Source organism: Strix aluco, chromosome Z (assembly GCF_031877795.1).
Source record: "Strix aluco isolate bStrAlu1 chromosome Z, bStrAlu1.hap1, whole genome shotgun sequence".
In the NCBI taxonomy this organism is placed as follows: Eukaryota; Metazoa; Chordata; class Aves; order Strigiformes; family Strigidae; genus Strix; species Strix aluco.
The window spans coordinates 62,745,146-62,816,966 of NC_133971.1; the positions used below are offsets into that span (position 1 = coordinate 62,745,146).

General features: G+C 42.0%; 1 protein-coding gene across 4 annotated transcripts; it reads left to right on the plus strand.

The window, feature by feature from the left end:
• Nucleotides 1-7,813: 7,813 nt before the first annotated feature.
• Nucleotides 7,814-53,615, plus strand: RAD23B (RAD23 homolog B, nucleotide excision repair protein). Of its 4 annotated transcripts, none has more exons than XM_074811566.1 (11): nt 7,816-8,154; nt 25,556-25,656; nt 31,076-31,157; nt 33,874-33,953; nt 36,086-36,330; nt 39,823-39,878; nt 43,390-43,517; nt 48,125-48,248; nt 49,352-49,479; nt 49,861-50,037; nt 51,904-53,615. In XM_074811566.1, the coding sequence occupies exons 4-11, from the start codon at nt 33,942-33,944 to the stop codon at nt 52,015-52,017; spliced, it is 984 nt and encodes a 327-aa protein (XP_074667667.1). In that variant the 5' UTR covers nt 7,816-8,154; nt 25,556-25,656; nt 31,076-31,157; nt 33,874-33,941; the 3' UTR covers nt 52,018-53,615. The 4 variants fall into 4 exon arrangements, with proteins under 4 accessions (XP_074667666.1, XP_074667667.1, XP_074667669.1 ...); XM_074811567.1 differs by lacking the exon at nt 7,816-8,154 and adding an exon at nt 9,000-9,015; XM_074811565.1 differs by lacking the exon at nt 25,556-25,656 and having other exon boundaries at nt 7,814-8,154.
• The last annotated feature ends 18,206 nt before the right edge of the window (nt 53,616-71,821 follow it).

The window sequence follows — 71,821 nt, forward strand, 5'->3', positions numbered from 1 at the left end:
TCAGAAAGTGCAAAGCTTGAAGGTGTTCCTTTCCCAGGTTGTTGGGCATAACATCCTGTTGCTCAACATTTTTCTTGCCCAGATTCTTCCTCTCTTTTCTCTTTATGATGCAGTTTTTCTCGGGTCTCAAGGCTGTACTTCCATGACCACTAACTGAGTACTCATTAATTTTTTATAGCCTTGAGGATGCTCTTTTAAGCCACACCCATGTTTTCAAGGCCTTTGCTATTACCTTATACTTGAACAGCATATCATAACATAAGACACCATTACAAAGCTTCCTTTCACAAAGTAAGTTCTCACAAGTCGTCAACAAGTATAACAGACCCTAGTCCTCTGGACTCACAAAGTTAGCATAAGGACTGTGGTCTGTTACCAACATCAGCAAAACTGATTTCACTGCACCACCAGCAGCTGAGAGAATCAGATCCTTGAGCATTTGCTGTAAATAAGCAGGCTTGCATCAGACCTGTTTACTTTCTTGGCTGTCAGATTCTCCTTCTCTCAAACGTAACATTACCTTGAGAGACCTAGGAGGTCACAGACTCCAGCTGCTAGCTCCTGTGGGCTCCACAGCGTGTATACACACTCTGATGAACTACTAAGACCCTAAGCTTTGGATAACTCTTTCACTCAGAAAGGGGACAGCAGTGACTCGTGCCCCTATCTCTTCGTGGTTTCAATGTGGGCATCTTTCCAACTTCCAGAAGCACTGGGGTTAGGTAAGGAAACCTAGCTGCAGGGATAGGTGAACCAGAGGCACAAATACCTTCCAGTTAGCTTCCCTACTGCATTTTGATTGCACTGTTTTCCTCCCTGTCTGCAAGAGCCAGCTGTAATTAATGGCTTCGCCTAGTAACTTAAGACATGAAAACATACACCTCCATTTGGGAGACAACACTTACTGGGTGTCCTGGTTTGAGTGAGTGGCGGGTGTTTTTGGTAGCAGGGAAAGGGGATACAGCGGTGGCCCCCTCTGAGAAGCTTCTCGAAGCTCCCCTGGCTCCAAGTCAGACTTACCTCTGCACCAAGGCTGGGCCAATTAGCTGCGCCTCTGCAATTATGTATTTATAAAGGGGAACCTGGGAGGAGTGGTGGGAGTTGTGAGGAGAATGTCTGTGTGAACACCAAGGTCAATGGAAGGAAGGAGGAGAAGGGGGAAGTGCGCTGGAGCAGAGACTCCCCTGTATCCCATGGTGAGACGCCAGGGCCACCCCCTGCCACCCATGGAGGTCTGTGGTGAAACAGATACCGATTTGTGGCCTGTTGGGGAGGCCCATGCTGACCCAGGTGACTGCACCTGAAAAAGGCTGGGACCCTATGGGAAGAAGGCCCCGCTGTTGCTGTTTGGTGCTAGGAGGATTTCAACATGTGGGGGTGACCCAGACACCCATGGGAGTGACTCATGTCGGAGAGAGTTTGCAGAGGACTGTCCCCTGTGAGAGGGGGAGCACACTAGAAAGGGAAGGAATGCCAGAAGTTCCCCCTGCTCTGAGGCGGAAGAAGCGGCAGGACGGACTGCACCCCTCATTCCCTGACCCCTGAGCTGCTGGGCAGAAGGAGGTAGAGGTACTGAGAGCAAAGCTGATCTCGGGAAGAAGGAAGAGGTGGGGGAAGGTGTTTCCAACATGTGGTAATATTAGCTTCTCATGGCCCTGGTCTGTTAAGTGTTGTTGTTGTTAGTGTCTGTATTAAATTTATGTTTTTTTCCTTCCCCTAACAAGCCTGTCTTTTGCCTGTGGATGGGGTCATCCATCCCTGTCCTTATCTCAATTTCCTGGGTCTTTTGCTTTCCTCGTTCACAGTACTGGGGGTGGTAGGGGGGAGTGAGCAGCGTCTTTGCTTATTTTCCCCTTCTCAATGCTGCGGGGGAAGGAGGGAGTTGAGCGGTTGTATGGTGCTCAGTTTTCCTCTGAGCTCAAACCCTGACACTGGGGAATCATGGGCAACTGAAAAGAGCTGAGCAGGACAAAGCCATGGTGGTCTGAAGTTTGGATAACTGTGCCAGAGGGATCAAGTTATTTGGTAATGAAAATCCAGGAGTTCTGAAGAACAAGCAATAATCGCTGTAATGCATTTGCCATCAAAATCTCTTTCAACTTTCAGGCTTCATCTCACATGTCTTTCAAGTCAATTTAAGTTTTTCTGTTTGCATAGGAGAGGTTTGTGCACTCACTGAGTCACCACACAAACTGTTTAAATGAAGTTGTTAAGTGTGATACTCCAGTCTGAACACAGGGCAATTATCCAGAGTACTTCAGACACAAAATGGAAAAAAACCCAAGCACTGGTTGTCAGTGAGAAGCACTATGAAACTAAAAGACCAGAGTACTCTGGGAAAAAAACCTCCAACCCTCAGTCCTGCAACTGATGGGCAGCAGCCTGGAGAAAGACCTGGAGAGTCAAACTCTGCCACAACCTATTTTATGGAGCTGAAGGGGCTGAACTAGAGGAAGCACCAAGAACTTGTTTATTTAATTTGGGCCCCATACAGTGAGTTGTCCTATGTTATGGTACCACTCAGCAGGAGGGGAAATAAAAAAAAAAATCACAGCTTTTTTTATTTCATTCCATTTGCTCAAAGTTCACATGAATGGTCAGGAAAAACTTCATCCTTAGCAGTTCACAGCTTTTGGAGTTGATTCCCAGTTATGCTGAGGCTTTTACAAGCCCTCACAGCAGAGCTAAACAGCCACCACATAAATGAACCCTCACTCCATCACAAACTGGGCAACACTGTTTCATGCTATAACCAACAACCACAAAAATCAGAACGAGTAGTTTACATTTAACGTATTCTGAGCAGAAAAAAGCAGTGAAATGGACACAACCCCTCAGCACGAGGTACTTTCATTTGCATGTGAAGCTCAGCACTTACATATGCTGGACTGATGAATGAAAAGTTTGAAAAATCCCTTTTATTTCATCTACAAAGTACAGAATTAGATCTGGTATCAAGCAATAGTGAAGTGAACAAGCAGTGTATTTTAAGTTGTAACTGCTCATGCAAAAAATAGCAAGCAATATTTTATCTCGTGCCTTTTTTTTTTTAATGTCTCTCTATGCAATGCAAGCAAGTTATTCCATGCTGCCAAGAACGCTGGATTCCTACTAGCAACAGTCAGCAGTTTCTTTTTGGTTGCAAAAGCCCTAAGAGGCTTTGGATGTCTAGCAGCTGTGTGTTAGAGCCTGAGGTGGATGATGACAGAAGCAGTACCACCAGCTGCATGTGTGCAACACAATCATACACCCCTGAAGGGAGAGGAGTCTCCCACTTTCCCTTTGTATTGCAATGCAGCCTGCTGGCCCCTGCTCCGCTGCACTGCTGGTAAGAAATTGTTATGAAGTCAAGCTTACTGTAATAATGAGTTAAAAGATGTGGTTTTTTTCAAACACTACATTCACAATGTGGCAGAGTAGAACTTAACAAGGCATTACACAATGGTGAGAAATTTGGGGTTCAATAACATTACAGTATTAAGTTACCCTAGCATCAGCATCCTCTTTTGCAGAAAGACAGCCAGGGTTACAAAGAAAATGCACTGGGAGATCCCACACCTGCTGATGGAGTGCCATGAGACCTGGCTTGCCAGCCGATCATACACTGAAATGCACTCCGGGTTACCATAACTATGTCAAGTATGGATGACAGTGAAAATCTGTGGTGAGGTCTACTAAGAAAACTCACCCCCGGCTCAACTTCCCCCAGTGCCAGTCCCAATTACAGATACATATACACAAACAGACAAAGATTAAGGTATAACATGAGTATTTATTAAGAGTGGATACATGGAAAATTAGAAAGAACAGTGAAGTAGAACAGCATCAATGCAAGAGTACAGGATTCAGAATGCAAGAGTACAGGATACAGAATGCAAGCAAGAGGGGAACCCCCAGGACGGATGGTTAAGGTGGAAGCTTCTGTGCAGAAAGCGTCCTTGAAGCATCTGACAATTTTGAGGTCTTTGGAACACTGAGTTATCTCCCCAGCTCAGTATAACCTTTGGGTTATACTTTCTCCTCTAGAAGGTACCACCAACCTAGCTCCCCAGCTCTGTATAACCTTTGACCTGTGCTGAGAGTGAAGAGACACAGACAAGTCTTAGCAACAGTAATCTCAAGGTCCAAGGCCTTGCGCAGGCCAAAGCCTAACATTGCCCTGTATCATATCCATTCTGTGATCATCAGATCACTCCATTTAAATTATTCCATTTCCACCAATCCTAACTGTTCAGGGGAGTTCCTTTCCCATTTGCCTGTAAGCAACAAAACATGAGTATTTTTAACAGGCATGATTTTCCTTAAACAATGTTTCAATATAAGTAAAAGCAATGATATACTAACAATAACGATCAACAAAGTTTTAAAACATTCCCATAGCCACGAGGTCCATGACCCCCACGACAGTACGACCTCTCCATTGCATCTCACTGAAGCTTGGATAAAGTCTGCTTGCTTTGTCTGATTTGATGTTTGCCCCTTTGCTCAAACTGAATGAGTTTATGTGCAGCTTGGCAGTTTTGAAGTCCTTCTCACCTCAAATAAATTATCCTTTTCAAGCCTTTTGCACTCCTAATAATCTTATTTGTATGTGACAATTGTAGCAGAGAGTAAGCCTTACTGTAACCACCACTATTTGTAACCAGACATGCAACTAAACACTGCATAAATCCTGAAATGGAGTTGCTGCCTGTTCAGTCCCCTACATGATCTCAGAAAACACCAAAGACTAGAGAACGCCAAAAGTTGCAGCCCATCTTTAAAAACAGCAAGAAGATGACCCGAGGAACTCCAGGACGGTCATCCTTGCTTCTGCCCCTGGGGAAAGTATGGAGCAAGTCCTCTTGGTAGCCATTTCTGGCCACATGAGAAACCAACATGGGTGGGGATAGCAACGCCAACTACATTGTTAGAAATACCAAGACTATTTCTGTAGTTTTCATACATTTACTGTATTATTTGATCATTAGAGCTAGACTAATAACGACAATCTCCCGGTCCCCTTAGGGGCTGGTGGGTGCCCCAGCTGCTCGCCCAGCTCCTGAGGCACCCTCCTACTGTTGCCGGCGGGGTGGCCTCTTGTTCAGAAGCTTGCCAGGGCCCCCCAGAGGAGTGCTGGCTGCCCCGGCCGGGAGTGGAGGGCCCAGGCACAGCCTCCTCTGGATGCTCCTGTGGCTCTTCCTGCTCTCCACGGGCAGGAACGGGGGCAGAGGGACCACCACGAAGGGCTGACCTGGGGGCAGGAGAGCCACTGCGGGAGGCAGCGAGGCCGGGGGCAGCTGCGTGGCTGCCCTCCTGCTCCTCGGCAGCACGGGTCTCCTGAGAGCCCATGAGATGTCGGGCCTCCTTGCTGCACCGGTGCACGATGGTGTCAGTCAGCTGCCAGAGAAAGATCCTCGTGTGCCAGCCCAAGGTAGTTTGCAGCAGCCAGAACAGTATTTCCTTGTCCAGGCCAAAAAAGCTGCAGGTTGGACAGGACACAACTGTGTGCTGCCTCAGCTTCCCAGCAGCCACCCTCAAAGATTGGCTCCAGTTCCTGTTGCAGTCAGGGCAGCAGGCGCTGAAGCAGAGCTGGGTGCTCCCAGAAGATGAACGCCCAGTTGTGGGGGTGGAGTCCAGCCACAGGAGCCCTGGGCACTGGCCTCGCAGCTGGTGGTTGCAACGCTGCAGGGCAGTGGAGACTGTTGGCGGCTGGATGGCCAGGAGCCTGCTGTCAGGTTGGCAACAACGGGTGGTGCTACAGATGGCGTGACAACAAGCTCCTCAAAATTGTCATCTGCCTGTATGAAATGCAAGACGGAGGTGATCCTCCTCTTGCGGAGGGGGCACTCAGGCTTGGTCTCAGCCCACTGCAGGATGCAGTTGTAACAGAACTGGTGGAGACATGGCATCCCGTAGCTGGCCTCCTCCCAGCTGTCCAGGCAGATGGGACAGCGGCTGTCCAGCTCCGTGGCCACACTCTTCATGTGCTGCGGTGGGCTGGGGGGAGCTGGGGATGTTGAGTTGTTCCCTCCCACCAGTGCTGCAGCAGCTGGTGTCATGCTAGAAAATGAAGAGAGGCCACAGTCAGTGGCTGGTCCAGGGAGGTATGGAAGAAATGCCCAGGTCCCTCAAGAAGGACATCCTCCCAGGCCCCCAGGGTGAGGTGTCCCTGCATAGCTTTGCTCCTGCAAGTGTGCCTCCTGGGTGCTCCAGCTGTCTGCAGCTAGCAGGGCCAGCAAAAATCCTTTGATGGCTCTGGGGTCGGACATGGAGAGCTGCAATGAACAACTGCCCGAGAACGACACCAGCACCAAAGGCCTCGCTCAACAGTCCAGCCTTGCAGCCTCGCTCAGCTGAAGTTTGGGCACAAGCCAGCTGGGTGAGACTCGGTGCCTGAATTTAAGCAGTGAGGGACGTGTGGTCACTATGTATTGTTCTGGGACATCAGAGTCCAGCACTAGGTGACATTTACTAGCCCATGCCGCTTGCCCCAGCTAAATAGCTTGAAGCATTAACTGTAGGATTCAAAAGAAACAGGAAATCTTGCCTTAACAATAAAACAGTATTTTTATCAGGTAAAGAGGTTGGGATCAAACCAGGTAATGGTGCTATTGTTCCGTTCATGTTAGATAAAACCATTAACATATTCCAAAGCAGAATCTGTGAACATAACATCTTGTATTGACACTCCCTCCTCCACACCTGTGGAAGGTGTTAGCTGCTCTAATGTTTCTGATTCTTCTGATGAATCTAAAGCAGAAAAAAATGAGAAGTTGTTTCATTTGGTGGTACAGGGGCTGACATTTCAGCCACATCCTCATTCTTCATTGGACAACCACTCTCAGCAGGAGATGCTGTTGGACAAAGTACTTCAACAGCAGTTAAAACATACTGAAAAGCTTTATAGCGCCGCATATGCCCAGCCTTCGCAGCATGATTCCAGTAGGTGCATTGTAAGGCTTGTCAACAATTTTGAAGACATTTGGTCTTCCAAGAAGCTTGTAACCTTTCAGAAGACTCTTCCTTTTCAGGAAAGTCTTTCATCATGCTGAAACAGAGATTTGCTGCGGTGACAGATAAGCATCTTTCCCAACATGTCATTTGAGGCTTCTGCATGCCAATCAACGGTGGTAACAAACTGCGCCCAGGTTGAACAGCGCTGTCTTATAGCATTGCTGTGGGGAGCCTGAGAAGGAAGTATTACTCGGCACTGCACATACACAGGCCAACAAAGCAATCCGCACCTTTCGGTGTGCTGACGTAAGGAGCTGGCTCGCTCAGCAGCAGTCACCTCACACTACACATGCTAACAACGAGCCACTGAACAACCCCAGCTCCCAGCCACCGCAGGCCTGCTGGATGGACAGATGGGCACATGGCCTCAAGGACCCGACACCAACTGCAGCCACCCTGCTGAAGGCTGCAGCCTTCAGGCCCCCTAAAAACACGTATGTATATATCAATAAACCTGTAACAATAACTTATAAGCGGTGTATAGATGTACACATACAAAACCGTATTTCCGCCCCCCAGCCGCCACGCTGTCTCAGGCCCCCAGGCTCGCCCCCCGCGCCTGCGCAGTGAGGCCGGAGCCCGCCGCGCAGGTTCCCGCACCCGCGCACTAGGGGCGCTGCGGGTCGCGCCGCGGGCGCGAGACGGCGGCGCGGTGACGAGGCGGCCGGCGGGCACCACCCAGCGGGGGGTCTGCGCATGCGCGGCCGCGCCGCGGCCCTCCCCCGGCCCGGCTCCCGGTGGGAGGGAGAGACGCGGCGAGCGCGCTGAGGCGCACGCTGCCTGCCCGCCCCCTCCCGCCCATCGGCGGCTGCGCCCCCGCCGCTCCCCACGTCCCGTCCCCGCTGCGGTCGCTCTTCCCTCCCCCTGCCGCCGCCCGAGCCGTGGGGGCCGAGCACCGCCCCCACCCCGCCTGCCACCGCGCGGTGAGTGTGACTGGCGCCCTGGGGCCGCGCGGCACAGGGCGAGCCGTTGCTGCTCCTCCTCCTCCTCCTCTTCTTCTTCTTCCCTCTTCTCTTCCCTGCCTGTCCCGCGGCGCTGCGGGGGACGCGGGGGCAGGAGCGCGACCGCGACGGGCGGCCGGCAGCCGCCACCATGCAGATCACTCTGAAAACGCTGCAGCAGCAGACCTTCCGGATCGACATCGACCCCGAGGAGACGGTGCGGGCCCGCGCGGGGGCGGGAGGCCGTGGGAGGGCCGCGCTCCGTCCCCTCCCGGGCTCAGGCTTCGCTCCCCCTTCCCGGAGGAGAGAGCGCTGCCTGGGCCTGGGCCGCGGCCTGGTTCCGGGGGCGAGATGGGGAGGAGGGGAGGACGGACCCCTCCGCGGGGGGGCGGGCGGGCAGCGCCTGCGAGGGGAGGGGTCGCCGGAGCCTCTGTGAGGGCCTGGGGCCGGGGCTGTATGGGGGTGGTGTGGTGGCCTCCCGGGAGGAGTTTGGCGGGGCGGGGGGGAATGGGACCGGCCGGGGGGGTGGGGGTTATGAGCTCCACCGTGGGGGAGAGGAGCGGGGCGCTTTTTGGGGGGCGCGAGGGGTCGTGGGGTGACGCCGTTTCCTCGGGATGCACAGGAGGCTCCTGCTGGGTGAGAGTGACTTTCCGTAGCGGGAGGAAAGGGACTGTTGTGTCCAGTCCGCCAGCGGATGGACTTTCCTCGTTATTTTGGAGAAGAATGCCCAGAAGGTAGAAGGAGGAATTGTTTACGTTGTACTCTGGAGGAGAGGAGCAAGAAGACTGAAGGAAGCTAAACTTTTTTCTTTGAGGAATGTAGGTGCCCGCACCCGTGGGTTGGTGGTTAATGAGGCAAAGTAGTAATCTCTGCTGTTTTGTATCGGGACTACTGGGAGTGGTTTGTGACCTCTTGCGGGGGGGCGTAGTGCAGCAGAAGGGAGGTGTGGTGCTTGTTCTCTACAGATTCCTGCCTAGAAAGGCAATGTCGGGAGAGGTGTTGGGCTCTTCTCTGCAGGAGTGTATACTGAAGAGGAGCTCGTGAGCTTTTGCTCTTAGGTGCATCCCTATACACTTAGGCAAGTTTATATTGTGTTTGAAGGAGGGTGGTTGTGGGGAGGCGTTATTGTTTTGCCTACAGTGTGAGCTCCAGTGATTAACCTGTGCTTATGAGGTGAGGGAGTACATGTGAGGTTCTGCTAACTGCTGTAGGGTGAGTGTTGGTGTCTCCTGCAGAGCCAACATTTGGGTGTGTGGTGAGGTTTATAATAGAGTTAGTCTCCCTTATTGGCAGGTTGCAGTGACTGAATATCTTTGTACTTACAAGACTGGGAGGGGGGAGAGGACGTGTTTTAGTTGCAGGTGAATGTTTTCTATTGGCAGATGGGAGTCTGCCGAAAAATCCTTAGGGAAATACAGTGTTCTGAGATGAGAGGAAGGGCCTTAAGTGAGTTCACAGGGTTAGAAGTTGCCTTGTCACTTGCCTGAGCAAGGATGGTTGCCTCTGATAGCCAGGTCCAGACATCCTTGTGGCCTTCTGAAAGATTTGGGGAGTTTAGCATCTGAAGGTGTGTCTGCAGCAGCCTTTCATGTGACATCTGGGCAACAAAACTCTAGAAACTGTGGAACATTGCACCTGCTTTTATAAAGTCTGCTGGTTTACCCTCTTCCACTACCATCTTAAGGAAGATAAAGGATGACCATTCAAGTTGGACCAAGAGTTCATGTAGTTGAACAGTGTGGCAGAGAGAGATGGCAAATGTCTGGCTGAAGCTAGGAACCTTACAAGGATTTAAAACATGAGTCTTGTTACTGAGAAAAGCACTCTTTTAATCTTTCTCCTGTTGTCTGTATTCAGTAAGGTCGGAATCAAGGAGAGGACTGAAGGAATGTTGCCAGTCAAAACCGTCACCAGGTTATGAGACAGCAAAATGCATTAGGTAGAAGTTGGATTGTGGGAAATCAGACTGTACTCTCTGTAGTTGCTACAGTAGCTCAGTAATGGAAACAAGAATGCTTCTCATGGGCATGATGCTTCAGGTTTTGGCTAGAATAGAGGAAATGCAAGTAGGATTTGAGGAGAACCTTGTTTTAAAGTCAGCAGGGTGAAGCCTTGATCTTACTAGCTCTAGAGGTGTGGAGGTGAAAAATGTATTGGTCTACTTTTTAGGAAAATGTGGAGAAGTTCTGTTGAAAGTGTAAATTGTGGGACTTAATAAAGAGAACACTTTTGAGCCTTCAGCTGGAAACCAAATCTTTTAAAACTGTAAAATGCTTTGAAATGTAATCTGTTAGGCAAGTGTTTCACAAGTGTATATTTGAAAGTTCTCAGTCTGATTTTAAAAAATACTAATTTTAGCTAAGTGCACTGCTTTCTTAGATTAATTTTCTAACATCTTGAAACAAATGTGTCTGTTTCGCTGAGTTCAGGAAACATTACTTTCAGTCTTTGAACTATAGAAGTGTGTCTCTCTGCTAGAGGTAGGCTTGTTTACTTGGAGCTGTGCCCTATACTGTGACAAGGCCAAAAATCATCTGGTTGTGATAGGCTCAGGAGACTTGTTAATCTAAAATTGGATTCTGATTCTAGCAATTTGTCCCCTTACTCTCAATACAAAACTAATTCGAAGAGACTTGATGTAACAGTGCGAGGTAGTGTTCTAACAAGAGTTTATGCTTGTAACTGAAAGCTGTCATTAATAGTAAGGAATATTTAAACAAACCTGCCAGTAAGAATTTGAAGCAACACACTCCTAATAACTAATTGGGCTTGTTACACCTTTTACACAAGCAACTGATTTTTTTTCCCCTGCTAAATCAGAGAGTTGCATTTTAAAGTTCAAAACATGCTTTTAATCATGTGACTTTAATTTTGCTTTAGTTGTGTTTTAAAGTATTGGCCCACTGACAGTTTTGACTGAATAAAAATTAGACTTGAAGCATAGAGTATTCTTGTTGTGTGAAAGTGCTGGATGAAGACTGTCAAATACTTTGGCTAAAAAAGTTAGAAAGATTTAGCCTTGGGCCCTGTTATTTGAGAAGGGTTATCAAATGAAGAAAATTTTGCAGGCATGTCTGTTTTTGTTAAGTTTTGGGGGAAAAACATTTGGAGTGCATGGGAACCAATGTAGTCATCGTGCTCTGTAGAGGACTGGATTTACGCGTAACTGTTGTAAGTGTTCTGAACGGGGCTGTTCAGTACTTGAGCATTTCGACTTAACCAAAGCATGCATTTATCTGTACAAGCTGCTTCTTGAGTTTGTTGACTGTGAGAGAGTAAATATGTTAAGGGTTGTGTTAGGAGCAAGTAATAAGCCCTGTCTGAAATTCATGTGGACCTGTGTAGCCACATCTCTTGTCTGAGGTGACAGAGATGACATTGCAGGCTTCTAAATCTAGTGCTTCTGTTGTAGTTGTCACTATGTAGACATGAAATAGGCTTTTAAAAAGTCTTAACAAACATTCTTTTTCTTTGGAAGTGAGATACCAGTTGAAAGTAAGTCTGTGCTTTTTCAGCTTCCCTGTGCTGTTAACCTAAAAACCCGACTGTCAAAATGCAAAGAAGTGCAAGGAATATTCAGGATGTCAGTAGGCTTTTGGCTGTAGTCTCTGTGTCACATAATATGGGCTTTCACATTTCACTGTCCTGCCACAATGTTTGAACACGCAGGAAGTGCCTGCTTTTTTAACACTGTGTCAACAAGACACCTAGTTGTGGAAGTTTGAACTTCTGTGTGTTTATGTTTTATGTTAAACATGTGTATGGGGATTTTTGGATGCTAACATTATGGCCCTTTGGTGCTGGAACCTCCTGGTTTTTAAGGTGAGAAATTTAGGCTAGATACTAACCAAAGCTGTATTAAATGTGTGGGGAGTGTGCTTCAGCAAAAATGAAGCAGGATCCAAAGGGTATGTAATAAGAAAAAAGTGAGGTTTTTCATTTAATTTTTCCAGATAAAACAGGTATACTACAGGGAAGAAGAGATCCACTCTCATTTTTCAAAAGACGATGTCATAACAAAGAATTTGTATGTTCTGATTTGTAGGGGATATAAAAAACATTTTGGCTATGTAGCAACAGTGACGTGGTACATATTAGGGAGATGGTACTTAATATGTACGTGGGGGGTGTCTGTGATAAGATGGCAAGCTGCTTTAATTCTCTTCAGAGAGTGCAGTGATAAATTTCTGAATTGGTGCAGACTATTGTCTGGATGGATAGAGTATGATTTGTGAACCCATAGGAAAGTGAATACTATTTGTGAACCCACAAAATTGTATTGGTTACATCTGTACCTATTCAGCATATTGAGAGCTATACTAAAGCATCTAATGAAAAAAGGAGATGACTATTGGAAGCCTATGTAATTTTACAGCAGACTTAGTACCAATTCTTGTTCTGTCTGGGGCTAGGAGAGATGCATGGAAACAAATAATGGGTTGTTGTAAAAGGTATTGATCATATTTCTTAGAGATCTCCTGGTAAACTGGGTTTCTTTTGGAAAAACACCCCCTGATCTAGCGGCATTAGTGAAGAATAAGGGTTAACACAATTGAACGTATAAGGGAATAAATTGTAAATAGTAGTACATTTACCTCATAAAGTGATTTTCTTTTTTTCCTGATATAAAAAGATATAAAAGCAATAGGTTTAGTTTTGGTCACTTTAGTTTTGCTGTAGTTATTGTATTTGTCAGAAGAGTTAACTTTAGAAACAGTTCTGCAAGAGCCAGAGAATATTTGTGGGTGAAATGGTAAAATCTGACTTGGAGGCTTGTTAGCTATGAGGAAGTATGAACTTAACTGACTTTCCTCCTATGTGTGTTTCAGTGCAGGTTAATCCTGCACTGTTGCTGATAAGAGGATAATTTTTATATTTCTCTGAAAGTTTATAGTCTTGGGGTGGTTAGAGGATAAGTGCTCTCAGGATCCTGTCCAAAATCCAGAAATATCCTTCTAGGTTAAAGATGTCTTTCTGTTTCAAGTCCGGATATTTTTCTCTAATTCTTCTTTGATTTTACAGCAGGTATCTTTCTCCTCTTCTAGAGGATTGTTACATTGCTGTTGCATCCCCTAGGATTTTATTGGTGAGTGTATGTACTTGCATATGGAGTCAGAGGAGGTGTGAATTTGAAGGGATCGTAGTGAGGTTTGATAAATGACTCTGCAAAAATGGTAGCTTCAGAGATTACCAGAATAAGAGTGTCAGGGACCGTTTGCATTTTTTTTTCATTACTTTTATACTTCCTTTGGAGACTGTAGCATTTTCAAGTTACGTTCTCTGATAATTCATGTTTATTTTATTAAATGTGTAAGGTTTTTTGCTAGTGTTTGTCTTTGGTATTTAGTCTTTTTCCCTGTTTCCTGGCTAGAGTTAGGATTTTCAAGCAAGGGAAGTTGTTCTAGTTCTTGGCTGAAGAAGGCTAGGCTTTGACATATTCAGGAATATTTTCCTTAAATTCCAGTGAGTGTTCTAACATAATTTCCAAAGAACTTTGAAGGGATGACACACACTCTTTAAAATTTAATAAAATAAAAGTTAAGATAGCATAAATTATGAATACAACTAATTTTATTTGTATTAGAGTATGTTTTCACACATTAGCCATTTTTCAAATGCATTGGCTCTACGACCATCATTTTACAACTGTTTTATTTGGAATGTTCATACCCAGTTCAGCTGTCAGCAAGAAAAATTTAAACTTGTACTTCTAGCAGAACTGGGGTGGAAATCCTTATCCCCATCCCTGCCAACTTGAACGTCTGAGCTTCACACCTTGTATTTCTAACTTGTTTTTTATTTGGTTATCTAAATGAAGGCCATTAATGCATATCTAAATAAAACTTGTTTTACTCCTCCAACTGGTTTGTCAGTATCAGTATTGGGAAAGTTGGGTTTTTTAAAGTGTCTTTTTGTAATTACTTAAAATGTCTGCCAATTTTGTTCATCTTCAAGCCACTATATTGCTTTTACACTTGTAAATCAGTTTGTGGAGAACATCCTTGTAAAAATTGTCAGTTTAATGGTACTGGAGGGTTGTTTATGCTGATCAACATGGCCATGCAGTAGTCACCACTCAGAAGGTAAGCTTTCTCCTTAAAACAAGCTGTTGTGACTTCATAGGGGTACTCAGAGCTGTCAGTAGTCACATCTTTCTGCTTTTTTTGAAAAGTGCAGGTTGCTGAGCTTTTTTCCCCCTGTTGCTTAAAACTCTGCTTTATGTTGAAATCTGTGTGTTCATGTGTTAGTACAAAGCTCCACGTATGCAGCTCTTTTTGTCACTGTTTAGCATCAGAAAACTGGCCCTAGTGCCCCCTTTTCAACAGGGCTTAGATCAATTTTGAAATGCAGGGTAGCAGTGCATAGAGGCCAACTTTGAGATCAGATATTAATTTTGTTGATCTCTGGGCAATGTATAACAGCAACTACTAGACTGATAAACTTCACCTAGGTGTAGATGAGCTCGGTTATGGAGACGAAATTAGAATTGTAGAGGTAATTGCTCAGGAAGGCAAATGCTAGAGCTAAACTTGGATTTGTGCCTTGCTGATTCCAGACTATTTATCTTCCAGACAATGCTGGTTCTTTCTTTGTGTACCAACTTTTTCACAGTAAATCCATACAGTAAATACAGAAGTTTATGAATGCTTTGCACTGTCTGTGAGGCTGTTTTTAAATATTGGAATAATTTTAAATGCCTTGTTTTTAGTTGAGTACAAATGGGTTTTTTTCCCAGTCACTCAGTAGACTCGTAAACCTGACTGAATTCACAAGATTATTCCTCTGCTGTCGTTCTTATTTCTTATACCTTTGGGATCCAAAGTAGGGCAGTAGTCTGTTCATGCAACCGTTGAGGTGGTCTCCTGACTAAATAGGAGGAGCATCCTGTTTAGGAAGACAATACAAGAAATTACTGTAAATGTACGTTTGTGCTAGCAAAATCTGGTTTTATTATTTGTAGAAGAAAGTAGCTAGAACAAAATGTGTTCTTATAAGTAAATGCTTTATAGTAGCTTTACTGATGAGCTTCTTATCCTCTGGACATTTCAGTAGTAGGCAGAATATATGCAATTAATCTGTTGCTGATCACGGAGTTTGATAAAGGGTAGTAAAACCTGTTGCACTGGGCAGTTTGTTGCTTCATTAGCCGGTTTATTGTCTGATACAACTGCATTGTCCTCACCTGACTTTGAGCAGTGTCTGTATGGCAGTATAATGTGTGGTAAATATGTTTTCAAGGGCAGTGGGAGGGAAAACTCAGGAATATTAAGCCTAAATTCTAAACAGACATGTTTAGACTAGCATGTCCTCCCTCAGGGAGGAGGAGGAGAGCAAAGCCCTTTGGACTGTGAAAGCCTTTGCCTTGTCTAAACGATGACTTTTCTCAAAGTCTGGGAGAAACCTGTTAGTCGATCACAGAAGAGATGGAGATTGGTAGAGGATTACAAGGTAGATTAAAAAAAAACCTCTGCTTGAAGTTTCTTCTTGAAAAGAGAAAAACAATTCAGATGTAGGTTGGTTCATAGTGAAGGTCTTTTGGAGTTAATCTTGGGATCCGTCTCTTCCTATTTGTTTTATTAATTTGATAAGAATTTGATGATTTTGAGTACAAATTGATGGAAACATGATGGAATTGAAGAATGCAAAGTTTAATGTTTGTACTTGGCTGCTTGATTGAGGGTGAGTCTTTTGGAAATGGCTGTCCAGTAAACAGCATAGATTAATGAGTTGGATTCACTACAAGATGAAACCCTGAAGCTCACAGATCCTGGAATGTGCAGTGAGAGAAGTGATGCCACTCTACTACATGTGTGCTGGTCACCTGTTCCCAGGCGTAATGAATTTCCACCAGAGCAGGTGGAAGAAAGAAAGGGTGACTAGGAAGGTATGGAAGACTGAGACTTCCATGTGAAAGGAGACTAAAGAGCCCTGGCTAGCTTAGCTCGCAAGCTGGGAGAAAGATTTAATAATACTGTATAGATACAGTGGTAAGCACCATGACAGGTGGGAAGGCTGTTCATGCTTGAATTATAACATCAGCATAAGAACAAGTGAGTATTAATAGTCTATGAATTAATTTAGGCTGGAAATTAGGAAAAGGCTTCCAACATCAGAATAAACATTGTAGCAGCCTTGTGGTAGAAGAAATAGCAAATGACCTAACTTGTCTATAGGTGCAGGTGGATCAGATACCTGATGGAGATTGTGGTGTGGAAGGCGGGTTAGTGGCTTGATGTCAGAAGGGGTCCTTTTCGGTTTTATATTCAATTTCTCACAGATCTCAAGAAATTCAGAAGTTTATCTTGCCCGTGTTGTACAGCCTGTGCAATTATAAATTCAAATTGATGGAAGTATACTGTTTGCTGTTTTGTTAGGAATTATGAACGGTGTCTTTGAATCAGCTGGGTTTTTTTTTTCCTCTTTTAACGTAGTGTATAAGGAAAGAGAAATGGAAATTGATGTGTGAGAGGGAATGTAGGGAGTTTACTCAATGTACTGAACTGTGGGAACTACTTGTCTAAGTGTAACCCAGCTTGCCCTGCTTGCTTAGCTGACTAAAATAACTGTAGGGACCAACTGGGCAGCTTAGTACTAGCAGTTTCATGTAGCCTGTTTTTAGGGTGCCCAGATAGGCTGTAGTTAGGGGCTGGTATTTCTTTGGAAGACTTCAGTTTTTCAGTTAGGAGTCAATCAACTCTGACTCTTAGTTAAACAGATTTCATGGCATCTGTTCTTCAGGACATTGTGTTCAGTACAGTCTCTGAATAGTAGGGAGAATTTCACATCTAAATTCACAGAATCATTCAGGTCGGAAAAGACCCTTGGGATCATCGAGTCCAACCATCAGCCCTACTCTACAAGTTCTCCCCTACACCGTATCCACCAACATCTCATCTAAACCACCCTTAAACACATCCAGGGATGGTGACTCCACCACCTCCCTGGGCAGCCTATTCCACTGTCTGACCACTCTTTCTGTGAAAAAATTTTTCCTAATGTCCAGTCTAAACCTCCCCTGTTGCAGTTTAAAGCCATTCCCCCTTGTTCTGTCACTAATTACCTGTGAGAAGAGACCAGCACCAACCTCTCTACAGTGTCCTTTCAGGTAGCTGTAGAGAGTGATCAGGTCTCCCCTCAGCCTTCTCTTTCTCAAGCTAAACAGTCCCAGCTCCTTCAATCACTCCTCATAGGATTTGTTTTCCAGGCCCTTCACCAGCTTCGATGCCCTCCTCTGCACTTGCTCCAGCACCTCGATATCTCTCTCGTATTGAGGTGCCCAAAACTGGACACAATAGTCCAGGTGTGGCCTCACCAGTGCAGAGTACAGGGGGACTATCACCTCTCTACTTCTGCTGGTCACACTATTTCTAATAGAAGCCAGGATACCGTTGGCTTTCTTGGCCACCTGGGCACACTGCTGGCTCATGTTCAGTTGCTTGTCAATTAGAACCCCCAGATCCTTCTCTTCCACACAGCTCTCCAGCCACACCTCCCCAAGCCTGTAGCAATGCATGGGGTTGTTGTGGCCCAAGTGCAGGACCTGGCACTTGGCCTTGTTGAAGCTCATCCCGTTGACAGTGGCCCACCGATCCAATCTATCCAAGTCTCTCTGTAGAGCCTCTCTATCCTCATGCAGATCGACACTCCCGCTTAACTTGGTGTCATCTGCGAACTTACTGATGATACACTCTATGTCTTTATCAAGATCATCAATAAAGATGCTAAACAGAAATGGTCCCAACACCGAGCCCTGAGGAACACCACTTGTGACTGGCCACCAGCTGGATTTAACTCCATTGACCACCACTCTGTGGGACCGTCCATCCAGCCAGTGCTTGACCCAGCAGAACATTTGCTCATCCAGGCCATGAGCAGCCAGTTTTTCCATGAGAATTCTATGGGGAATTATGTCGAGTGCTTTTCGAAAATCCAAGTAGACAATATCCACAGCTTTTCCCTCGTCCAGTAGTCGGGTCATCTTGTCATAGAAGGAGATCAGGTTTGTCAGGCAGGACCTGCCTTTCATAAACCCATGCTGACTAGGCCTGAGCCCCCGGTCGTCCATTATATGACTTGTAATGGCACTCGAGATGATCTGCTCCATGACCTTCCCTGGTACCAAGGTCAGACTGACAGGTCTATAGTTTCCTGGATACTCCTTTCTGCTTCTCGTGTAGATGGGATGGGTGCTTCATCTTGGGTAGCACAAGTAGATGGGTGGTACAAAGAAATACATTACGTACCCCTGTACTCGGCACTGGTGAGGCCGCACCTCGATGACTGTGTTCAGTTTTGGGCCCCTCACTACAAAAAGGACATTGAATTACTCAAGCGTGTCCAAAGAAGGTCAATGAAGCTGGTGAAGGGTCTGGAGCACAGGTCGTATGAGGAGCAGCTGAGGGAACTGGGGATGTTTAGTCTGGAGAAGAGGAGGCTGAGGGGAGACCTCATCACCCTCTACAACTACTTGACAGGAGGTTGCAGAGAGCTGGGGATGAGTCTCTTTAACCAAGTAACAAGCGATAGGACAAGAGGGAATGGCCTCAAGCTGTGCCAGGGAAGGTTTAGACTAGATGTCAGGAAGTATTTCTTTACAGAACGGGTTATTAGGCAGTGGAATGGATTGCCCAGGGAGGTGGTGGAGTCCCCATCCCTGGAGGTGTTTAAGAGTCGGGTTGACATAGCGCTGAGGGATCTGGTGTATTTGGGAACTGTCAGTGTTAGGTTAATGGTTGGACTAGATGATCTTCAAGGTCTTTTCCAACCTAGATGATTCTGTGGTTTGCTACCCTCTGTCCAATGAGACCTCCCAGTTAATCATGACTTCAGGTAAATCATGGAAAGTGGCTTGGCGAGCACATCTGCCAACTCTTTCAGCACCCTTGGGTGTAACCCATCCAGTTCCGTAGACTTGTGTGCATCCAAGTGATGTAGCAGGTCTCTGACCACTTCCTCTTTAATTGTAATGACAATTCATAGGGGGCAGAAGAAAATCGTCTTGTAGGTTAGGCACTGTAGTGTTTAAGTGTGCAATTCTAAATCTTTAGGGTAAGTCTTTGCAGATGATTTGATGCTGCTCTTAAGGGTATTGTCATAAAGTGTAAGTTCCCTTTATTCTGCTGCAAAATTTATTAGAGCAGAAGAAAAATGGGAATCTCTAAGGACTGAAATGTATTTTGAATTCTGATCAGGTGGAATAAAGCTAGGTGGCCTGAAGGTTTGGTTTATGGGTCTGTATTTCTGAGGAAAAATATGTCATAATGTTATGGATGCAGAGGTTGACTGTATATGTTAAACCTGCTTTCTGAGTTTGACAGATCAGTGTGCTGGGTGTGTTTTACTGAAATGAATTTTCACTTAATAACCCTAAATTGATGGTGATGCTGAGTCCAGATTTTTTTGCAACCTAATTTGCTAGAGGCAAAGTCTGGGTTGTTGCTCTTTTCAGCAGTTTACTGTACCACTAGCTGGAAAATGCAGCTGCCTTTCTGAAGAGCAGTGAGAGGGCTTTTTTTTTTTTTGGTCTCCCTGAAAAAGTAGCATTTACAGTTTAAATCTAAATGAAGGTGGTTCAGACTACTGTGTCCCACACACAGGTTGTTTAGAAAGAGCTCATGTATTCTTCTTCTCTGTTGGCAGAATTAAGGGAATGAATATCTTCTCATTAGTGGGTGCTAAGTCTTCCATCACTCCAGTTAGAATTGCAAGAGGAAATTCATGCCACTAGCATGTTACTGTTAAATTGGATGTATCTGATGTTATTTATTCCTTTTTTATTCTGAGAATTAGTATTGTATCCTCTGCAAATGAAGTGTTTCTAGGTGGTGATGAAAGCCAAAAGAACAGGCAGGCACTGTTTATAAAAACTTTTTTTAGCCTGTGTGTTTCTTGAACTTCTGCCTCTAACAGGAGAATGCTGACATCTGCAGCTGACTGCATTCTCTTGCAGATTCAAGCTATAGTACTTAAATTTGCTCCTTAGAGTAGGTATGGTCACTTAAGTGAATTCATTTGAGATATGACAGATTCCCTTATGTAAATTACTGTTCTGTATAAAACATTTAAACAGTGTTCTGAAATGTATTTTATGGAAGTTACTTGACCATTTAATGTATTTTCAGATTTATAGGAACAACTTGAACTACATTATGGAGTTTTTAATTAATAATTTGGAGCTCATGATGTTTAACATCTTTGTTGGCGACTTGGCAGTGGGGTTAAGTGCACCCTCAGAAAGTTCATGGATGACACCAAGCTGTGTGGTGTGGTCGACACGCTGGAGGGAAGGGATGTGCCATCCAGCTGGACCTGGACAGGCAGGAGAGGTGGGGCTGTTCAAAGCTCATGAAGTTCAACAAGGTCCTGCACATGGGTCAAGGTGATCCTGAGTACAAATACAGGCTGGGCAATGAGTAAATTGAGAGCAGCCCTGCAGAGGACTTGGGGATATTAGTGGATGGAAAACTGACTATGAGCCAGCAATGTGTGCTCACAGCCCAGAAAGCCAACCGTATCCTGGGCTGCATCAACAGAAGTGTAGCTTGCAGGTTAAGGGAAGTGATTCTGTCCCTTTATTTCCCTCTCATGAGACCCCACCTGGAGTACTGTGTTCAGCTCCAACATAAGAAGGACATTGACCTGCTCAAGTGAGTCCAGAGGAGGCCATGAAGATGATCAGAGGGCTGGAGCATCTCCCCTATGAGGACAGGCTGAGACAGTTGGGTTTGATGAGCCTGGAGAAGAGAAGGCTCTGGGAGACCTTCTGGCAGCCTTCCAGTGCTTAAAGGGGACCTAAAGGAAAGATGGGGAGGAACTCTTTATCAGAGGGTGTAGTGATAGGACAAGGAGTAATGGTTTTAAACTGAAAGAGGGTAGATTTAGGTTAGATGTAAGGCAGAAATTCTTCACTATGGGGGTGGTGAGACACTGAAGCAGGTTACCCAGAGAAGTCGTGGCTGCCCCCTCCCTCCCTGGAAGTGTTCAGGGCTGGATTGGATGGGGCTTTGGGCAACCTGATCTAGTGGAAGGTGTCCCTGCCCATGGCAAGAGGGGGTTGGAACTAGATGATCTTTAAGGTCCTTTCTAATCCAAACTGTTCTATGATTCTAGTGTTAAGTTACTGTCAGTCACCATAACATATAGATATCTTTGGCAAAAGTTCATAGTAGAGAGAATAGTAGAGTTCATTTAAATAAGGCCTCAGTTCATGATCTTTGCGTTTACAAGTGGCAGTGTGTCTATGGATACAGTTAGCAAAATACGGTAAATTACCCGAGCTATGTTAAGCTTAAATTTGTTTTAGATTTTTGTAAACTGTTAGCTGGAGAAATGTATCTGAGAACTAAAGTAACTTGTGTTTGACTTCAGTATGTGATCTGTTCTTAAATGGTTTGACATATATGGCAAGTACAGAGAATAAAGACCAGTACTGAAAACTGTAATGGCCTTCTCTGTTCAGCGTTTTTGTTTTTTTTCAAATTCCTTTAAGCAGCTAGTCATGGCCACTGTATTGGCAGGGTTTGGCCAAAGATTGCCTCTGTTCTTTGAGGAGCAAATGTGTAGTTCATTCCTATGTTCAGTACCACTGTAACTGTATGAGCTTCAATAAGGCCAAATGCTGGGTGCTGCACTTGGGCCACAACAACCCCCAGCAGCGCTACAGGCTTGGGGAGGAGTGGCTGGAGAGCTGCCAGTCAGAGAGGGACCTGGGGGTGTTGATTGACAGCCGGCTGAACATGAGCCAGCAGTGTGCCCAGGTGGCCAAGAAGGCCAATGGCATCCTGGCTTGTATCAGCAATAGCGTGGCCAGCAGGGACAGGGAAGTGATCTTACCCCTGTACTCGGCACTGGTGAGGCCACACCTCGATGACTGTGTTCAGTTTTGGGCCCCTCACTACAAAAAGGACATTGAATTACTCGAGCGTGTCCAAAGAAGGTCACCAAAGCTGGTGCAGGGTCTGGGGCACATGTTGTACGAGGAATAGCTGAGGGAACTGGGGTTGTTTAGTGTGGAGAAGAGGAGGCTGAGGGGAGACCTCATCGCCCTCTACAACTACTTGACAGGAGGTTGCAGAGAGCTGGGGACGAGTCTCTTTAACCAAGTAACAAGCGATAGGACAAGAGGGAATGGCCTCAAGTTGCACCATGGAAGGTTTAGACTGGATATGAGGAAGCATTTCTTTACAGAACGGGTTATTAGGTGTTGGAATGGGCTGCTGAGGGAGGTGGTGGAGTCCCCATCCCTGGAGGTGTTTAAGAGTCGGGTTGACATAGCGCTGAGGGATATGGTGTATTTGGGAACTGTCAGTGTTGGGTTGATGGTTGGACTAGATGATCTTCAAGGTCCTTTCCAACCTAGATGATTCTGTGATTCTGTAGTTTGTGACACCTGGCTGTGGAGGCCCTCTAGGGGTGCCTGCAACCAAGCTTGCACAGCTGGAGTCACCATGCTCCAAGAAAAGGCAGCTGGCACCACCAACCCAGCACACTGTTCCTCCTGACTGCTCGCAGCCCTGCTCCTGTCAGAAAGCAAAGGGGAGGCAGAGATGACTGCTTTCATGTAACTTTGTGGTGTTATTTGCATTAATAAGAACTACTTCAGCAAGGCAATAAATACCAAGCTGCTTCACATGAATCCAGTTATTGCACAGTAATTAATGTATGTGTTTAGCTTGTCTGGACCCAAACCACAACATTAATAAAAGTGATGTCAGGAATGGGATCCAAAGTGAGCTTTTGGGCTGTGGAAGGGGGTTCTACAGCTGAAGTGTGGTCTCTTGAATGTCCATGACTGCCTATGGCTGCCAAGTTAGTTTTCCTGGGTGTAATCTTGTGGAGCCTGAGGGTTCATACTCGGAATATGGGTCTAGCAGGCAGTGCTCCTACTGGAGCTTGTGTGTTAATAATGTATGTAGGGTAACAGTAACTTACAGGTAAGTTAACATTATCTCTATATAGGCCAGCGGAAGCTTCATGTAGTAGAAGCTGAATTCAGTCTCGCTAGAGGAAACTGTAAACCTCATGATGTTGTAATGGGACTTACCTTTGCATCTTGGGCACTGACTTTTTTGAGGAATGGATATCTTAAGGATCCATAAAGACATTAAGTATTTGGCATTGTTACTGTGGAAATGAGTAATGATACCCCTTTGATACCTCAACTGCCTGACCTCTTAGAAGGAGCATTCATAGTAGAACTGCAGGTATCACTTTGATTAGCACTGACTGCAACTCAGGTGGATCACTGATTACAATCCTCGACCAACAGAGATAAACTTTGTCCCATACATGGTCATACCAAAGAATTGGAAAGTCAAGGAGTGGTTGCATGAATTCATTCACCCTTCAACAACCATGTTACCTTGTGTGAAAACCCAGTGGGGATTGGAAGTTAACTGTTTACTATTGAGGTTTGAATATGAGGTAATCACCCTACAGTGCACGTGTACCAGGTGTGCTAGAACTGCAGTATAAACTTGACGCTGAGGGGAGCTGCTCTGGACCTGACCTGGTCTGATCTGCAGTGGAGTGGCAGCTCTTGATGTGCAGCAGGATTTCCTGAGTCGGGGAAATGCCAGGGCAGCAGAGAGACCTTTCAGGAGCTGGCAGCTCTCACAGGAGACTGGCTGCATTGCCAGAGCAATGGCAGCCCCACTGCCCGCCCCCCCCCCCCCCCGCCCCCCCCGCCCCTATAAAAAGCAGCTGAGGGAGTGGGCATGACAAGGAGCACTGTGACCAGAGTGGGCAAACAGAGCATGGTGTGTCGGTTTGCATGGCAGTTCATGCAGAAGGGCACCCAGAAAGGGTGTCGTCACCCTACGAGCTCAAGATGTGAGTTGAGTTCATGGTCATCATCATCTCAGAAGGAGCTTAGCAATGGTATCCACCAGCAGAAAGCGAAGTCCTCTCCACTCACCGGAATGGATGTGGCAACCCAGACAGAGCTCCCACAAAAACATGCAGCCATCCATGTCTCAGGCTGTGGGTTGTGCCAGCGGCTTTCACTAGTAATGGATGACAGTAGTAAGAACAGCTGTGTGATATGTGACCAAGTGGATGATCTGCTCAGCCCGGTGGCAGAGCTACAAGAGGAAGTACAAAGATTTAAGGAGCATCTGTGAGTCTGAGATGGAGGTAGACTAGTGGAAGCATGCTTTGCCCTCCCCGAGACAGAAACAGGAACAGCCACCAGAAAAAAAAAAAAAAAACCAAACAAAGGGGATCCTGTATCTTCCCCTCACCAGGCAGAAGGCAGTAGCTTAAAGGAAAGGAGAGAATGTAAGCAAGTCCACGCTTGGGATGGCAAGCAAACCCCCTCCTTGCCTATGTCGCCTTCCCAGGTGCCTGTATACAACAGATATGAGGCTCTGATGTAGAAGGTCAGTCAGTGGATGATATTGGATGGTGGTCCATCTACACGAGAGGTGTTGCCAAAGTCAGAAGTGCATACCCTTGTATCACGACCACCCCTGTGAGGAAGAAAAGACGAGTTATAGTTGTAGGTGACTCCCTGCTGAGTGGAAGAGAGAGTCCAATATGCCAGACAGATCCTCCTCTTGGGGAAGTCTGCTGCCTCACTGGGGCCTGGGTTAAGGACTTCCCTAGGAAGCTTCCTAGCCTCGTACAGCCCTCAGACTATTACACGTTATTGCTCTTTGATGCGGGTGGTGATGAAGCCACAACATGTAGTCCAAGGGCAATCAAAAGAGGCTTCAGGGCCTTAGGACGGTTGGTAAGGGAATCTGGAGCACAGATAACTTTTTCCTCTGTCCTTCCAGTTGCAGACAGTGACACTGGAAGAAATAGACAGACCCAGTCTATTAATACATGGCTCCATGGCTGATGTCACTGCTACAACTTCATTTTTTTTGGTAATGGGATGGTCTATACAGTACCAGGCCTGCTGGTGTTGGATGGGATTCATGTTTCTCAAAGAGGGAAGAGAGTCTTTGCTCACAAGCTAGTGGAGCTCATTGATGGAGCTTTAAACTAGACTTGAAGGGGGAGGGGGATAATACCAGGCTTGCTTGTGACGACATGCCAAGGTTAGAGGGACATGGTGCCAGTGAGGACCCTCAGTGTGTTGCTCTGAGACATGCTGGGTACACTGCAGCACACTTGAAGTCTTACAAAGGTGAGCCAGGGGCTCCTGAGGTAATTGGAAACAACAGGGAAACACTGGTGAAATATGTCAAAGGAATTAAGGTGTGTTCCTCTAAGAAGATGACATGGCCAACAGCCCAGCTGAAGTGCCTCTACACCAATGTGCACAGCATGGGCAACAAACAGGAGGAATTGGAAGCTACCATGCTGCTAGAAAGCTATGACCTAGATGCCATTACTGAAACTTGATGGGACAAATCCCATGACTGTAGTGAAGCTGTTGATGGCTACAGGCTTTTCAGAAGGGACAGATGAGGAAGGAGGTGCAGAGGGGTTGCCCTCTATGTCAAGAAGTGCATAGATTGTGAAGAGCTGTCTCTGAAGAATAGCCACAAGCAAGTTGAAACCTTTGGGTGGGAATTAAAGACTGAAGTAACAAAGGCAACCTTGTGGTTGGTGTTTACTACAGACTGCCCAATCAAGGGGAGCCTACTGACAAAGCCTTCTTACTCCAGCTACAGGAGGCATCACGCTCACGGACTCTTGTCTTGCTGGGGGACTTCAACCACCCTGACATCTGCTGGAAAAGTAGCATGGCGTGCCATAAGCAATTCAGGTAATAGACAGCCCTACCAGAGGGTATGTGATACTGGACCTGATGGTCACCAAGGCAAGTGAGCTAATTGGTGACATCAAGATTGAAGGCAGTCTGGGCTGCAGTGATCCTGCACTGGTGGAGTTTGCAATCCTGAGGGATAAAAGTCAGGAATTCTAGGAAAGCAATATTGCAGCTCTTCAAGGAGTTAGTCAATAGGACCTGCTGGGAAACTGCCCTCAGGGACAAGGGAGCAGAAGAGGGCTGGCAGATCTTTAAGGATGCTTTCCATAGAGCACAAGAGCTCTCAATCCCCAGGTGTAAGAAATGAGGAAAGGAAGGCAAGAGGAGGGCATGGATGAGTGAGGACCTGCTGGACAAACTAAAGGGCAAGAAGGAAATGCACAGGCAGTGGAAGCAGGGACAAGTATCCTGGGAAGAGTATGGGGATGCTGCCCAGTTGTGTGGGGATGGGGTCAGGAAGGCGCAGTTGTGGCTGGAGCTGAACTTAGCAAGAGATGCAAAGAATTAGAAGGGCTTCTATATCAGCTGGAAAAGGAAGGTCAAAGAAAGTGTACCCCCCACTGATGAACACAACTGGCAAACTGGTAACAACAGATGAGGAAAAGGCTGAGAGGTACTCAACTTTTTTGCCTCAGTCTTCACTGGCAATCTCTCTTCCCACACCTCTCGAGTGGATGGACTGCAAGATGGGGGATGGGGGAGCAAAGTCCCTCCCCCTGTAAGAGCAGATCAGGTTTGTGACAACCTCAGGAACCTGAACATACGTAAGTCTAAGGAACCTGACGAGATGTATCCCAGAGTCCTGAGGAAATTGGCTGACATAGTTGTCAAGCCACTCTCCATGATATGTAAAAAGTCATGGCAGTTAGGTGGAGTCCCTGGTGACTGGCAAAAGGGAAACATACCACCCATTTTAAAAAAGGGTAGAAAGGAGAGGACCCTGGGAACTACTGACCTGTCAGCCTCACCCTTGTGCCTGGGAAGATCACGGAAAAGATCCTCCTAGAAGCTATGCTAAGGCACGTGGAGGACAGGGAGGTGATTCGAGATAACCATCACGGCTTCACCAAGGGCAAGTCTTGCCTGATCAACCTAGTGGCCTTCTGTAATGAAGTGACTACATCAGTGAACAAGGGAAGAGCTACAGACATCATCTGTCTGGACTTCTGTAAGGCCTTTGACACATTAGTCTCTTAATTGGAGATACAGATTTGATGGGTGCGCTTTTTAGTAGATAAGGAATTGGCTGGATGGTCACACCCAGAGTGTAGTGGTCAATGCTTCAATGTCCAGATGGAGATCAGTGACAGGTCAGTGATGAGTGGTGTCCCTTGGGGGTCCATATTGTGACCGGTACTGTTTAATATCTTCATAAACAACATAGGCGATGGGATTGAGTGCACCCTCAGCAAGTTTGCAGACAACACCAAGCCGAGTGGTGCAGTTGACACACCTGAGGGATGGGATGCCATCCAGAGGGACCTGGACAAGCTCGAGAAGCAGACCCCTGTGAACATCATGAAGTTCAACAAGGCCAAGTGCAAGGTCCTGCACCTGGATCAGTATCAGTACAGGCTGAGGGATGAAGGGATTGAGTGCAGCCCTGTGGAGAAGGACTTGGGCATACTGGTGGATGAAAGGCTGGACATGAGCCAGTAATGTGCGCTTGCAGCCCAGAAGGCCAACTGTATCGTGGGCTGCATAACAAGAAGCATAGCCAGCAGGTTGAGGGAGGTGATTCTGCCCTTCTTACTCTGCTCTGGTGAGAGCCCACCTGGAGTGCTGTGTCCAGCTCTGGAGTCCTCAGCACAGGAAAGACATGGACCTGTTGGCGTGGGTCCAGAGGAGGGACAGAGTAATGATTGGAGGGATGGAACACTTCTCCTGGAAGGAAAGGCAGAGGGTTGGAGTTGTTCAGCCTCGAGAAAAGAAGGCTCCAGGGATACCTCATTGTAGCCTTTCAATAGTTAAAGGGGGCTTATAAGAAGGATGGGGACAAACTTTTTAGGATAGGACAAGGGGTAATGGTTTTAAGCTAAAAAAGGGTAGATTCAGGCTAGATGTAAGGAAGAAGTTTTTTACAATGAGGGTGGTGAAATACTGGAACAGGTTGCCCACAGAGGTAGTAGATGTCCCATCTCTGGAAACATTCAAGATCAGGTTGGACGGGGCTTTGAGCAACCTGATGTAGTTGAAGATGTCCCTGCTCATTGCAGGGGGGATTGGACTAGATGACCATGAAAGGTCCCTTCCAGTCCAAACTCTTCTATGAATACTGCTTGTATTTAACCATCATCATAACATTTTTTTCTCAATTCCCTTGGCCCCAAAGTGTAAACTGCAGTTTGCCAATGTCTGGAGAGGAGTGCCACCTGCCAAAGGGATGAAAGCATAGCCCTGTCATTTGTTTCAGACTTATACATCAGGTTTTGGAAGAGGGCAGTACATCACTCCCATTGTAGTATGGGGAAGCACTGCCCATGAGCTGGACAGCAAAGGCAAATGGATCATTGGAATTTTACCATCAATATTTTACTACAGTAAATATCTTAACTTTTTCGCATGGATCCAATTATTGTGTAGTAATTAACACATACATTTAGTGTGTCCTGACCTAAACTATCACATTTAGCTGTTCATACATTTTTATTTGAGAGAACAGGTTTTGGGTTTGTTACTTGTGGGAAAAAGACTGTAGTCTGGAAAAGAACTCAAACAGTAAAACATGAGGAAGACAAAGCAGACATTTGAAACCAGTAGCTTGATTTGAGTGCAGTGGGCATGAAACAAGCCTTAATTTTCTCCCCCAAAATAGATTATACCAGCTGATCACATTAGAGATATTTGTTAGAAATTCATGACAAATGCAGTCACTGTGAATGAAAGAGGAAGCTTTGAGACATCCATCTTTTGAGTGATGAGTACAAGCGCATAAATATATTAACAGGTAAGCAATGTGTTTAAAAAGTAGGCATTTGAAAACATAGCAGGCTTTTAACACGATTCAGGGGTTTAATTTGCCCTGGTGGGTGCAGGACACTTAACTGGAGTTGCCTGAAGTATCTAGTATTTTGAAATTCAGAAGAAACTGCTTGATGGCTTATCTGTGCCCAGAAGGGCCTGTTTGGTTGTGAGTGGCTTGCAGCCTTAAATAATAACTGGGGAGGAATTCACAAATTAGATTCTTAGTTTTCAAGGAAATACTCTTTTAAAATAAATGTAAATCCAGGGATAGAACAGACTTTCATAAAGTAAGTGCATGTGAATTGTGATCCTATCAGCAAATTGTTACTAAAATGAGTGATGGTTTGACCCTGCCTGAAGACTTATGGATGGCAGTGAGCTGCTGTTTTGCCATGGAAAAGCAGCTGGTTGGCTGGAGACTGATTCTGAAGCTTTTAGCAGGGGCTGGCATGGCATGTTTATTTTAATACCAAAAGCATCCTTTTTCCATCTGCTAAGGAAAAAGAAGAGTTGGCTTCCTATTTAGGAGTAGCCCTGTAGACGGAAGTCATTGTGTTCTGTATCCTTTTGTGGTTAGTGATTTAACCACCTACATCCGATATAAACTTAGAGGAGAGGTTTGGTTCTGCAGGCCTCCTCTGCTGGGTCATGAAGCCTGGTGAAACAAACACTCCTTTTTATGTATACTGCTGAAAAGATGCAATGCCATTGTGAGTGTGTCATGGTTTGAACTCAGCCGGTAGCCAACACGCAGCCAGTCACTTACCTCCCCCCCCCCCCCCCCCAGTAAAATAGGGGAGCGACAAAAAGGCAGCAGGTTGAATTAAAAAAAAAAAAAAAACAAAAAAACCCCAACAGTTTAGTGTTGGTAACAAAACAACAGTAACAGTGGAAGTCCAGATGGGTAGTACACAATGTGGCTGCTCACCACCCACTGACCAGTATGCCGGCTGCCCCCAGGATCGATCCCAACTAATGCCACATGATATGGAATACTCCAGTGGCCAATCTAGGCCCGGCCCTCCAGCTGTGCTCCCTCCCAGCTCAAGGAAAGTTAATTCTGTCCTGGCCAAAATCAGGACAGAGTGTCAGTTTGGTTTATCCAAACTGAAAGGATGAGCCTATTAAAAAGATTGATAAAGAAACACGGAAATAAAATCTGAGAGGAAGAGGGAGAAGCGAGGGGACAATGAGGGAAAAGTGGAAAGTTAACACAAAGGTCTAAGACATGATTAACAGAAGAATAAAGTGAAGCCAGGAAGCATGGGAAGTGGGTGACAGGAATCACAAAGCTCAGTAAATATATACCATTTAGCACCTGAAGATACCGTTTCAGTATATTTACTACTCACGCAACCCTAACAGTGAACTACAGCTTTGAAAATTAACAAAAAATGGTAATACTACAGCTACCTATGGCACACATTATTGCTAGTCCTATTAAGCTGTCAAGATAAATGCATTGTCATGTGCTTAGCTGTTTAATAGCTAGGTATATGCATCTTGATTTCAGCGTTTCATGAATTCTCAGGGAAAAAAAACTTTAGAAGATGGAGTTAGTTTGTAGTAGTAAGTTCATAACAGATTGGTGTCTTTGCCTTACATATATTGGGAGTGTGTCAGGAAGCAAGAAGAATGGATGTTTGTATACAGGCAGTTTGTCTTAAAATAGGATTTCAGATGTATCAGTACAGAAGAGCTTCTACAGGGACATCCTGTATCTCCTCAGGATAGTGTTACGCAGTCTTTCCAGAGAATACGGACATTCTGATACATGACAACTAACACAGTGTCATTTGATCTATTGTATGTGGTGCTCTGAAAGTGTGGACTGTATGTCAGTGGTCTGCGTAAGCAAGTAAATAAGGTAAAATGCTTTCATGTGTAGGCTTAAAATTGCTATGCAAAGCTCCAGAAATTACAGGGGAGGGAAAGGAGTTGAAAACTACTTGTTTAAAATGAACTGGACAGTTTGCACAAGTATTGCATATCGAGGCTTTGAGTCATTCCAGTGAGTTAAATCGAATGTCATGGTGACCTTACCAAAAAACCTGGCATTCCCTGAAGAGTCATTAGGAAGGAAACCGTCAGCTGTGTGTAGCTATGTACCCCCTGCATTCAGAGAAAGAGAAGGGAGGGGAAGAAGGGAAATGGGTCAGTAGATAAAAGCATTTTTTGCCCAAATGTCTCATTTTTTCAGTGTGTTGTAATCTCGTACTTAAAGACTTCTCATGGAGAAATCACCTAATTTGATTAAGCACGAGAGGTTATTTGGGAAGGGAACATGTTGCTCTGCAAGTGGTTACAATGACGTCATTGGAAGACTGGTGTACTTGACATAATCAAGATAGGACTGAAAACTTATAGTATTTAAAACTTAGAACAAAGTGTACTTAATTAGGTTTGTATGGTGAAACTTTTTTTTTTCATTAAGACTGTTTCTGTGCTTTAGGTGAAGGCACTGAAAGAGAAGATTGAATCAGAAAGGGGAAAAGATGTTTTTCCAGTAGCTGGCCAAAAACTAATTTATGCAGGTAATGGATATTCTGAAGATACTGTATCTGAATCTAGCTTATTTTTTATGTTTGATGTGAATGTTAAATCTTCTAAGGATTGTAAGTACTGAAATGCAAACAGGTTATAAACCAAAAACCAAACAGAAAAACAAATCAACAAGGGAGACTCTTGGAAACAAAGGGAACTTTTAACTTTGAATCTGAATTTTTCAGGTTATAATACGTGTGTGTCTTGTTATCTTTCTCTTACAGCATCATATGCTAACAGCATTAGTCCTGGACAGGGTATACTAGGTGAAGTATAAAAAGCTTTTGTTACAAGAGATAGGGATTTAAGCAGATCACATCTGATGTTCTGGGTTAACTCTTGTCTTTTGTTCAGTATATGCTGTGTATAGCTGAAGCATTCCTACATATATGTCAGAGAATTAAAAATCAGATTATTTCTTTTGTGTTGACAAAAGAAAACCCACCACCAAATCTTTGCTACACAAAGGTACTTTCAATACTTTTAAGCTCTGTCATTAGAAACATGTATTACTGCTAGCAAAAAGCAGGCTAATGTCAGATAAAGACATGAAGTTACTTTATTTGAGCTAATACAGTTTGAATTTTTTTGGCAATATTTTTTTTACTGTTTTCTACCTGACTCGTCCATACTTGCACTAATACACAGATACAGTTTTTTGTTTTCACTTCATGTCAGAACTTTAGAAGTTCTAATACTGACTCTGGTGCTTTTTCCTCTCAAACTGTGCTTGAAGGAAACTTTGGTGGTCTTTTTATTTCTTCAGTGTACTGCTTTGTAAACAGTAGTAGTTTTCCACTTCTAATAAGCTAAAGCCACTGATCACAACAAAAAGATGATAATGGCAGAGAAGTTGAGAGTCTCTCCGTGTTTATACGGACTCCTCAGGGCTATGTTTCTTAGCAAGTTTTATGTCCCTTGTACTTCAGTGAAGGGAAGGCACATCAAGAACATGAAGGTCAAAGTCATATGTATAATAAAGAAATATGAACGAGGCAGATGGCCTTGTGCAATATGTGTAATTGCATGACACTCTTAATATTATGTTCCTGTGATTAAAAAAATCAAGGGTTGGGTAAGATCCTATGATGTTGGCTTGAGTATTTTTGGAAGCCAGAACTTATCTGCAGCATTGTATAACTCTCACAAGCAGTAGAAATGTAGGAAATAAGATTTAGATCCAGAGATTGACTGTATTTTTTTCTTGAACGGGAGATACAACAAGGGTGTGTTGATGACATTTTTACTTTGATTAAAATGAGCTTTAGAATTTTCATGGTTTGGTTAAGCAGAGTGATATCCCAACTGAACCTGATAAAAAGTATAGCATTTGTAATTAAAAATGCTTGCAAATTTTTTTTAAAAAAGGTTATGCTACTCAACGGTGAGGTAGTTGGGTTGTGTTGTCATCTGTATTAGGGTAAAGTCTAGAAACCCTGACAGTGGTGTGTCCTGAGAAGATAGGATGTCTGCCTATATACATTGTGCAGGCTCTTAGCCCGAAGTGCCTATAAAGCAGAAAATTGTAAGTAAACCTGTGCAGGTTCTGAGTCGGATGCTGCACCATCTGCTACAGGTATTACTACTACTACAGTACATACAATACTTTTTTGAGTATTTGACCTGCAAGACTGGTCGAACCAGTTGAAAGTAGGGCAGTGCCACCTCATTTGTGTTCCAGGTGCTGTAATGCATATGCATTGCTTGATTTCTCTGCAATCATCAGAATAAGGATGTGTCCTGCTAGTTGCAATTAAGTGATGTATTCCACTAGCACTGAGAATGGTTATGAAAATGTGTATTTTGCTCTTGAAATAGGGACGTGGTCCTTGGCACATCTTCAGAAAATGAATCAATTAAAATTGTAAAATATTTCCTGAAAATTCTGTAGTAGAAGTAGGTGCTATGAAACTGGCTGAAATACATATTTAATTTTCTGATTTGTGGTACCACCTCTAAATGATCTTATCCTAAAAAAAAAAAATCAATGTTGTTTAATGTGTATCTGAGTTCTTGTAGACATGAGGCAAATCTACTTTGCCACAGTACAATCTCTGCTTATGAAACATTGAAAGTGGTAGTATAACAAACATGTTTCTGGTTTTGTCTGATCAGTTGGGTTTTTTTTCCCTCCTTCTGTCAAGGTAGCAGGATACAGAATAGTTCTAGCTTTTTCTAATGCTTTAGCCTTCTTTTAAGAACAAATTGTTAAAGTTATAAAGTCACAAACTTACCTAATGCAGATAACTTTAGCCTGCGGCAGGAACTGTAGCTCACTACATCTCAAGGGCAAACAAGATAAGCAGGAAAGAGTTTTCCTACTGTGTCTAGAGTGTGTAAGCAGGCATAAGTTATTCAGTTAGTCTTATTGTATGCTAAAGCCTTTCCTCTACATTACTTCTATCTGTGATAAAGGTCCAATAACTCTTCTAGATTTAATACTTGTTTCAAATGATTTGAAGCATTTTCAACACTTAGGCAACAGCCTTCAAGCTAATTAGACATCATAGGAGGAGAACTGCTTGTAGTTCTACTGCCAAAACTTAATAGCTAAACACTTTTTGTAGGATTACTAATGTTTATAAATGGGCATAAAACGTGTTTTTATGGTTTTGTTTGGAACTGCGTTTATATGATGCAATCCCAAGATTATCTAATGATCTGTTAAATAACATCTTCTTAATTTGTATCCGTTTAATTTGCCAGGTAAAATCCTTAATGATGATACTGCTCTTAAAGAATACAAAATAGATGAGAAGAACTTTGTGGTGGTTATGGTGACAAAAGTGAGTAGTCATTATTTTTAAAAAGGAAATTGCATTCATTTCATTCTTTTTTTCATTGCGATGAGTGATTGGATATACCTATCCTTAAAACCAGTGGAATTTGATCATGTGAAGGTTTTGGTCAACAGTAAAAATAAATGCTGTTGCGAGTGGATACAAAATACTGCTTCACAGTCCTAGTTTGCCTATGCTGATTGTTTTTGTTGTTCTGTGCTGAATTTTATATCAAAGAAAAAATTTGTCAGTGGCTGATTTTACTGTTCTTCCTTGTTGTCTCTCTGTGTTATTTCTCCACTGAGATATTATTAAAAGGAAGAAGGGAACCTAGATAGTTTGTTACTAAATCCTCTGTACAGAACTCTTCAGTCTTGTCATGTTGCTCTTCAGAATTCATGGCTGTTTCTTTTGTTGAGCTCAGCAGCTTAAACCAGTAGAGAAAGGATACATATGCCAATCAACAAACCCATGAGTTTTGAATGACTGCAATGGCAAATTAAAAGGAATGACTGTGACATGTATTTGAAGTGTCTTTCCTCTGAATCAGTCACCAGATTGCTTCTGGGAATCAAGCCACTGATTTTTCTAGGCATTCCAGACCCTTGGGATCTGAATAAAACTGGCTGCGTCTCTGTCTTGAGATGTGAAGTTAATTTTGGAGTTGGAGGTCCTCCTTCTGACAAATAAAACCTATCTTCACTTTTCCTTCACTTCTGTCTGGTATTGGCTCATTAGATTCTCTGTTTGAACATAACTGTTACTGCTGTCTTCGTTAACAAACAACATTCTGGTCTGTGGCTTGCCTGTAGAGGAGGCATTTATCAGTACAAGAGGACAGGTGCAGATGGGATTTCGGAATAGAGCTTTTTTTGTTTATAGCAGAAGAAACACAGACCTCCATGAAGAACTGCTAAATGCAGTATCTCCTTATATTAAAGGACCTGTGTTTTGGAGCGGGGCATTTCTTCAGTGTTACGGTCCTTTTGCTAAGTCTTCAAGTTCAGTTTCCCTTTTCTTGATTCTTTTCTGGATAATACATGCCCTGTCATGTAAGCACAACCGCTAACTTTCATTCTCAGACATGTTCCAGTGTTTTTCACTGAATGCTTCTTAAAATGATCTTTATTTTGCCTGTTGTGTTGGAAGCTGTACATTCCCAGCCTTTCCTTTCCTTTCAGACAAGAGGAGGAAATCCATTTTTCCTAGTTTAAGCAAGCATTGTCTGAAAAGAGATTCACCTTGAACAAGTAGTTGTGTTTTATTAAAGTTCAGCTGTTTCTCTCAGTAAAGCAGAGGGGGGGGGGGGTCAGCCTTTTCAGTCCTTAAGAATATTCATAGGTAAGGGACTACAGTGATACTGCTTTCAAAAATGTAACTCCATACCTTAGCTGGAAGTTACGTGCATTCTGAAAAATGTAATTTCTATATAATGGGATTAATACTACATCCAAGCAAAATTCATGTTTCCGATAGAAGTGTGAAGATTATATGTAAGTATTACCCACTCTAAATTTGTTGCTGTATATTTGGTAGTCCTTGATTCTGCTGGATGTTTGGTGCTCACTGCAGAACTGAAGTACATGACATTTATGTGGAGCTTTGAATGTAGAGAGTGCATAGGTAAAACTTGTTGCAGGTTAAGTTTAAATTTTTTAGCATGTCACTTCCCAGCAAATAGCATTCATAATGAAATGTGATTTCTGTCTTTATCACTTTTTTCCAAATTTGAGTGGTGAGAAAACCTAATGCTTATTGCGCTTGTCAGGTGTCTTTTGACAACTGCTTTAGTTTCTTCTGAAAAATGTGCTTTTGTAAAAAACACAAGATGGTATTCACCTTTAGAGTATTGTGGTCCATAAATATTTACATCTTACCTTTGCATTTCACTTCATACTCAAATAGTGTGACTGCTGAGGTGTCTAAATAAGTATTCTAGTGACGCTATCGGTTGCCTGTTTAAACACAGTAAAAGGCATTATAGATTTAATGTCTTGCAATGTTTTAATGTTATCCTTGATGTGGAGACAGCAATGTCAAACCACATGTTCTTAACAGAGTTTCATCAATGTGTTGACTGTAGAAAGCATGGATTTAGGAGCTTTGTGCTGTGTCTGAATTCTGTTGTACTCCTGTAGCCCAAAGCAGCAGCTGCAGCGACTCAGCAGTCAAGTGCTACTACTGCTATTAGCTTGACAACTGCAGCTCCCACACCAGTCACTGCATCAATCCCTGTTGCTGCCTCTGTGCCAGCTCCTGTCCTTCCACCACCAGCACCAGATGCAGTTGCTTGTGAATCTGGACCTGTGAGTGCTCCTAAAGAAAAACCAGAAGAAAAACCATCTGAGGCACCAGCTGCTGTCAGCCCATCATCAACTGACAGGTATGAATAAGCCTCCAAAAATGGCCTCTGTGTCCATTTCTGTTGCTTCTAGTTTTGATTTTAAGTTGAATTTTCTGTTACAGTGTTAGTCCAGTCATTTTCTCAGCTATATGTAATTTTTTCCTTTCTTTACTGTAACTTCAGTCACTGGCTCAGGTATAACATTACTGATGGTAAGAAGTGCCTCTCCCCACTTACACCTTTTCCTGTGGGAAGTGTGGTCTTGAACTAAACCTATGGAGTGGAGAGTTAAATGACACAGGACTTGTGCTCCCATTAGGCACTTCAGAGTTAGTGTGGCGCAAGTTTTTTTTCAGGCCGAGGATATTCATCTGCGTGGGGATCCCATACTGTTCACAAAACTCTTAAATGCTTCAGAGGGTTGTGTCCTGTCCTGACCTGTTCATAGGCCTCCAATTGTTTTGAACCATGTTGGTTAGATTTGAACTGTAAGTTCTTTATTGCTGTGAGAGTGTCTTAATTTCTGGAAAGAGCTTTTTCTTCCAAAATGTAGGATATATTATTGCTCTTAATCATGTAATGTCTTAAAGCTACAGGCTTGTTTGTTCTGAATGCTCCTTGGCCCATTTGCAGATAGCTGTGGAAGCTGAGATAGCTTTTGACCTGCATTATCTACATGTAAAAAAATAAAATGGAAGTTAGAGGTTTGTTGTATACTGTAGCCTTTTTTTGCTCACTTTAAGTTGCATAAGTATTTCATGAGATAAAAATGTTAACTGTAATTTAATGGCCCTTGAAGTGCTGCATAGCATCAAGTCTTCATTCTTCATACACTGGCTTTCAATTATTTGTGTGTTATTTATGTGAATACGGGGGCACAAGCCATTAATTTTTGAAGTGGTTGTATTTAAACACCATCAAATACTGGTTTAATGATAAGGGTACAAAACTTGCAATTGCCTAATATCTTGAAAATGTCATCACAGATTTCTTGCACTGAATATCTAATTGATGATTTAATTTTGCAATTATAAGAAATGGACATCTTTTTAAAATGGAATACAAATGGAAGTTTCATTTATCAGTTGAATAACTTAGATTTTTTTTTTTTAGTGTTAATGGGTGGGGTTTTTTTGCTGCTCAGTTTGTCCAATAGGCTGAAGGATTAGATTAAATCTTTGATACTGAAAAAGTGCTTTCCAGGTTTTCCCTGTACAGATTGCGGTGTTGTAAAACTGCAGTAAGGGAGCCTCAGTGTATATACTTAACAGGAAGCAAGAGAATAATTTAACAAATACATTGTAGTTACCACCCGCCTTGATTTCAGTGAGTACTGCTTGTTTCTGATTTGCTTTAGAAGTTAAATTACTAAGGCTGATGAAGATTTATTGGATCATGGCCAAGCAAGCTGGTGTCCTGTTTCACCTTTGATCTTTTTCAGTTGTAAATCTTACTAGGGATAGATAGTAGTGAAGCATTCTTGTTGGAACAAATTTTTTCTTACATAAAAAAATGCATCTCTGTAAATGCCTTGTTAGAATTTTAGTGCATCTTCTGAAAACTGATTCAGATTAATGTGGTGATCTTTTACTTCCTGGTAAGAGTTGCCAACTCTGGTAGCCTGATAGATGTGAGGCTGCTGCAACACCATGTCCCCAGGTCGATATCAGGTATCAAGATGGAACATGTATTCCCAGTACGTGCACGCAGTATGTATATACCTACATATACGGCTGGCTGCATAGGTCAACACAGGCAGGAAAAAAGAGCACTCAAGCAACCATATGACACCAGCAGTCACATCCTGTTCCCCTCTGGCTACTCAAGGCAAAGCCCACTAGTGCAAAATACGTATGTACAAACATACAAATGAACAATCAGATTTCTCTGGTAGCTGTCCTTAGACAGTCTATTCCAATAGCTGGCTCCTATATCTCTGTCTTTTAAGTTTTTGGTACCTAGGTATGTGACTGCCTGAGCCCTGCAACCCTGCTCCAGTTGCTGATACTCAGATTCCCTTTGCACACATACTCATATGTGCACATGCAGAGGATCCATCCAGGAACTGGCTGTGGACATGCACTGAACCTAGTATCTTGTCTCATACATGGACACATGAACTTATGATCTTATGATGATGAACCTATGATCTTACTAGTAGCTGACCCCAAGATGTGACAGTGTTTCCAGCAGCTTTTCTCTCAGACCCTCTGGTATCTCCAGCAGCTGAGTCTGTCTTGAAGCCATTCAATACCCAGCTTTAAGTGTCTTTACCCTGCTCACGGTAGTAAAGCTTTGATGCTTGCTGGTGATTACACACATGCCAGCATATGCATCCACACAGAATATGCATGCACTTCTAGTCTCTTCAGTTGGCGACACCCCAGGTACATGCACCCCTCTGGCCCCTTCTCCAGTTGCTGGCACTGCAGCTTCCACAGTGTCTGGTCTCTGCCACTGCTGGCTCCACAGACGTGTGGATCCTTGTGACTCATGTTTCCCTGTCCAGTTTTGGGCCCTTAGACTTCTGTACACACACATGAATGTAGAATAGAGGCCCTCCCGCCCTAGCATGAAAAATAGTTGGAAATGGAATTTAATTAGAAGACAGGGTAGACTGGTGATCAGGTGCAGGGCATGGCCAGGCAGGTGCTGTTTACATGACTGGCCCTTTTTCTTCTCTTTTTGTTCTCTACCCATGCTTTTCATCTGTGGCATGCCTTGATGCTTCCTTTTCCCTGCCCTTGGTTCTTCCCCTAGATATCCCATAATTAGTCTTGCACAATCCCCAAACGCTTTTTCCTGGCACCCCATGGTGAGTCACACCACCCTGTTGGCAGAAATGCCCTTGATGTGTAAGGAGACCTGGAGACCCTCTCCCATTGACCCATGAGGGGTGTCACCCTGAGACCAGGAGGCCCAATGCTTTAAGTTGCAGCCCTGGGAGGAGCCAGGAAAGGGGCACCCTTGGCTCTGGCTGAGTTAACTGGTGCTCCTCTGCCTGGTGGTGTGCCTGTGTGGTGTTCATGGAGGTGAGCCTTTAATCCTGTAATTTAACAGTTTTGATAATTTGAGATGAAGTCATTGCAAATGTTAGCAGTTAGTATCCTGCTTTCCCAGGAATACAGGGATTTTAATAAGTGCTTGCCACTGACCTTCTTGAGTCCTCATTGAGATCAAACCAGTGACTGGGGAAGCAGTTAGTGAGACTGCTGTGTGCTCTTGAAAATCCACCTTGTTCTCCCACCCTTTAAAGCATTCAAGCAAGCAGATGGCTAATCCCTGAGCAGATGGGCAAGAGCCAAACTATTGGGGGGTAGGGGGGAAGGTTGGCCTTGTGTTAAAACTGGTAGCATTGTAAGGTGGTGAAATCTGGTCTCACTATAAGACTAAATGAGCTCTTTGGAAAGCTCTGTTGGTTTTTTAGAAACAAAAGGGGCTATTAGAGTTAGAGCTGCTGCTGCTTTTTTTTAAAAACAGGAAAATTTCCAAAGTTTTGTAATTACCATTGCACTTGTCTTCATCTTACAGTACAACAGGTGATACATCTCGATCAAATCTTTTTGAGGATGCTATAAGTGCACTTGGTAAGTGGAGTGTTTTTTTAATGTAGACATTATTTTGATGCAGCAGAAACAAATGACGGATTAGCAGATGTTGACATTCTCTTCTGTATCTGTCATTGTTAAAGTTATAATCAAAGTACTCTTCTCTAAGACCTGAAGTTGGTATCTTAGAACCAGCATCAAGAACTTCTTTACTGAAGAATATTTCACTTCATATATTTTTACTGTGTAAAAGGAAGATCCTTATCATTCCTGGTTTTTTCCCCCCATTTGCCTTAATTTCTTTTCTGACTGTTCAGTTTGAAGTGGCTGGACGTAGCTATGTATATGCTTTTCTTTTCACCTTTGCTTCCCAGTCTGCAGGCCTGATAAAATGGCTGCCTGTATTACTCCTGTGTTCCAGCTTTGACAGTACTGTCTTTTGACACTTTTAGATTAGATAAATTCACCAAATCTGCTGCTGTCTGGGTTGAGGAATGAATGCCTCTGTATACTTATAGTCAATTCACTTTTCTTTTGACAGTTAAATGTCTTTGTTTCTCAGTGGAATAACCAGGGTAAAAACAGTAGGAAGTTCTGCTCCTCCTTTATGCTGATTCTGGTAGCTAGGAAATTACAAGGCAAACCCACAACTCCTTACTCCTATTTAAATTTTTTGGAGAGGTTTTACTCCTTTTTTAGAATGTAGCAAATTAAGGCACAGAAGTAAGGGAGAGGTGGGTTTTTTTATTTTGGCTTACCTCTGTAAACATTAGACTGCAAGTTGGTACAAAAAGTCAAATTAATTGGAGAGTTTCACTTACATTTTTGTCGAGAGGTGTGTGGATTTATGGGAGCCAGGTGTTGAGATTAAGCAGCCCAAGGTGATGTAGGAGCAGTGGTAATGTTTTATGTGTATTGGTGGTAGTCACCAGGCTTAGTCTGGCTAACTGCAGCTTAGCCTTTATGTTACGCCATACTGTTTTAGGCTGAAGAAACGTATGAGCTGAAAGAGCTGAAAGGTGCTGTAGGAGACAACCAGTTGAGTTCTGTTAAATTTTTTAAGTGACTACTGCTGCCAAAGGTGCTGCAGGCTTCATTAACCATTCATTATACATTAGTGGCCCAGATGTAGTCATCACAAATACTCAATGTTAACGGTAATGACCAACATGTTAATTAAGATGGTGGTCTTGATTCAATTATGTTCAGAATTGAAAAAAAAAGAAATCTTATTTCAATGTAGCAGGAGAGCATCACCTCACTATCCATTTTATAAGAAAGTTCTTTGATTGGTGTTTGATATAGTAAGTCCACAAGTCCCATGTTTGGAAATGACAGGCATCGAGTGTACTATCTGGGTAAGCATACTGCAAGGGTTATATGCTGAAAAATTTTCAAAGGCATCAAGCATGATCTCTGTGGTTCTTTTTGTTTAGAAGCTGTTTTAAAAGGAATTTGCTGTCACAAATTCATGTGGTATGCTTTTACATCCTAAGTAGGATCCTAGGCATGTTCTTCCTGTGGCTTCTCAATTAGCCAGAAGATAATTGACTTCACTTTAAAAACAGGGATTGGTTTCTACTGATTTGTTTTTGTTTTCAGTTAGATATGCTGACTGAAAACCGATGTGGTTTTGTGTGCTACAACAAAGATCTGCATGTTTTGCAGTTCCTGTGCGACCATATCTTTCACCGGAGCAGCCTGAGCTTTCTTTAGGGCATGGGATGAGAATTGTTGTGGGGAGTGTGATGAACTGGATTTGAAGGTTAATCCAGCTTTAAAATATTACTTGAAAGATAAAAGCGAAGAGCAGAATCAGTTAAGCACTGACCTCGTACATTCCCAGTAGCTCTATTTAGAGATAGGCCTGACTCTGTATCATGACATTGCTGGTGTGCAATTCCTGAATTATTATTCTTGGTCTTACTTTTGCACAACTTGTGTAAGTAGACTGTATATGGAGTATGTGTGCCTAAATTTGCAGTAATGCTGTTTCCTGCCTTGGCTTTTAATTACGGTTTATGTACCAGTCTGCCCAGACAAAGTCAACCTTCTTGCATCTTTCTTTTCTGTACAAAATCTCTCATGCTGTTCTAGCCTCTACCAAGCTTATATTGAAAGAGCACTACAGAAATGTTTAAGTAGTAACTAATTAGATCAAAAGGTGTTCTGCCTGCTGTTTACCTTGATTAGTTTGTTAGCAATAGTAAGGGTAAACTAGTGCTTTGTAAGAAAGAACATGAGCAGTAAGTTTGGCAGAATCAATGTGTTGGGACAATTGTTGGCTTTTTTGCTTCTCTGAAGATATGTACAGAAATATGTATCGTTGGAGCAAAGTTTATGTGATGATTTTTTTTTTTTATGGCTTTGAAAAAAGGAAGGTAGATGTAAAATGGTGGATCTGGTAGTTGTATATGAAGACATGATCTTACCGTTCCTTAAACTCAGGTTAGTGCTATTATTTTGAAGTCCAAACAATAAATACTCAAATGAGTCAAGGGTTGTAAATCCATTATATATATCTATGGATAATGCACAGGTATCCTTGGGCTAGAGCTGTTGTATTAGTTGTTCTTGAGTATGATGCCCTCAGTCATATATCCACTGATTACTTAGAAGCATTCTTTAAAAATCAATCAATGTGGTTGTGTTAATGTTGACTTGAGTTAAACACCTTCTCCCTGAGGGAGTAAAACTTGGTATTTTCTTTGGTTCTTTTAACTGACTTACTTGTCTTAACAGAGTAGCTCCAGGAGTATTTGTTTCCTCTACTTTTTTTTAATCTGTGGTTTTTTATGATGACTGTTTATGATTTAACTCTCCTGCCTTGTTAGTGTTACAGAGTCAGTAGCAGGGTTCCACTGGGATCAGGAATACCTTTATCCAAGGAAGGAGATGGTATTTTACTGGCTGGGTTTGGATTTTTTTTTTCTGTGGGAAGAAGATAACCTTTAAGACGTTGCTCAATTACAATTTATAACAGAATAGTTGGGGTTTTTTTGAATTGTTAAACCTACTGTCTCCTTTTAAGGAAGGGAAATTGGATTATGAGAGAAGATAATAATTTTCCTTATGGTACCATTAGTCTAGTGATCAGTTGTCCTTAAATTGCTCCATATATAGTGTGTGTACCCTTTTGTCTTGATGGCTATAGGGGTGGTCCAGTTTTAGTCCATTTATGCTATAAGAGGTGGGGGGTTTGATGTGATTGATGTGTATTGAATATTAGCTGTGAGGATGCCCTTGACCTTAGATGAAAGCATAAAGAGCAAATATTATTTCAATTAGGAGTACAGAAGTATCACAAGTGCTACTTTTTTCAGTAGGAGATTGCATTGTGTTCCTTACCCTCTGCTATTCCAGTCAAATGCATGAGGAAATCACCAGAATATATTGGGAGGTAACGCAACAGAACCGTGGCAAGTTTAATATGAGCTATTTACTCTTCAATGAATGACTCAAATTTGGATAGAAATGAAATTTACCTGCTGAAACTTTTTTGTACTTTTTTTGCCTTAATCCCACAAAACGGTGGTCATGTTACTTCTAGTGACAGGTCAGTCCTATGAGAATATGGTGACTGAGATCATGTCAATGGGCTATGAACGAGAGCAAGTAATTGCGGCGCTGAGGGCCAGCTTCAACAATCCTGACAGAGCAGTGGAATACCTTTTAATGGTGAGCAGTTTATTTTACCTACACCTTGTTCTTTCACTTTTTATTTTGTTCTCACTAAAGAATATGGTTTACTTGAATATGATCAATCAGTGAGAGTAATGCATGTTCCCAGAGGAACATCATCTCTAAACAGAGCATCTGGAAGGCTGAGATACGGATTTTGAGGGTCATAATCTGTTACAGGAACTACTGAAGTCATCTCAAACTACCTCTATCACTACTTTGCTTTTATTCTTTGTTGATTTGTATGGGTATGTATATAAAGTATGTCCAGTAACAGTGCTAGTTTTAACTGCCAACAGCTGGCTCAAGGAATGATTTTTGTGTCACATCTTAGTGATAGTATTAGCTGTATTTTTGTATTAGTATCTATAATGTTACAAAGGTGCTTTTTTTTTAAGTTCCAGTTCATTGTTTTTACTAATAGTGCACAGTGTTCTTAATAATATGCTTTCTAAACAAAGGTTTGAGAGTTTTTTGAAGTGTGCTTAATTTAACTGGTGTTTTAATTTAAAGCAGTGTTTTGGAGAAGAGACAATTTCTCATTTGGTAAATACAGTTTGAAGGGTGAAATGAACTTCATTGGGATGAGAGGAAACAGAAGAGTAGCTTCACTTTAATGGAAATCTTGTGAGTTGTTTTAGGGGCTCTTTGGATTACTTCTCATTGTTTACCTTAATCCGACAGGTGAATTGTAACCACCAGAGAATCTGTCTGGGAACTTGTTGCTTAATCAGTATTTCCGGTGCATTTAGTTTTCACTCTAGCATACCATTTTTATTAAAATCTTGAATCCAGATATCTTGAACCAGTCCTTGCAGAATATATGCGGGTTGAATTTCTGATAGATTGGTAAGAAAATTGACCTCTCTGTCTCCAGTTATAAAACTTTCCTTTTGTTAATGTAAGTTTTTCTTCAGTAGGGACAAGTCACTGGTGTGCTTGCTACTTACATTAATGATACCAAGACTTTGTAACCTGCAGCTTTTAAACAGACAACAAATGTTGTGAGTACATGAATGTAAAAAGTTCAGTTCTCATCTAGTATTAGGCCAACTAAAGGTGATAAATACCATCTTGCCCTAAGGGTGAATGCAGTGGCTCCCATCTCTTTGGCAGAAGTCTGGAATCTCAAACGTTTGTTTTTCATGCCTTAAAAATGTTGTTCATTAAGTATCTACATATACCATAAATCCAGTGCCTCCTGTAAGTGTTGGGCTTGCTGTGCTTGTGCCAGTCGTACAGAGTGCAGTGCTTGTACACTCAGTCTGGTGTTTCCATGCTCTAGCTTATTTCTGTTCAGGAAGTCCTGAATAGAAACAGAGCATACCTGTGATGGAGTTCAACACATGACACGTCTGCCAAATAGACTAAGTCTGACTGGTCTGAGCAGTTCATTTCTACTCCTTCAGCAGGTCCTCTGTTTAAAATGGGTCCTTCTGTTATATAAGGTGGTCCCTTTCTGTTTCATGTTCTCCTTTACTGAGACTATCTTTTCTTTGTTCTTCCTCTTCTTCCTGCTGGAAAAGGGAGTGGGGAGGCACAGTCTTGCTTGTAGAGACCATATTAGCTGGCAGACTTCTTGACTTCCTTCTGGAAGAATCCTGTTGCTGCAAATGGTCTTTCTAACTGTTCTTGATCTGATGGGGTCTAAACATCTTCCTTACCATCCTGCTGCATCAAAAAAGCTTCTTAGTTAACACCAGTCCATTGATGACACTGTTCTTTGACCCTCTACCCACCTCCAAGCTATCATAAGTGTTATCTGTTGTATAATCTGCAGGGTAGGATTAGGCTGTTGAGAGCTGTAAGTGTATACCTCTGTCCTGGTTTAAAGAACCAGTACACCAAAAGTACCCGTAGAGTGTTGGAAAGATAATGACAAGAGAGTATGTGCTTAAAGAGTAGCTGTTCCGTAAATGAGCCCTGAAGATTCCACTTGCTGCCCATGGTTCACATGACAAGCTGTGCAGTTTTTACAGCTTTATGGCTGAGGATCTAGATGTAATCCTCCATCTTTGGGCTGTGGTCGTGAAAGGAGATCTCATTTCCAAAGAATGCTGTTTCTTTTTCTATGCCCCACACTCACCTTTGGAGGCATTTGGATTCAGATCTCTTTGACACAAGGGTTTCCTAACCCTTAATTAGGAAGGAGTCCTGTCTTTCCCTCAACAACCAGACTGTTGGTTGCAGCCTCTTAGTCTGGAAATTTTTAGGAAACATTTCTTTACCATGAGGGTAGTCAAACATGGAGCAGGCTTCCTAGAGAGGGGGGAGGGGGTTGGTGCCCCATTCCTGTCAGTGTTTGAATCATTTGGGCAATGCCCTTAATAACATGTTTTAACTTTTGGTCAGCCCTGAAGTGGTCAGGCAGTTGGACTAGATGATTGTTGTAGGTCCCTTCCAACAGGAACTATTGTGTTTTAAATGTGACCATTCCTTGGGCTGGGCCTGATGCGATTATTATTACCCTGTGGAGAATAATGTCAGCTAAAAACTGCTCTGTTGCTCAATTAAACAGGAAACAATTGTTTAACCCACCATGAGGCAAAAATGGCCATTTTGCTGTCCAAGCAATGTTTGCATTCAAAATTAATTGTACGTGAATTGACATCATACTTATATTCTGTTGAACAGCTGTATGAACAAGGTGCATACACCTCACTAGTCTCATCTGATTACAATTGTACCCAGTCTTGGTTATTTGGAGAGTGATACTTCAAGATTGTATTTGAGAGTTAAGGTGGTGTTCAAGATGACAAATCATCTCTAAGTAAATTTAGTTAGACTAGTTTCCATAGTGCTGCCATTCAAGGGCAAACTTAAGGTTTAAACAAGTATATGCTGTTGGATCAGGGCACAGATTGCAGTGACAACATATGCCTGTGAATAGGTGAAATCAACCAGTAATTTCATAAGATTAACCCAAGCTCCTACATTATACTTAAACTCCCAGAAATGACTGATTTGATGGGAAAAGATATTTCAGCAGTGCTCTGTAAGGCACTGCTAAGAGAGGTAACTCAGAAGCATTTCAGGAAGGGAATTTTCTTCCCCCTCTGTGGAGAGAGAGATGTGTAGCAAGCTGACCCAACCATATAATGGTAATGAAGTGTGTGACAGAGAAAACCTTGCATTTATTCCTCTGACTGGCTTAAACGTGGACTTGGTGATAAGGTGATTTATACCCTGATGTGCTGATTATCTCACAGGTAAGGCAAAGCTTTGCCTGGAGCACTGTCCAGTTCTCCCTTTCTAGATGGTGGCCTTTATATTAGCTGTGTGTTTGTCCTTTCTGTTCAGCTACAGCAATGAATGTATCATGTGAAGAACGTGATTTCTATGGTAGGTTTGCTAAACCTCTTAATTGTCTGGTTACACTGAAGTTCTGTGATTATTTCCACCCACCCTTTTCTTTAAGTTTTGTGGTTCCCAAAGTGAAGGGTGCCTTCTTCATCTGAGGCAAGTGAAATACATTCAGTTATACCAGTGCTTCTGCCTTCTCAGACTTACCTGGATTAAATATGCTGGAAGACTGGAGAAAAACAGAATGTTCTGATACCCTGGAAACTGGGTGTCGTGAGGCAGAGGATTGTGCCTCTTTGGGATTGGGTTTAATAAAGCTCCCCCCACTGTTACTCTGTGTGTTTACTGTTCTGTGGAGTCTGCCTCTTTTAGGTTCCTGTCAGGCAGCTTCCCTTGCCTGTACCACCAGGGCTTGTAGTCATACAGGAATCTTTCTTGGTGTCTGTCCCATGCCAAGCTGCCTAACTTTCTAGGCTTCAGGGAGAAGGATGGAAAGGACAGATGTGGTGCAGGAGTTCAGAGGCAGTAGGGAAAGCATGGTTAGGGTGGGAAGCTGGAAGGGTTCCTGTGCAGGAGAAGGGTAATAGAGTAAGGTCTGTCTCGGTTGTGTAACCCACATTCTAATTTACTCTTAAGTTCTTTTTTAGATTTGTCGATTTCATCCCTCTGAGCAATTAGTTCCTATATCAAGTTGTTTGCATGTGGCAAATAAACAAAATGCAAGTTAACTGTTTTTTTTAACTGCTAAAATTTGATAATATAAAGGCCTTTTCACACTTAAGATACAGTAAATGACATTTGTCATGCTGTTGCATTGAGGAGGACGGTCCAAAGAGCCATGTTCTTCTCTCTCCTATTTCTTGCCAGATGTATGGCATCTATAATCTCACTGTTAACATTGTCTACTACAGTTCTGTTGCTGTAATATAACTTCATTTACGTAACACTATACCATATTGTAACAGTCTATTTAGTTTTAACTTTTTTATTCATATCAAATATCTTAGAACAGGATTCAAAGCAAGTATTTTTTTATGGAATGATATGTATTTTAAACTGATGCAGTGCGTGCTTTACTACTTCACTATACAAACCACATTTTTTGTGTCAAAAAATAAGTTACTCTTTTCACAGTATTCTCTTCCAGTTGTAAATGCATACCTATCACAGCATCTTGCTTTGTATTTGCAGTGAAAGTGATAATGTTTTTTCCTTTTATTCTGAAAACTAAATAATGTGTGCAGTAAAACAAATATCTTTTAGCATTCTGTAGGTAATTATGTGAACTTTTATGGCGTTAGGGTATACCTGGAGATAATCAGGCTGTGGCTGAACCCCCTCAAGCAGCAACCACTGGTGCCTCTCAGTCTTCAGCAGTGGCAGCAGCCGTAGCAACTATACCGACGACTACTAGTTCATTAGCAGGTAAGAAAGGCTATATTTGCGAGGATGTGATAAACAGACACAGTGAATTTTAAGGTCCTCATGCTTGCGAACTCATCAAATGAATAAGATCTGTAACAATGAAGTTCCAAGTGTGGTACTTCCTTGGAACAAATGACTTGTTGTATGTGGATATATCTGGCATTCTAAAAATGCTGCAAACTTGCATAATTCCTTTGATTCAGTATTCTGGACTTAAGACCACAAATGTGGAGGGGGCTGTGTTTTCTCTTACTTAAACTCTGGCTTCCTATGGCTGTGGCTAACTGCACTGTTGACGGTGACTGTACTGATGTGTTCACTGCTTGGAAGTTGGAATATCAAGGGAGAAACATTGAATAAGGCCATGAGGTGTAGCACCTACGAGACTTATCCATGACCTAGGACTCCCCACTTAGCCGTGCAGTACATGGACAGAGTGGTTGGTGCCTGCTGAAGAAAAGTCTGTCTTAAAGGGAAGTAATTGGGTGAAAAGAACATAATCAAGGAGTAGGAAAGGTCTGTCTTAGGCTGTGGCAGAGATGGTGTTCCAGTTGTAAGCTTTGTTCGTGTATTAAACGTACAGGTAGTAGTGACAGGCACATATGACATCATCCATAAAGAGAGGATGGGAGGAATGGGATATTTCAGAGCACTTTAGACACTGCTGCATTCGAGGTAGTACCTAACAGTATAGGATATATGGGAAGGTGAGACTCACCTGAGAAGGACAGAACTGACCTATTGCAGGAGGTAGAGAACTCTGTTGTAGGCATAGAGACAAGACGGTAGGCTGGGTAGGTGTCTCTGAATGAGGTTGCTCAGAGATGAGACCTAAAGAGGAAAGTGCTGGAGATCGAGGGCAGAAGGCTGTTGGATTTTAAGAGAAGGCTGGGTGAAAAGGAAATGCATTGTTTAACCTCAGTATATGGAGTTCTTGCTTCAAGTTAGAGTAAGTGTGAAGGAAGCAAGCTCTTCTGTTCTTCAGTGAGGGATGTATTGTCCACTTTCATGTCCTGTTTCTATCTACAGTTACAGTGTAGATATGTATTTCATTAAGAATCTTGCTAACTTTTTAAAAAGCATGTTATCTCATTGGTTTTCAGGACATCCACTTGAGTTTTTACGAAATCAGCCGCAGTTCCAGCAGATGAGACAAATCATTCAGCAAAATCCTTCTCTGTTACCAGCATTGCTGCAGCAAATTGGACGGGAAAACCCTCAACTACTGCAGGTGAATCTGAAAACAACAAAATAATGTTGCTAATTTTGATTTAGCTTTACAAGAAAGGGATATGTTGATGTTATTTGGGATAGTGTGTTAACAGCAGTTACTGCTTTACAGAATATATTTTCTGTGATATTAGAAATTAGTCTGACTCTCTTTCTAAGAGGTGCAAAGGGCATCAGGAAGAGGGAAGTGCCACTGCAATTGAACTGAAACATGAAATTGTATTTCTTATGGTCAGATGTAATCATTTTTCTCTATGCACTTTTTACATATTCTTTTGACTACTCAATTCACTGAAAAGAAAGATTCTTACTTGCCTGTTGGCAGGCTTAAATATGGTTTCTTTCAATATATTTATTTCTTTTATTCTCTCATACATCACAGCAAATAAGCCAACACCAGGAACATTTTATTCATATGCTGAATGAGCCAGTTCTAGAGTCTCGCCAAGGTTTAAGTGGCAGTGATGATGGTGCCAGCACTGGAGGAGTAGCAGAAGCTGGAAATGGTCATATGAACTACATTCAAGTAACACCTCAGGAAAAAGAAGCTATAGAAAGGGTGAGCCTTTCTTCTTTGCAGTGTTGCTTGGCTGTTTCTGTAGGATGTTGACTCCAGTGCATGCTTAAGACATGCCTTAACTTAAACTTTGCTTATTTATGCTCAGTGGTTCTGCATCATTTTGGATCCTTGATATGTGATATAGCATAGCTGTTGTAGTCTTGTTTCAAATCACATCTCTTCTTGCCTTATAGCAGTTGAGTCTAAAATCTCTTGAATCTGCCTTACTGAGAAGATGCAGAGCTTTTTAAGTGATCAGAGGCTGTCTGTAATAATTGATGATTGGATGGGCTTCCCTCAGGAATGGGAACTTGAGCAGTAATTCCTCTTGCAAAAGCCTCATACAGTACTATTATAGATTGTGCTGTGTTAGGTTTTCAGGTACAGAGGTATGTCTGCATGAGCACTGTTTGCAAAGTACTTGGATAGTAAGAGCTCTCATAGTTAAGTAGATTAGTTGAAGTCACTGCTTAACCCAGTTATTTGTCTATCAATGAGAATTAGTTAATTACAGCTTTCTAAAAATATAGGTCAACATACCTATAAAAACATAGCAGGGTAGGTATATTGCATTCATAAATACTGTGTGTAACCATGACTTAATATGGATTCGCATAGGTGGCAATGCCTCTGAGATTTTTTGTAGAGCAAATTGCAGAGATTTGTGTCATACTGCGGTAGTGCTTTTGTATATTGAAGACATTGTTTTTCAACTGGCAAAGCAAAAGGTTATGTAAGGATTATCAGAAAAGAGCAATTGTAATACAGGTGTCAATTCCCTAGATCTCAAGGAAATGGATGATTAATAAAATTACTCTAATAAAACTGTCTGTGTACTCCTTCACAGATCATCCTCTCTAGTCTGCTGCATTTCCTTTTAAAACCATTTATGCAGTAGAGCATTACCCCTACAACCTGTTCCAAAACCCAACAGAGACCTATATGCTTCTTCCTCTTTCCATGAAAGATGCACTTCAAAATTTAGGTGTCTTAGTATTACAGCTAACACATTCATGTTCTCTTTAAGCATGAATTTAAATGTAAGAATGGTGGATAAGGGGTAATAGGACATAGTTTCTCGCAGAGATTGGATCTGCCCGGTGTGTAAATTGCCTTGCAGGTGCTGTGAGGATTTTAAGAAAATCACCTAATGGTTGTATGTACTTGCCTTTGGCTAAAACAGAGATTGGTTTGCTGCGTGTTTTTAAGTTCAGGCTAAACCTTTCTCCCTCAGCACAGTAATAAGCTCTTCTCTAGTATTCTCATCCCCTGTTGTTGTTGTTGTGTCCCAGACATTAATTAATTCCTTGACTTCTGAAAAACAGATTGCTCTCAACTTACTTCTCATGGCTGCAGTGTGTAATCAGTTTTTTTTAAAAGTGAAAGTCCAGTTGGAACAATGGAAAGTATGGCTTAATGTGATGTGTTGGTCTACCTAATAGTGATCACAGGCTGGAAGCTTTTGTTCCAGGCAACTTTTATTAAAAACCCTAAGCTTTGTATAACTAATAGTTTAAAATGGACTTGTTTGAGGGCTTTTTCTGCAACAGTGCAATGTGCCATTACTTCCTGACGTTACTGTGACCCAAGTCTGCTTTAGTGGCTTACTGTGGCAGTGAAAGAAAAGTAACATGTTTTATGGTGCTTCATGAGACTCATTCAAATCACGTTTTCAAGTGAGAATTCTGCTTCCTAAAGACAGAGGCAATGCCTTCTTATTCCTTGCTCACTGAAGGCTGTATTGAGCTAGGCAGCAATATTTGTTTCAAGAAGGCAGTGATTGCTTAAGTGTCATCTCAAGGTACTAGGCATACAAAGAATCTTAATATACAAAATGTGCTTTCTAAATGTGTTTCTTTTCTTCAGTTAAAGGCATTAGGATTTCCTGAAGGACTTGTGATACAGGCGTATTTTGCTTGTGAGAAGAATGAAAACTTGGCTGCCAACTTTCTTCTACAACAGAACTTTGATGAAGATTGAGAGACATTTTTTTATTTCACACCTCACACCAGTGCATTACACTAACTTTGTTCACTGGATTGTCTGGGATATTTGGGCTTATATTCATAATGCTTGGTGTATGGTATAGGGGGGGGGGGGAGAATATAAGAAACAAAGCAAAGAAAGCAGCAAGTATGTCTGCTCTAAATTAGCAGACGCAGAAAAATCACAGTGTAAAATAATATACAACCAAAAATCAGCTTCTGCAGATAATTAGTTCCTTCTATAAACTGTAGGTTAACTTTTTCTAGGTTTTCACTCTTACTGTACTAGTTCAGAAGTGTAATGTAATGCCCTGCTTCATGTTCCTTTCTACTTAGTATTGGTATTGGAAGTAGCCTGTGCTACCTAGATTCTACAATCTGTATTTCATGGCAACACTGGATAGCAGCTTTGAAATCTAAAAGATCTGAGCAAATGTAAACATGAATGCCAAAATATGAGTAGTTGTTTTGCTTTTTAAGATGTGTTAAAGGGGTGCAAGAAGCACATATTTTAATTTTGGATTAAAACAATGTTGTCTTTCTTTTTCAAATGAAAACCCATTTAAGTTAAAAGTGTCTCAATTATTGAGAAACACCACCCCCTCCTTTATGCCCCTCAAATGATCTGAGAAGCTATATACATACAGGTAAAATTATTATCCTGTTTACATCTTTTCAATTACTGTTGACTTCAATGTTACGTTGCAGTAAAAGTTTTAAAAACAATAGATTGCATGTTTGGTTTTGTTATAAGTGGTCTTGTGAATTCAATATTCTTTCTGCCAGCAAACAAAATGAAAGCTTCATTTTTGTCTGCTGTAATGAGACATTATCAAACCAAATTTCACCTTTGTTGAACCAGCTTTTACAATATAGCTGTAAGCATCTGAACATATTGGCGTTCTGTTGCTCTTGAGTAGATTGTAATGATCAAACTATTTCTGTTCAGTAAGGACTTTTTTGGATTTATTCATTTTATGAAGAAGAGAAATTCATAACTTGAGATATCAAATAATCAAGTTATTCCAACCCAAAAGAATCTTCACTCATACCTTTCTGTTGAAAATAATCTCTGGTTGTAGAGTTTTAAATCTTACTCCTTGGTACCTAATTGTCATTATTTTGTGTAGTCATCATAAAATGTAACAACCTTCCTTTTAATATACATTGACTTTTAGAGACAATTTTGCTCGTTACTGCAATGCTAGCAATGAAAACAAATTCTAATTTAATCTAAAGCTATGATGTGCAACATTTCCTGAATACAGCCTGGGGATGTTTTGAGTTTTTACTGTTGTACTCCAGTTACCTAGATTACAAATTTATCTCTGCAGTAACCAAGAAAATATTATTAGTGGTACAGCAGTGAGCTGTTGTACCACTAATGATATTAACGATTTAGTGCTACAACTAGGAAATTATTTTCTGCTTATGTTGTGTATCAGTGGATTAACTACTTAACTACTACTAAAGCTCAAAGTACAAGTCAAGTGTCTTGAGAAAAGAGAGCGAGAAAGACTGAAATGTTTGTATTTGTATTTTGTTTCTTTATTGGTTGGCCATAATCTATTAAATAATTATCTGCACAAAATAGTGATGTGTATTAAAGCCTTTTGCTTTTTCTTTCTATCTTCAGACATCTGTGGTGTTTTTCCAGATACTGTGTATTTTAATTATCCAGATTTTATTCTTTTAAAATTTCATAGGTGTATAATATCTGATCAGTAGCACAATCCAAATCTATCAGTAGGAGGTGTGATATTGCTCAATAGAAAATAGGTCTTTCATAATGCTTTCATTTTAGAGAAGTTAATATCCAAGTCAGCCAGTACCTTTAGCTAAATAGGATTCCCAATATACTTATGGACTGGAAGAGATGGATTTTGATTTAACACTCTGCAGGCAAACGGCTATATTATCTGTAAAAGGACCAGCTGCCTGGTAATTGAAAAATGCCAAATTGATAGAATGACTTCTTGAATGTACTTTACTATATAGCTAATACCTAAGACAAAAGTTTTTGTTTGTGGGAGATTTATGTACTGATCAAACTGCTATCAGAAATAACCATTTCTTCTGTAGGAGGATGGAGAGTAAAGCAAGAATGTCTGTGGGTGTTTCTGTCTGCCCCCTCCAATTTTGATTGAAATGTTTACTTAATATAAATGTATTTGAATTAAAGACTGTTGAGCTTGGTCTTTGTGAAAAAAGCTAGTAGTAACTGTGTATGCTGAGTGACTGAGGGGTTTATACCTGCTGTGGTTGAAGCCTTACTAGTAATTCTGTTCTCATTTTTCATCAGTGGAACAGTCTTTCTGTGACTTCTGATGAACGACAGGTGTCTGACCTCATAAGCTAGCAAAAACTGTTACCTGTTCAATAATGGGATACTTGCCAGGGAGAATCATGTGTCTCTTTGTAGTTGCTACTGAAAGGGAAGAATATATGGAACTCATACGGTGTTGAGAAGGTACGTGTGACCTGAACAAGTTGCCTAAGTTGCCTAGGTGTGCTGTGCCTCATTTTCTGCCAAGTACTACCAGATGTCTGCATAGAGTGCTTTTCAGCTTGTTTGCTGCAGATCTCTTAGGTATTTGGGAGCAGACTCTTCAGGGTTTTGTGAACAGTAGCTAAGAAAATCAAGTATTTCTTCCTAAATTTTGGTACTGGGGTCCTTACCTTTGTTGTAAAACTTCTAAGTATCTACTTAATGAAAAGCTGTTCATGATGCACTTTTAGTTTGGATTAAAAAAATTAATCTGAAGTCATATTCATTCTACAGTAGCCTATTCTTATGTCCTCTGTACAGCTGCATTTTAATGCTATGGTTCATTAACCTTATCCAGAAGCCTCATTAATCTAGCTAAAACTCAAGAGATTGAACTGATTACATGCTTTATTCTTACCACACTAAGAGAACTTTTTAGGAATGTGAGATAATCATTCATGAAGTCAAACTATGGCTGTGATTTTGAAGTGTTGGGTTGAGGTTTACTTCAGAAATACACATGAATGAATGAAACTGGGAGACAAAGCTTAACTTCTCAAATAATGTAAGCAGATCTGCTGCTGGTGGTTTCATTGGATATTTCAATTGGTTTTACAGAGATTTGGAGGCATGCATGTTCACGTTTAATTTTCTGTGCTGATTTCTTTCAAGCCCAGCTCTGTGCACAAAACTGACATAGAATTTCTGCACTTGAAAATATGTATAATTCAATGGAAACAAGGTGAAGAGAGAACATCTTTGTCAGTAACATTTTTAGTTATTCGTTGCCTGGTTTGGGATGCCAACAAAGTGTTCAACACACTGTCTTTTGAAAAACATTGTTCTGAAATTGTCACCGAAATCAGGAAATAAAACTCCTTAATGCTGGGCTTCATATTAGTGAACAGGCATTACTTTAGTCGGTCAGAGACATGAGGGAATCGTTCCACCTAACATGTCCACTGTATGTTGCCTCAGCCAAAGCTTACATCACTCTGTTATATGCATATGCATTCAATTTGAGGAACTAGTTATCATATCTACATAGTCATTATGCATTCGGCTTGGGTCTCCGAGGCGCTTCGATGGGGGTCTTTGGCAGTAGTTAGTGGTCTTTTAGAAGAGGAACTTTTCTTGCGCTTTGTCTGAACCTTTGACTACTTCCTTATGTGGTATGGCCTTGGTTCTTGGTTCTGTTTGTTACAGTCCTTGGTTACTCATCTAGTTCTGAGGAGTTTTCTTAAGTACCTTCCAAGATACGGTTGTTTTGCTTAAATGGCACAAACTGTCCATGCTGATTAAATTAGTAACTGTCTTTCAACAATTCCCCCTTTTGAAACTTCCGAGAATTTTCTTGGGAGTCTCATTCTACATTTACTCGTGATCATAATGCTTGTCTTGTCTAGGACCCCTTACAACAAAACTATACTATAGGTTATGAAGCCACAAATTATAAAATTTTGTGACTTCACTAAACTATCCAGAAAAGTAGAGTTACTCCATCTGATGGTTGGAATTCACATCTGCAGGCTGTAGCTGATGTTGCTGACTTCTAATTGTCAGATGCCAGTGCTGTATTTATATATTTCCTCATTGAATATATGACCTGCAAGGAAAAAAAGGACATTAACCTTTTTGGTTCTTGTTAGCACTCAACTTCTTTCCTCCATACTGATAGTGAGAAATACTTATTGGCTAGGCAAGAAAAATAAATATTAATAATACAGAATTTAACTCCGGTTCTAGTCACAGCACATCTTATGAAGATATTTCCTGTCCAGACTGCAATGAAATTAATAAAGACACATGCATAGTCTTCAGTAATACTAATAGTCTGGAAAAATAGTAGTAGACTCTGAAGATCCTCACTTCATCCCTTTGCTTTGGCATTTTCTTCAGTAAACTCTTATGAAACAGTATCTGCTATATGCTTTCATTTGCTCAAAGTCTAGTACTAAAAGTAGTGCTTAAGTGAAGGGTTTGTGTTGTGTATACTTAGGCAGCTGTGCCTAGAGACCTAGAATGCAGTGTTTCTTTTGCTTTCAGAATAGGTACCTTTCTATTTTGATATAGCTCAACACATTAATGGGAGTACTGTGTGCTGCAGAAGGCAAGGAGCAACATCCTTTAAATTCTTGAGTGAGACAGGGATTTTAGATGTGATAGACTAGGAGTAATCAGATATTCTAGCAGGCAGCTCTCTTTACCATCCCAGGGGAAGGATTTGTTGCTATCCTTGTAACAGGAAGCATGTGACTCTGTGCAGCAACCAAAGATGAAAAAATGGGGCAGTGTCTCCCAAGTGCCTGTGTGTCTGTATCTGTAGAATTGGTCAAAATCTTGTAAATTCAGGTACGTATTTTTAATTATGTATTTGAATTAAGCATGTTCCTTCCTTTCCCCACCCTCTTGTCTTTACCCTAAATCTCCAATTTTTTTTTTTCTTCTCATCACTATTGGGGAAAGTATGCAAGCTGCAAAGGGAGTGCTGTCAGCCTCTGTTAAGAGTGGAAGAACAAAATTTCGGAGACAGGAGTTGAGGTGTTGAATAAGGAAATGGTCGGTCTTGTGGGTGGGATATAAAAGAAAACAATGAGGGCTGAGTACCTGGGATAGAGATTTCCTCTGCAGGGAGGTTACCTTGAAGTGAGGAGTCTGTACTTGGAAGAAGCAGTAGTGTTTGCAAGAGGGAATGCCTGAAAGAGTATGTTGAACACAGTATGTTGAAGGTTGAAAGGAATGGAGCGGTGTGACAGGACCGAATGGAGAGACAGCTTATGAGCAAACTTTTGGTGGGACTCTGCATGTATAAATAAGCAAGAGTTAGACTGATACAGAAGTTAGGAACAGGATTAACATATTCAAGGAGACTTCAAAGACAAAGAAATGATGGGTTCCTTTTCAGCCAGCCAACAGCTCTTTGTCTAGCACTTAGCTTCTAAAACCAGCTCTGAGAGGTGATAAAAGAGGCTACGGAACACAGAGGGCAATAGAAAGAAAAAACAGTTTGTACCTTGGCATAGATCTCACAGACAACATGTAGTTTTGGATAGTCTAACTGCACTGGAGTGCTCCTGTTTAAAGATGGAGAAAAAAAGTAATTTGATTTTTATTTCTAGCTACATGTTTCATTTTTAAGACCTGATGCTCTTTTTGAGTTTCTTCAGGAGCCTCTGTTCTTTGAAGTGAGAGAAATGCGTGATCCACGTAAAGTGTGCATTTCATAGTAATACTGCTGTTTGCTTTATTTGTATCTCCATATAAAATATAAAATTCCCCTTTGGCAAAGGGCAGGATTATGCAGCATACCAATGGAGCAATGCTGCAAAGTTCATCTGGATAACTGCTTCTGATGGGATTATGCTTCTTCAGTGTGAATCTAATTCGTGACCCATGAGTATGTGTCTTAAATTGTAAACTCTGACCTGTGGGAAGCTGCCACAAAAACTGGGAATACTCAATCTCAGAAGAGCAGCAATGTTAAGATGAGAAACTATCAGAATATATGAAATAAGCCCATAAATCAGCAGAGCCATTTTTTTTTTTCAGCTGCAGTAAGAAATTAAATTGTGCTAAATGAGTACGTAACTATATTGTTTTTCACATTTCTCAGAATTTGAAGTAACTGGCTCACTGGTACACAAACGTTAAGGAAGTAAAATACACAAAAGACCACTTTCTACACCTGGTTAAAGTGTGTATGCAGTGCCTAGGTTGCTGTTGAAAATCAGCGCTAATTGACATTCCTAAAACTGAATCTCAGTTTGCCCTGAACAAGAATGATGATTTTGCTCACATGCAGGATAGCAGAATGGAGAGCTGTTACTGCTGAATACAACTGTTTGGCATGACTATCTGTGGGAGGCATGCAAATAGCATTTAATGGTGGCTTTGTTGGCTGCTCCTAGCGATGACGGTAGCCTTGTGTTCTGAATGCAGAATTCACTCAGAATTTTGGAAAGGATCTGTTGCTTTGCAAGCTTATTAAAGCATCACCTTTGTTGTCACTTGTGAATTGTATATCCTACACCCCTTAAAGGAGAGGCTAGTTGAAAGCTGAGAATGCAGGTGAGGAGAACTGAGAAGGTCACTCATGAAGTGATAAGACCTTAGCCTTTTTTTGGCAAGTGTCACATTACTTAAGCATACTGATACAAAGTGAGGCTGAAGTTGGAAGTCATGCATTTGATGCACTCTATCTGGTGTTCATGCTGTCAGGTGGCAGAGATAAAGTGGTGTTTTTAATGAAAGAGAATGCCCTGTTGGAAGCTAGTGTGGCAAGAAAAGTAAGTTTGACTAATGGGGCTGCTTCTAGTGCATAGGCAGAATTCTGCCATCTTCTGTGTATTTAGATTATGAAATTGAAGACACTGCTGCTGCAGTTTCTTTTCATTGCTGCACTGCTGGAGTTTGTGGTGTCTTTAACTGCTGTATTAAGCCTTACTAAGCCTTAACATGCCCTAATAATACCTTTTGAATGCCTTCTATCTAAGTGATTAAGCCTGTGGTTACATAAATAGGTCTTAATGGTAAGATGTTACTTGCATGATTGTGGATTGTAGGTGGAGAATCTGCAAGCTTGTCATACTGTTCATTCCAGCTGAAAAAATTTTCACCACTTGGCTGTCACATCATCTTCATAGCTTGCATGGAACAACTAGTGTATTTTACAAGTGTCTGGAAGATTGTTTTTGTCCCTCTCAGGTAGCTTCTCCTTGGGAGTTTTGCTTTATGGTGAGAAGAAAACAAGTTATTTAGAATGCTAAAACAAATGAAATGAAGTTTTCTGCATACTTACCTTTTGCTAGTTTCTGCTGATCTCCAGTCTTGTGTGGTTTTTAGACACTCCAGTGCCCTGAAAATGGCTGCAATTTTTTTCTTTAGTAGAAACAGTAGCAGGGTCATCATTATGCAGTGGCCTTAATCAGATGAAAGTATAGGTTGCTTAAGTTTTAATTCTGCTGTCCCTTCACCTCTGACCCCAGCCACAGTGTTGCTTGTCTTCATGTTAACACTCAGATTTTGTAATTGGGGATTGAACTACACTTGGGAGATGAAAATGAAGAATGAACAGTTCAGCTGTCAAATTAAATTAGCAGCTACAGAAGTGTAGGTAGAGGTCACACAAACCTGACCAGGCTTCTTGTCTGACTGACTTACAGGGATGAAGGGAAGTTGCTACAAGTATACTTGAAATTGCTAAAGTAGGACATTTAGTTTTAACGTTAACCATCACTTGTGTTTTGCTAGCTTTTATTTTTCCTGTATTTTACTGCAATGTATGTAATTTCATTTACACTTTTTCCTAACTACCCTCTGTTGTCATTACCCAGTTGTAAGATGTTTTAAAACCTTTAACTCCTTGCCTAGTGAAGATAAGACAGACCTTGGACAGTCTGAAAAACTCCCTGAGTACATCCCTGATAGCAGGAACCTAAAAAAACAAGTGTTTAAGAAGGCGCCAGTGTCATAAGCGACTGGAAGCTGGTCTGGACTAACCTCCTTGACACAAACAGGAGCTGAAGGACAGATGAGGTAACTCTATGACCATGTATGGACACGGGAAACCTCAAGTTCAACTAACAGTGTGAGGAAGGCTATATGGACCCCTAAGGAGGGGAGAAGACCCTCACTCTATTTTTACTAGGCATGCTCAGACTATGTAAATGAATTCTGAGAATCTATTAGCATAAGACTGACTTTTCTAAGAAATCTAATGCATACGTATGCTTTTTGTGTGTATTAGAGTGTTTTGTTATTAAGTGTGGCACTTGGGGTGGAGCGATCCCAGCGCTGCGAATAAAGAATACCTGCTGAACAGTTATACTCAATTCTAACTGTTGAGTGAAGCTCTTTGTTTCAGGGTAACTGTGAGAAGAGGGGAGAAACAAAGTGATTCATTTTCCATGTGGGGCGAGAGAAGGTAAAATGTTTGCCAGGTTACTATAACAGTCTGAGAAGCTCTGCTGAGACTGTGGTGTTTAAGTCCTAGGTTACAGGGTCTAACAACATGTAAACAAGGTGGCTAGAGAGAGTGGATAACTTGAAGAAACCTCTCTGTTGATTTGAGGGGTTTTATAGACATGGAAGTATATGCAGCTTGCAGTATCAGGGTTGGACTTAACTTGTTACTTCTATTCAAAATTGCATCACTTCTGTCATGCACACTGAGTGTAACCTCATCATGCCAGAATGTGTGCTAGTTCTTAATGGAGTCTGTTATCCCAAATCTGAATATGTAAATCTGAGAGCAAATAAAACTGCAGAGAGCTTGAGTGTAGAGGTGGGAAACACAGTCATTTGAGAGAATAGACTAGAGTTTGGTCCTGTTCTTGATCACTGTACAGGCTGTTTGGCAGATCTGAGCAGCTTAAGTAGTGTAAAGGATTAACAATTACACTCAAAAAAAGTAATGATTACGAAGGAGGTGGGAATGAGGGTTTTCAAAATATTTGCCATTCTGGGACTTTTTAGAAAGCTAACTTCACTAACTGAAACTCTGACTTACATCCTGTATTCTGAGATCCTCTGATCAGTTTTTTCTAACTTTTCAGCTTTAAATGATCTGGAAAGAAACTTTATGTGCTTGGTGTCTGCCTGTGACTGGTTTATTTTGTGTAGGTTTTGGGGGTTTTTTTACACGTTTCAGATAAAAACAATTCTGCTGTGTTGGAAAATAATATTGGGGTAAAGGGAATGCATTAGTTTTTCCAAATTGTTTCACTGAGCAGAGGTACTAGAGATCTAGTTCTTGGTCATGGTCTTTCTTTTTTTTCACCTATGTGCTTGGGGCCAGGAAGAGGAAAAATTGAGTGCTGAGTTTTTTTTCTTTGGTTTCCAATGTTCAGTGCCCAGGCAGAGCTTCTGTGATGCAAGAAGTCTGAGTCTTGGCTGTATCCATCATGCCCATGTCAACAAATTTGAGAGCTTCCGTGTATTAAGATAATGTTTCTGGTCTGTACATAAACAATTATCTGACCTATTCTGATTATGCTGATTTTACCATTCATGCACAGGCCACCTGTTCATTGTAGGCATGGAAAGGTGGCGGTTCTTGACTGCTGTGAGAAGTTAGAGCACTTGAAATCTGGAAAGGAAGGGAGCACAGGGAATCAGGCTTTGGTTAAAAGAGGCAGAGTTTTTGAGCCACTTGGACTAAAAGCAAACAAAAGTAAATGAGACTATATTGTGCTGCTACAGTATCTTTCATTTATAAGTATGTAAAATGAGCTCTCTGTTGATGGCATTTTTATTAATTTCATTTTTTCCTCACTTTTTTTCTCCTTGGTTATGTATTATTTTGAGATGTTCCATTTCTCTTTGGCAGCAGTTTGTGGGACTGCTTGTGGATACTGTGCAGATCACAGGGTATGAATTACCAAGCTATGGCACGTTCAACAATGGAAATTAGTCCCAAGACTGGAGCATTGCCTGTCCTCTCCTGTCAGCAAATATCTGTGAAGGCTACTAACAAAGTTTCTGTCATCTTGTTCTCATTGCTATTCTGCTTGAAGGATAATATCCTATAACAGTTAGAAGCTGCTTCTTTAGATGAAGTGGAAAGTCTGTGTGGTTTTGACCACTGTCTGTAAACCATGAAAGGAAGGAATTTGAATCAGTTTTTCATCCAGACAGCCTTAGCTTTATGGTCAGGTTGGCAGACGGGTGTTCTGTTCACACAGGATTATTTTAGGTTTTGGGATCATTTGTGTCGAAGTTTATTTGAGTAATGGAGGACATTGTTCTTGATATAATGAAGTAAGATGCGAGTCAGATGGTGGAACAGATTGCCCATAGCGGTTGTGCTGTCTCCATCTTTGGAGGTTTCCAAGTCCAGATGGGTGGAAGCCCTGAGCATTGTGGTATGATCCTATGGCTGACCCTGTTTTAAGCAGGAAGTTGGACTAAGGATCTCCCGAGGTTCCTGATTGATGATGGTGACATAATTTCTGTAAAGGCTTATCCTCAATTTCCATATCCTGTCCTTCCTTTTGTTTGTTTTTTTCCACATTCATCCTGTGTCTCTTCATAGTTCAAGCAGACGTGTAGAAATTAACAAAGCAAGGTTGGCTGACGCTGTTAGTTCTTTAAGAATTCATTGGTTAAATTAGTGCAGGTTAGATTAGGCTTAAATTTAGTTCGTTCTTTGGTTCTGATGTGTGAAGAAAACAAGTTGCAGAATTGGGTAGAGTTAGCTGACAATTCTTATCTGATGATGTGAGACATTATCATAAATTGAAAAAAGGATTTTTGAATGGCGTATAGTATAAATGCTCTATGCATCTCTGTATTATTTACTGTAAAATTGTCTGGCCTACTTTACCTGGTGTGGAAACAACTGCCCATTTGTTTATTTTCAAAAAACATTGCTTTCACAATGATCTTACTTTCCCATCTGTCCTCCTCCAGCTAAAAGCATCTATTAGTGTTTGTGAAAAATCGTCTTTTCAAGAGGTAAAAGCCCTTCCAAAAAACTTGTGTGAGGTTTTTTTTAAACAGATCATCCAGATGAATAAGAACATGAATTTTCTAAAAGTGTAGACTGAACTAATTTTAGAAGATGTTGTTAGAAAGCCCTTACTATTTTCAGATCAGCCATACAGCTCAACGATCTTGTTCACTCTGGATTGGGAAGAAATGAGTAGAATAAATCATAAATATCATAAAGATTTCAGTGACCTAGACTCTCAGGCTTGCCTTGAGGAGAAAACCAGTTGAGTTGCTTGGGTGAGTTGTCAGAAGGTGGGAGAAATCACATAGCGGAGTCCCTGTAGGCTGTAACACGGAGTGCTTCAAAATTATGTGCCAAAAGAAACGGTAATCTTTCTCAGTGTACCAGTGTGTTGGGTTTTCAGACCATTCTGGTGAGTGTGGAACAAAGGAGTTGCACAAGCCAGTGCTTTCTGTTCCTGTTTTCTGCTCTGCGTTGGTGTCTAGCTAGATGTTGTTTCCTTTGATATTCTCTGACTGTGGGACTGCCATGACGGATTGCCAGGTTGGGTTAATTTTCTTTGTTGGGATATCTTTAAGTTCAGCTAGTAACATTGATGATTAAGGGGGATGTAGCATAGTGGCATTTCTAAACAGGGTTAATATTCTTTGTCAACAAGTTATCTCTTTGGAAGTTGAGAAAAGGTGGAAATCTGTCTTGCTTCTTGTAACAGCTTGTACTGAAAATTTAGAAACAAAACCAGTCTTTCACCCCTTACTCGTTGTGCAGTGACTACTTCTGTCACATCTCCTCAGGTTTTTATGCTTTGGAACTTCAGCATTCCAGCTGTCTACAATGAAAAATGAGGTTCTCGTTATCCTGAATCAGTCTGTCAGTCCACAAGGTGTATATCAAGACTTTCAGGAGCCAGAAGGTCAAAACTCCTCTTCATCCACAGAAGTAATGCATTTACTTCTTGAGAGGTGCTTGTTAAAATGTCTCCCAGTCCTTTAAGTTTGAATTGCTTTGGTCTCTGTGCCAGTAAAGCACTTTGTTCAATGAAAAATGACAATATGAAAAAGCGTGTCCATGTGAAAGCTTCTCAGAGGATCTGTCACCTCATAATCTGAACAATTAAAAGAGATTGGGGGTGGGAGGAGGGATTCCTGTTCTGGAATGACGGGGCAGGAGACAGCACCAGAGGAGGTGCTGTAACTATCTGTCTACTATTTCACTTCAAAGGACTTCCTCATTATCTGTCCTGAAGTTACCATGCACCTTTCTAGCTGTGAGAAAACAGAGGGATAGAATAAAGCATTTGCTTCTCAAGCCCATGTCTCTTGCTAATGCACAGTCTGAGCTATCTCAAGCCTATAGATTTTTGAGCTCATTCCTGAGTGCCGTAAGTGTCTTGACAAACCAATGAACAGTACTTTCTGCAGTGGATGTGGAAAGAAATGTTCAGGCTAAGAGAGTACTCTGTGTTCTTGAATGAAGGTCTGCATTTTGAGTGCCCGCCTACCCAGCCTCTGTCCAAATTTGAGCCTGAGCAGACTGAGAAGGAGGCAGTAACTGAAAGAAACAAGCCACACACTGGTTGGGTACTCAGTGCAAATGAAAGAGCCATCTGCTGACCAGACAGTATCATATTGTACATGGTTTTCTGACAGAGAAAACAAATAGTGATAATGCTGCTGTTGTTTGTGTGAGAACAATGTACTTAATGCTGTGAAGGACTCCAGATATTCTGGCAGTACAGGAATAAATCTTTCACAACACTAGGTTACTCTTTGATGCCAGTCTGAGAGCCTGAAAATACTCTTGTCTGCTTTTTAGATGTTTATACACTATAAAGCAGTGGCTTGTTTGCATGGTGCCTGTTATCTGTACATCTCTGACTGTATTAGCAAATTAAATAACTTATAACTGCTTTCCTTTTTTCCATCTCTTCTGGACCCAGTGTTGGAGATTGCCTTTGAAACAATCACTCTGACAATAAATGGAGACTCTGTGGTGACTTGAAAGTGTAACTGATGTAATGAGGGAAGAAGGAAGTTTTTCTCAACCTCCCTGTCCAAAATAACCCTGGTGCCCCCCAAATGATCTCTCTGTTGCATTTTGGTGTTGCCTTATGAAAAAGATGGTGGTGCCTAAATAAAAATGGAAGGGTGATTTACATCAGTTGGCCTAAGGCTATATTGTACTACAGTGTGTCATAAAGGACCCTGGACCCTCTGTTATGTTAAATCTCCTATTATCCCTGCAGGTCTCCTGTAATCATTGCGGAAGTCTTGCTCACATGAGGAACAAGATGATCTGTAGGTATTCTTGCTTGTGACAGTTGTCACCTGCGATGGGATTACCAGTGTGGTTCCAAGCTAGGTGGGGATCTGTATGAGATACTTGAATTACACCTCGGCTTGAATGTAAGTTTGAGTTTTATGCTTCATATAAAGTGGAGGACTTGCAGTGCCCAAGTGACAGCTCAGCCTTTGTGGGGGTTTTGGTGAGAGGTTTTGGTTTCTTCAGAAATACTTCAGTTCTCTGGAAAATTTTTTTGAAAGTGGACCCCTCCTATGAATTTTTGGCAGCTGGGTCATTTGTGAAGGGCACTGGTGACTTTCATCAATCACAGCAAGAAAGAATTTAGAAGTGTAATTAGAAATTACCCTTACAGGTTTAGTAACTAGAGCAACGAACAAGATCACTTGTAAAGAACAGGTCAACTGACACGTAGCACGATCTGTACACCTATAACTAGGTTAGCGTGCATCATCTCTGCGCTTGTCTGAAGCAGTTGGCAGTGGTGGAGTACTGCTAGGCTGCTTTAGATCCGAGGTAGGCTGATAATTGCCCTTCTCAGAAAACACTGCAGCCTGTTTTGAGACTCTGCTTGTCATGTGAACATGAATGTGTCTTACTTCGAAAAGTCAAGCTGTCTGTGGTGATCTGATAAGTTGAATGCACATACTGCAGTGAAATAGTGAACTGGGGAAGTAGGTTTTCTTTGTCCAAATAACAAAAAACAAAACAACCCCTACCAAGTAGTTGAGTGCCAGAAATAATAAAGCCTGGTTTTGTGAGTGGTTTGTGGCTCCTAACATACATTGAGCCCTCATAGAATTTTTCCCTGTGTTGAGATGTTTAGAAAACTTTACTCTTCTGAATTTTTTGGTTTCTAAATACATGTGGATGAGTTGGCACAACAGTCTGTATTTCTGTAGCATGATGAATTTGTCTTTGCTTGGCCTCCTAGGTGTGCAAACCTGTGTCCCAGTCAAATTGCTGACTAGGTTTGGGGGAGGATTAGGGATGATCAAATGGATGCATATGACCACAGCATACTTGAGTGTATCAATCTCATTGATACAGCTGCTCAGGAAACAAGGCTCTCTTCAGAAACTTAGCAAAAATTCCAAACCCTAGAACTGAACCCTAAATCCTCAGTGACATATGAACTTGTCACCATCAGTTCCCTGTGTGCCATTTTGGACACTTTCAGCCACACTGAATGCCTGAGCCCATCCAAGGTTTTTGGATGAATAGCCATTCTTGAACAGTTCTTTTATTTGCTGATGGGTATCTCAGCTACTCCAGTTTTCCCAACTTCCCTTCCAAGTAGGGCTTTTTTAAGAAGTCTTTGTTATTTTCAAGTATCTGATAAAGATGCAGTGACCTTCAGGGTAAAGCATGGAATGTTCTGTGTTGCATAATTACATTTCAGATTTATTTTTTTTTTTTTACTTTTCCAGGTTTCCCATTAACCCCTCTGCAGGTTTTGTCAGCAGTCCATGAAAGCAGTGTTACAAATGTTCCAGTGTTCACAACGGCATGCCAGCTGCTGCATGAGTTTCAGATGACACTGATTTTTTTCCAGGCCTTTGCAGAACAGGAAGAACTGAAACAAAAACTGTGAGGTTCCCTCTTGGAAATTCCAGTTCTCCTGGAGGCCTCTTTCCAAAGCCAGAGCGCTGTAAGGAAGGCTAAGTGTAAATAAGAATCAGACACTGTTTAGAGTGCAGAGGACTGACAGAGCCATTTATTTTCTTTTTGCAGTAGAGCAACAAAGGATATTACAAGGGCCGGAGCATCTGCTGATGTAAATTATCATAGTTTTACTGGTCAGAGGATTCATACCCCTTCATCCCAGCTGGGAATGTGTCACTGAGATAGATTAGTGATTTACAGCATCAACATTGAGGGAGACAAAAAAGCAACATTAAAAAAAGCAATCTGCTTAGGTTGATATATGGGGCATTAAAGGCCTACTTTAAAACAAAACGGAATCAGCCTACTTTGTAGTTAATTTGGAAATGGGGTCCTAGTGACTGTTGGTACAAGTAATATGATTGTATGGGCAGGTGGTCTTGTTAAATATAAGGCTTTCTGTTTGTAATTACTGGCTTTACAGATGAAATAATGTTAAGAAAGTGCAAATTAGTGCCCTGCTCTTGCAAATGCTCAAATATTCATGAAGTAGGCCCTTAGACTTCAAAGGGGTTACTCACATGAGCAAAATGAAATGCAGAACTGTTGTGTTTTCATCTCTCTCTTCTAGGTTGGTGTCTCCTAGTGTAATTTCTAGTGCTTTATTCTGAAAACCAGACTTAAGGTCCTCTGGACATTCTAGTGTAATCTTATTACCTGCTAATAAACAACTCTCTTTTTTTTTTTTTTTTTTCCCCTCTCCAAATAGTAGATTACTTTGCTGTGCATTTCTTCCTGGGTATTAATGAAAGACTGAAATTAACTTCTGGCTGGTGACACTCCTGCCAGAACATGCAGACTGGTCAGTCATCAGTCAAAGACATGACAGATTTGTTTTGTCTCATTCTAGGATAGCCAACTTCTATATGTGTAGGTGACATTCTCAGTCCCAGGCAGGTGTCTGAAGAAGGCCAGGCTAACACAGCCAAGTTTGCAAGGAGCAGGGTGTCTTACTGCTGCTGAATTTGATAGGGATCTGCTTTCTCTCTGCCTCTACTGTTTTTCTCACAATAATAGTCCAGTTCAGTTGCATGGGGCGGGGGAGTGGAAGGAGGAGAGGTCAATAGAATTGCCCTATGGGCTGACAGCTAATTAAACCTGTTTAACACTCCTAGTTGTTTGTACAGCATATTTACCGGTGCATTTTATATTCAGAAGACTCAAGTGACTTGGTTTACAGGTACAGCTCTGAGAGTAGGTACATGTGACCCAACCAAGGGGCACTATAGCTTGCCTAATTCAGCCTAATTAGTCCTGAGTGTCAAATGCACTAGATTCCACCAAAGTTGTGAGACAAATGTTGCTTCCATTACTTCCCACGGAAGTTTTGTATGTGGCTTTGTACACTCTGTTGGGGGTCTAGCATTTTCCTTTTAACCGGATTAGAAATCCTGTTCTTGCAGCTCTTGCAGTGAACCCTTCTTTATGTCTGATTTTGATGCTTCTGAAGCCTATCTGCAGGTTTGCATCCATGTCTCTTGTGTCACAAAGGTAAGCACAAACAAGTACTTCATCTAACTTCCATTAAAGTCAATGAGAGTCTTTCCACTCCAATGTCAGTCAGAGTGAGTCTTTCATCTTTCCTTCCTAGAAACTGGTTGGTCTGGGTCCCTTTTTATTCTTCTTTTCTGGTCTTTGTCCCCGTCATGTCTGAGCACTTCAGTCAGCAGTAGATTACTCTGTCTTGTTCTGGTACTCTTATTCTCTGTTGCGTGATGAGGCTGGGGAATAATAGTGTCTCCATTATTCTGCATGTCCCCATCATTAGCTGAGGATAAGTGGCAAAAATGAAAGGCCAGATTTTCAAGATGTGAATGACAGTGTGGTGTAATTTTTCAAAGGTATTTAGAAACTTCAGAAACCACCACTTTGTTCCTGATTCTTTAAGCCCATAACTATCCTGAAAAGATCCGGCATTAAATAGCTTGAAAAGGGTCGCAAGGAATGTGTGTTGCAGAGAAGCTCAAGAGGCATTAGTTCCACATCTGCTTCTGAATGGTCCCTCTTTTGAAATACAGACACTTCTCAGCCTTGGGCTTCCCCACACACTGGCTCTACAGGCAAAAATCTCAGCAGCAAGCACCTGAGAGGAGCCCTGTATGGAAAAGCCACTCATCTGCAGTATGTGATGGTGGCTGTGGTCATGTTTAAGCGTTTGAGGACTTCTCTTCCTTTCCTTAGTTTCCAGGTTTTGTTTCAGGGAGCTGGTTGCATGATTGAAGAGAAACCTAAACAGACTAATATTTGCAAGGCTCAAACGTCACAGAGTGACCCTTATGTGGTTAGTCATTATCTAGGACTAAGCTTTCAGAGGTAAAAAGCAGCCCAGTGACTTGTTTCTTTCATATAGGGATGATATAGAAGGCACCAGGATGTGACAAATGAGAGATCTGCAGAAGTAAGTCCTACTGCCTGTTGATATAACACAGCTCAACCCTCCAGCTCTCAGCTTACCTAGATGATTTTGCCTGGATTACGGCTGCTCTGAGGTGCTCAGATATACATACTACAGGAATTAGCTATGCTAGCAATTAGTTGTGCCTCCAAAAATGGAGTCCGTCATTAAAGCCTGGCCCAAGATGTGAAGACCTAGCATTTCACCTGGAACCTTTGAAGTCTCTGAGTGTTGAAACTATAATAATAATTATATATAAACACTTCCCGAGTGTGTCATAACCACATGAGGGACAGACTAAAGCATGTTGGTAAGAATGCAAGAAGCAGCAGAACAAAAGCACTCGTGAGGCCGCACCTCGATTCCTGTGTTCAGCTTTGGGCCCCTCACTACAAAAAGGACATTGAATGACTCGAGCGTGTCCAGAGAAGGGCAACGAAGCTGGTGAAGGGTCTGGAGCACAGGTCATACGAGGAGCGGCTGAGGGAACTGGGGTTGTTTAGTGTGGAGAAGAGGAGTCTGAGGGGAGACCTCATCGCCCTCTACAACTACCTGACAGGAGGTTGCAGAGAGCTGGGGATGAGCCTCTTTAACCAAGTAACAAGCGATAGGACAAGAGGTAATGGCCTCAAGTTGTGCCAGGGCAGGTTTAGACTGGATATGAGGAAGCATTTCTTTACAGAATGGGTTGTTGGGCGTTGGAATGGGCTGCTGAGGGAGGTGGTGGAGTCCCCATCCCTGGAGGTGTTTAAGAGTCGGGTTGACATAGTGCTTAGGGATATGGTGTAGTTGGGAACTGTCAGTATTAGGTTAATGGTTGGACTAGATGATCTTCAAGGTCTTTTCCAACCTAGATGATTCTGTAAAAAGTTTGAAGATACTGACTGCACATCTTCATAATAAACACCACTATTGCAATAGAAAAAACCAGGTACTGCCATCATTGGTTAAGGAAGGTTTGTGGCCCATAAGCTCAAGAATATTTTGAGCCAAAAGAGAGTATAAACAGTGGAAATGCTGCTGTTTGAAAGACCTTTTCCAATTGACAGTAGACAACTAGTTCTTCCTGAGCCTTAATAAAGCCATCTTCAAAAGGTATTATGCCCTTTGTCAAACGATATGGATGTGGCACTGTATGGAAAGAGAAAAGTGAAGTTTTGAGCCTTTCCAAAGGAAACCCTTAGAAGCTACCAGACATCCACAAGGACTGCTAGATAGCTAATTTACTGTTTTAATAGCCCTCCAAAATGGGGACAATGTTATACAGAACTGAGACCAAAATGTCACTTAACCTGTGGGAAGCAGCAGAGGCGTGGTTTCCTTTCCATAAGCTTCTTATTTGTTAGATTTGATGGACAGGGAGGTAGAGGGGAGGGAAGGGAAAATAGGGCTTTAATGCTAGGTAACCAAGTCTTTTCAGAAAGAAAGTCAGATCAGAAAAGAGTTTTGATCCAAAAAGGTTCTTTTTTTTTTTTTCCCCCTCAAGAGCTCAGAAGCTGAGGGAACAAAGCATGCCTGTGAATATAGTCTTAATTGCTTTCCTGTGGCTGAGGGCAGGATTCACACATACTGCAAGTGCTGATGTTGGGTTCTGAGTGAGGAGCAGAGCACCAGTCTGGTCCCTGGAGCTGGGAGTTTAGGATTAACCCCTTGCATGAACCTCCCTAGCGAGGCATGTCTGGCCATCCTTACCTTCTTGGAGCTGTAGTCATACATGAAATTAAACATCTCCATGCACTGCTGGACTCACAGCCCTCGGCTGTAGCCTGTACCAGGTAATGAGCAAGACACCTTTGGAGCATCATTGGAGTTTGAAGCTAATCTGAGCATACTGGTGAACATAAAGCATTTGAGGAGCTGTTTGGTTTAAAAGGTAGGGTATTGGTTCAGTGCTGGGGAAATACCAGGGCTTACCTTCACCACTGATCTCCTGTGCATTTTCAGCTAAGTCCTTCGCCTTTTTAGCACACAGACTGATGATGTGTTTCTGAGTCTGAGGTAAAGGTTTTTTAAGTGGAAAACTGTTACTTTAATTTTGTTGTGTGGGTGAGGTATAATCCTCAAAAGAATGAACAGTCATGTGCTTATTGCCCAATGTCCTTTAGGGTCTCAAAATAGTTGCAAAACCACATAGTGCTGAATAGAAAATGAAATCTGTGAGTTGTTTGAGTTCCAGAGCTGAACCAGTGAAGCATTTCCAGGAGGCCTGAGATTTCTTTCCAATAGCCTGTGCAGTGTAGGGGGTGAGACTGAATGGCATAATGAATTACTCTGACCACAAAAATCTAAGCATCTGTGACCTGTTTTCTAGATAGAGGTTTTTTGGAGGATTGCACTTCCTGTGAAAGTCTGAAAGCTTTTTTCCAAAAAAGATACATCATAGATACATTAGTTTGCAATCCATAGTTGGGGGTTACTGTTTAAAACATATGAAGGGAAAGGGAACAGCATTTTGCATGACACAGAGTGAAGTTCGGAAGTAAGAATGTAATGGGCCA

Excerpts from the sequence above, each read along its gene's own strand:
- RAD23B (XM_074811565.1), top strand. The coding sequence starts at position 8,089 with ATGCAGATCACTCTGAAAACGCTGCAGCAGCAGACCTTCCGGATCGAC. Across the intron at positions 43,518-48,124 it reads CAGTGGAATACCTTTTAATG|GGTATACCTGGAGATAATCA; the intron begins GTGAGCAGTTTA and ends TTATGGCGTTAG. Across the intron at positions 50,038-51,903 it reads AAAAAGAAGCTATAGAAAGG|TTAAAGGCATTAGGATTTCC; the intron begins GTGAGCCTTTCT and ends TCTTTTCTTCAG.